At 48.8% G+C, this 72,089-nt stretch overlaps 1 long non-coding RNA gene across 1 annotated transcript; it reads right to left on the bottom strand.

The window, feature by feature from the left end:
* Positions 1 to 21,635: 21,635 nt before the first annotated feature.
* On the bottom strand, positions 21,636 to 58,972 carry LOC149363135 (uncharacterized). Its single transcript, XR_016288570.1, has 3 exons — positions 58,906 to 58,972; positions 46,130 to 46,217; positions 21,636 to 21,737 (listed from the first exon to the last, which is right to left on the bottom strand). It is a non-coding gene; the product is annotated as an uncharacterized LOC149363135 (long non-coding RNA).
* Between the last annotated feature and the right edge of the window lie 13,117 nt (positions 58,973 to 72,089).

The raw sequence follows: 72,089 nt of genomic DNA, 5'->3' as shown, positions 1-72,089 counted from the left end.
CAAGTTTTACTTCTTTGTACCCGTTGTGAAAATGCAATAAAGAAAAAAAAGAAGCGTGGCCTTGTGGTAGAGCATCCGCCTCGCATTCGGGAGGTGCTGGGTTCAATCCCCAGTGCCGCCGGGTACCCACCGGTTTTCTTTAATGGGTACAACATTTCCCCTGGCTTGGTGCTCGGCTCTTCTAGGGTGAAATGCTTGGGAAAAGGGTCTTAGACCAAACAGTTGCCTTGACGGATGAGTGATAAGTTCCCCCGCCAAGCAACCATAAGTCCGCCTCGTGCGGCATAAGCCCAATTTGTGGCCCTTTTTTTTTTTGCCCACATTTGACGGGAATTTTGTGGCGCAGGCTATCCTTCCCACGCGGTGCACCCCTGAAGAGCCGAGCGCTAGGCCGGGGGACCGCCTGTTCCCATTGGATTGACCGGTTGGGTGGACCGGCGGCCGGGGGAATCGAACTCCCGACCTCCCGTAGCCGAGGCGAGCACTCAAGCACGAGGCCACGGCTATTTAGGACTTCCTCAAAACGTACACCCCTAAAGGAAGCCGAGCGCCAGGCCGGGGGACGCTTGTACCCTTTTGACCGGTGGGTGCCCGGCGGTGGGTTTCGAACCACCCACCTCCCGCAACCGAGACGGGCGCTCAAACCACTATGCCATGACTGCGGCCTAGGGGCCGCAATCTTACACTTGTCGGGCTTGTCGATATACTTCCGCAGTCGGCGCAACTCTCAATATATGCAGATGACATCTGTATCTGGGCATCCGGAGTTACGCGCCCACTAGTTATAGCGAGACTTCAAAAGGCGTCAGGTATTCTAGCGGCTTACCTTCACCAGCAAGGCCTACAGATTTCAACCGAAAAATGCTCGCTGGTTCACTTTACACGAAAGAACATGTCTCCTTGTACCGTATGCATAAACGGCACAGCAATACCCTACGTAAACAGCCATCGGTTTCTGGGAGTAATCATCGACCGAAATCTATCATGGACCCCTGATATCTCCTACATGAAAAAGAGACTGACAGCGATTTCTCACGTTCTCGCGTTTCTTGGGGGAGCGATGCAGCGGTTGATGATGCAGCTGTATAACGCCTTATTCATAGGATTTCGTCGCTACACCCTCCCTGCACTTGGAAACATTCCAAAAAAAAACATATGAAGTCAGAAAAGTGCTTAAGCTCTCCGGCTTGCCTAGGATTGCCGAAATGTGCCCCTACGGCCGCATATGCACTCATCGCCCAGGACCATCCAATCCCTACCTACCTAACAGTTGACACACTGAGGGTACATTTCCGGCACATCTCCCGGGTTCCCGCTCAGCATCTTGCCAGTCTTCCTATTACCAGGCCGCGCACATCGTTTACAGACATCATTGACGCACATCGCGCCATTCTGCCGTCCCAGTTTAAACCCGCCTCTAGACCGTCCTCGCCACTTTTGAGCCTGCACAATCCCCGTGTGCTTCTTTCGATACCTGGCATCAGGAAGAAAATAGACTTATCGCCGACAGAACTACAACAAGTCCCTCTTGAGTATTTTAATGAGCACCATGCAAACCGGATGCACGTTTACACCGATGGCTCAGTGAACCATATCACTTCTTCTAGCTCCGTGGTCATTCATACCCGCAAGCACTACAAAAATTAGATTTAGGACAGGTCACCCCACTTCTTCCATGGGTGCAGAACTCACAGCTCTTCGTGTCGCCATTGAGTACATATGTCAGCAGCGCCCTCAGTGGTGGTCTATTTTCACCGATTCTAAAGCTGCCCTCCGAGGCTTACAAGCTGCTCTTCGCCGTGGAGCCCTTGAACAACTGGTCGCAGAAATTCGACAACTACATCACTCTGCCATCAATAAAGGACAAGACATTATCTACCAATGACTACCGGGGCACAGCGGAATAGCAGGCAATCACCGCGCGGATGAGGTTGCGCGAACTGCTCACGACGACGGCGATTTTGTGTCAATCCCCATTTCGATATCAGACGCAGCGAGCAGGCTTCGCGCACTTGCGCGGGACATCACGCTTGCCGCGTGGAATTCCGGCCAATTTTGCAATTCCCGTTTAAAATCCTTGCACCCAGATCTGAACCTCCGGCTACCACGAGGCCTACAACGATGAGAAGAAACTTTGCTGTGTCGCCTCTGGCTTGGTGCAGCTTTCACCAACCATTACTCATTCTTAATCGGTACGGGTGATAGCCCTGCATGTGCCATCTGCGAGTATGACGAGACTATAACCCACATTCTTTGTGACTGCCCTGCCTACACCACCGAAAGGCAGTCTCTCAGCCGTGCGCTGGAGCGCCTAGATCCAAGCCCACTCACGGAAATGAAGATTCTCGGCCACTGGCCGCGGCGGTCGTCGGCGGAGAAGGCATCCAAGGCACTGCTCCGCTTCTTGAGAACTTCTGGCCTGCACGATAGACTGCGACTTCAACGAACACTGTCGTTTTAGAGTGACTTCAATTTTCTGTTACTCTCCTTCCTCTTTCTTTTTTTTATGCCCTCACTCCTGTCCCCCCAAGTAGGGTAGCAAACCGATTATTCTTTCGGTTAACCTCCCTGATGATGATGATGATGATGATGATGATGTCCTCGGGCTGAATGGCACATACCCACGGCGGGGGATTGGCCAGGGTGCATAGCGGATACAAACGCAGTGATGTGCAGGGAATGGAGTATATTTAAATCTAAAATTTGAGACGCAGAGCTAGAATTTGTGCAAAACAAAAATACGGAGAAAGAAAAGTGGTGAATTCACATTCTAGCAGAGGAATCTACTAGATGAAATTATATAATCGTGAATAGAATCGAACACTGGTTTCAGGGCATATTCCTTGGCGCTTGCCCCAAAGGATAAGAGAATCGGAATAGATAGAGAAGGCCCAAGCCGAGCGAGGGGGATCTCCAAGTAAATTCTACGGTGAGCAGCGAGCCGCCGGCAGAAGAGGAAAAAATATTCTATAGCAATTTCGCCACAAGACTCACAAAGGCTGGATATCGAAAGCCCCGATCGGCATAAATAAAGATTTAGCCGCGGTATCCTGCAGCGCAAAAGGGTCATGGACACCTCACATTGCCTCGAACTGCACATCCGCACACTCCAAGGAAATGCCAGGTGTTGAAAATCCGCTGCAGCGAGGAGAGGCTCATGGCTCATGGCTCAAGGTGTGGAAACGCTGGAATCGCTGAAAGCGTGCTAGAGTCAAGTAAACAGTATTTAGGACGAAAAGGACAATAGGACCTTCAAGGGCAGACTTTGCTAAAAAATCAGCCCTCTCATTAGAAACAATGCCACAGTGCCCAGGGACCCAGTGAAAGCGAACTTCTGAAACATGTGGAGGAATAAAAAATTGAAGGGAACAGCTCATAGGAGTATCACTCGAGGTTTCGAGCGCGGCCAAAACAGAAAGGTTGTCTGAGAGTATAATAACCCGAGTGATACTGCAGGGAATCCTTATTAAGGCCAAGTCAATGGCCAGAAACTCAGCTACAAAAATAGGGGTATAGTCAGGGGCCCGAAATGAGTAGCTCCAATCAAGAGCCCTTGAGTAAATACCAATAGCGGCCTTTTAATTTTGCTGGGAGGCATCTGTATAAACGGCAATATGGTTAGGAAAATTGTCTAGGTACTCCTCTATGAGCCCATTTAACATATTGGCGGGCAGGTTCTTAGCATTCCTTGGGAGGGTGTTGTCAAAGAAGACTTCCGTGTCAGCCTGCCTGTGGTTGACTAGTACTATAGATCTCATTGATACAGAAATATTTGACAGCAGGGAGTTAGTGAACACCACCTGAGGGAGCTTATACCGAGGCCAGGGAGTACCAAAGAAGAGAGTTGGGTTCGTTGTAAATATAGGGTTATCCAATCCAGGAACAGGCTCCAAAGACCTTAAAAATGTCCGCACAGTGATAAGCTCAAACCGGGAATTGAGATCAGGTGTTCGCGCCTCCAAGTACAACACAGCATTAGCTACTGATTTAGGCAGACCTAAGCAAATGCGCAGAGCGCGTCGCTCCATAACAAACAGGGGTTCACGCTTGTACTTTGGGCACCCAGAAAAGAGAACGGAGCCGAATTCAAGGATTGGCCGTACATAGGTCTTATAAAGAAGTAGTAGAGTGTCTCGTCGCATACCGAATTTTTTGTTGCTTATCCTCACCAACCGGCCAAGGGCACGCTCTCCCTTAAGCGCAATGCTTCTAATCTGTGGCCGCCAGTCTAAATGCGGGTCATATATTATACCCAAGTATTTTGTTGAATCAACTTGCGGGATGAGGATAGAGTGATACGGCAGAGAGATGTAAAGAGGGGTTGCTTGTGGGGAAACAAGGACGGCACACTTGTTCACATTTAAAGTTAACTTTATGCTGTCTAGCCAAACTTCCATAGCATTTAAATACTCTTGCAGTAATTGCCACAGGATATGAATGTCTTTGGCAGAAGCGAAAAAAGCAATATCATCCGCATACAAATAAACTTTGACGGCTGGGTGAATTGGGATATAACGCATTAGTATGTTAAAAATAACGATGAAAGAACGGAGCCTTGTGGGACACCTCTTGACTGGGCGTATATGTTAGAATTTAACCTACCCTTAGAGCAAACGAATGCTGTATTCCTTAAGAACTGTCTTATCAACGCAATGAGGTACAAAGGAGGCTCTACATTCGCTAGTTTATGATGCAAAATGCTGTGTTCAACGCTGTCGCAAGCCTTTGCAATATCTAAAGTAAGCGGAGCTGATACCTCATTTTGCCTCATAACAACCTTAATACGGCCCTCTTTCGTCTTCTACATCCTCGTCCTCCTCCTCCTTGTATTGTTGCCGTTCATGTCAAGCAATGGCACATGCCCACTGTGGGGGAGTAACATGGAGGAAGGAAAAACTAGGAGGGAGCATGACGTCATAATCTTGAAGCCTAGTCATAAAAAATATAATGGAAAGCATCATGGGAAAAAGGCCCTCACGTGACAAGGCAGCGGTACCTCTTACCCGGATTTCGGTTTCGGTTTCGCTCTCTTGCTCTACGAGCAACTGCGCGAACATCTGCTTGTGTTCACTGATGGCTCCGTGGTGAGCGCAAACTGCTCGCTCGCCGCAGCGGCCACCATCCCCGAGCGACGCGTGCGCTAACTGCGGCGTAGTGGAGACATTGGAGCACATGCTCCTTCGCTGTGCCGCTTCTGCAGTGCCGCGTCGCGAGATGCTCACGGCCTACAGGACGCTGGGAATCATCCCGGACAGTCTCGAAGCGCTCCTGTGGCCGCGCGGCAGTGCGCGCAACCGTGACAGAACAATGGGGAGCCTCTGTGCGTTCATCGAGCAGGCGGGCTTGACTTCCCCGCCAAAGCTGCAACACAGGCGCTACGCTTCTGCGCTACATCGGAGCACGGACGTTCACTGAAAAGCGCCGCTGGTTGGCAGACTGCTAAAAATGAAGGGCCTGCTTCCCAAGAGTCAGTGCGCAAAAGGGCCCTCGGCAGCGGCGTCAGAGGAGGATGACTTGCAGAGGCTGAGCGCACTATCTCCTAGTTTTTTTTCCTCCATGGGTAGTAGGGAGACTTTGGTGCAGATGGAAACAGGAGAAAATTTTATGCAGACTTACCTCAAACGCTCCGTAAATAACAAACGGGGAATCGAGAAAAGCCAATGACTAATTTTGAGAGCTTTCGAGGAGACTGAAAAAAAATCAAGGAAACAAAGAGGTCCACATTAAAATATTTACTTTAAAGAGCAATAATAACAATAATAATAAGCAATAAGAAGAGCCGCTACTCGATCAGCCTGTGTCACCGTTCTGCTGCTAGCCCTTCCAGCTCTCCAATAAACCCCCCTGCAAAATAAATAAACTTTGAGAGAAAAGTGATGAAGAAAAGTCTTAACTCAAAAATCTCCTGGTCTGGATAACATACCTGTGCAGAAGCTAGCACATCAGCTTAGGGAAGGCTCTTTGATGGTTGAACCGAAGGGGAGGAGAACGGGAACATTAAAGGGCAGCCCTAATCGAGCGAGAAAATTTGAAAATACTTAACTCTCTGCCGTACAAACCGCTGGCAGGAAAGGATGCAATGATCTAAGTAAAGTAAACGCTTTTAGCGCAAAACGTCTAAGGACGGGGACAGAATACAGAAACAAAGCAGCGCTACTCTCAACTCCAGTTGAGAGTAGCGCTCCTTTGTGTTTGTGTTCTGTCCCCGTCCTTTCCTAGACGTTTTGCGCTAAAAGCTTTTACTTGACCAAGGTGAACCATCTCGCCCAGCAGAACGTGTTAATGATCTAAGTATTCAACATCCCAGCGTGATGCACTCAGATTCGACGGCGTGAACCTAGTACGGCATAAATAAAGATTGAGACCAGGAATCCTGCACCACAATAGCGTCATTGGAACCTTAAATGGTCTAGAAGCACATGAACGAGAGTTCCATGGAAATTTTAAGTTTTCATAGTCCGCTGTAGCAAGGATGGGCTCAAGGCTCAGGTCCTGGTGTAGTTCTAAACGTTCATAACGGGACGTGTTCAGCAAGATAAGGTTTAGAATGGCGTGGGAAACAGGCCCATTGATTGCTGATTTTTCCATGAAATTTGCCATCGAATTTAAAGTAATGCCACTCTACCCTGAGATCGACTGAAAACGCACTTATTACCCATGAAGGGGAAAAAGAAGAATATGACTCGGTACAATAGACTAGTTCTCGAGCTTTAAAGAGCCGCAAAGACTGGGAGGCAGTCCTAGAGAATGAGTAGATGAAAAATGCAGCGGGGGACGTTATGAAGGGCAAACCAATAGAGAGGAAGTCAGCAGCAAAAATGAGCGTATAATATGGGATCCGGACGGAATAACTCCAATCTAGTGCATGGGAATCAGCACCTACAGATGCTTTTCACCATGTTGAGAGGCATTTGTGAAAATAACTGGGTGGCTCGCATACTAGAACAGATATTCCTCCAGGAGACTACTTAGCAGATTGACACTCAAGATCTTTGCATATTGCGGCAGCGTATAGTGAAAGCAAAGAGCAGGAGCAGTCTGCAAATTGCTAACGCACTGGACGGATCTAAGCGAGACTGTAATTCTAGACAACAGGTACCCTGTAAACACAAATTGAGACAGCTTGCATTGCAGCCAATGTTTACCTATAAACAAAGCTGGTGCGCAAAAAAATGGAAGGAGCCGCTCCAAGCATAGGCTCAAGCCTCCGTAAGAAGGTGCGCGCTGTAAGGAGCTGATAGCGACACTTCAAGTGCCGTAAACGAGCTTCCAGCAAAAGGACCACTGGTTGAATTTTGTATCAAGGACAACCAGAGAACAAAACGAAAATTGGTTTTTTCAGGAAAGGAAATGGCTTAGCATCTGTCTCACATATCTCGGTAGACACCTAAACCGCGTTGTAAGGGAAAAGAGGAAGGTGGAAGTGAAAGAAGAGAGAAAAGGTGCCGAAGTGGAGGTCGCCGGAATAATAACTGAGCTCCAAATTGGTCTCACGTACCTCTTATAAAGAAACAGACGAGTGTCTCTGCGCATACCAAATTTGATATGCTGATCCGCGTCAGGCGACCGAGAGCCTGATCACTTTTTAACTTGTGAGATTTGGGCGCCGCGATGCAGTGGTGAAATATACGGAGGGGACGCTTGTGGGAAAACAGGAACGGAAGATTTGTTCCCGTTGATAATTCAATGTAACTTACACGAGCAAACTTCCAGGCCATTGAGGAGGCTTCCGATAACTGGTACAGGGAATAAATATTTTTAGCAGGCGCAAAAAAGGCTGTGTCATCCGCATTGTCATACACTTTGATAACACCCTCAATAGGTATCTCCCGCATGAGTATGTTAAAAAGTAAAGGCGATAGAACCGATTCCTGAGGCACGCCTCTGGTCTGGGCGGTGGTGGTGAAAAACATTTATCGTCTATTAAATGTTTTGAGAAGTGATTGTAGTAGGGCACTATTTGCACTTTTCCTTCACAATACTAGGTGGAGCGCCTATTCTGGGGCCCCATTGGCAAGCAACGCTGCCCGCGTCCGTTGACCCAAGGCCTTTTGGGTTTTTACGTCTCGACAGCCGAGCAGGGCCGCCTTCCAGTCCTTTCTGGTGGGGTTGGGGGAATAGATGAGTTTGATTGACACACCCAAACCACGCAAAAGGTGTCAGCCACCTCCCCACAGAACTGGCACGCGAAAGAAAAGGATGTGTTGAAATGTTTAAGCACCGACGGGCACAGTACAGTGTTTGTGAGAATTTTGATGAGGATGCGCTCATCAGCGTGATCCAATCCCTTACAAGGCGCCGGGTAGCGCCGGTGCTCCTGCTTGTAGTAATCGGTGATGTGTTTGGATGTAAAGGTCAGAATGTCTGATTGGGACAGTAGGCATTGAAGGACAGGGAGATAGCCCGCGGAGAGAGCGCGCGGGCTGGCTGATCGGCCTGTTCGTTTCCCTGGAGTCCCTGGTGACCGGGGGCCCAAATCAGGTTACGTGGAGTTGGATCTTCGCAATGGCAGCTATATTGCAGTATGTGCCAGGCAAGCGGGGGAGCCCAGCCCAGCTCGTAGTTCCGACAGGCCCCTCGCGAGTCAGTGATGATATGTTTCGAATTGGAATTAGTGACAGGCAGAGCAATGGCAATCTCCTCCGCGTGTGTTGCGTTGTAGGCTTTGAATGTGAGCCCGTTAACTGTGTATGTGTTGTGTACGACTGCGGCCGTGTACCTCCCCCCCCGTGGTGTGAGCCGGCGACGTACACATAATAGATGGGTTGTTGGTTACCATAGTATCACGCCAACGCTTCTGCCTGAGCCTGGCGACGAGCGCGTCTCGAGAGTTCTGGCACTCTCTCCCTTTCCTCAATGTGGTAGTCGTGTTTTATGCGTAGCCGGTCCAAGAGGCGTCGACCGGACGGGGTCTGTGCGAGACGCGTGTATTGTTTGACTAAGTGGGCGTCTCGAATATCCCGGAGTGTTTTCACCACGCGCAAGGCCAGAAGTCTCTGGTTGGACGTGGCGACCGGGAGGTCGAGAGCCCGCTTGATGACTTTCCGGTGGATGACCTCCAGTTGGTCATTAGCGTGTTTGCGAAGGTGCAAGTACTAGTCTTTGAAAAGGTTTCGGAAGTTGAGAAACCGTCTGAAAGGACGAAAAGTCTATCTTTTAGGAACTCCTCTATCCATGCAAAAATATAAAAAGGCGGCCGGGTATTGTCAAGCTTGCTTTAGAGCATTGAATGCTCTAAAATGCCATATGCTTTGGCAATATCCAAAGATAGTAAAGCCACGACCTGTTTTTTTTCCATTGCATCCCTAATTCAGCTTTCCAAGTTTAAATGAGCTGTCCAAATTGAGCACATGTGACGAAATTCTATCTTCTATCAGAGCAGCACTGAAGGCTTGTAATTTCCTAACATGATCTGTAGAACGGCTGTAAAGAGTGCGTTCAATAGGTTATAAAACTCTTCGAAGAATCTTTGAGTAGCATGATTATTTTCGGGATTGTCCATTTGGGTGGAAGCCAAGTTGTTTCAACGTACACGATTACAATATGCAAAATATCAGATGTGGAACACTTGGAAAGACGGCGCAACACAGAGTTTCGAAATCTACTTTCTTTGCACTGGCATATCGTCCGTCTAGCCTGCAACGACCCGCTCACGCAAATGTGTTAGTCTCCGTGCTCATACTGACTTCTGAGTTATTTAATTGATCGCGTTTTCACTAAAACCGACCATATAAATCTGCCAGTCATGCCCGAGACACGCTAAGCCTAACCAAGGAGCTGGACTACGTTGGCATGGAAATGGCGTGGTTGGACAATCAGCGTTTGGAGGACGTGTGAGCGGATGCACTTCAGATGCGCTCCGCAAATGTTATCCTTTACTACCGGAGTTGCTCATCCCAACCGTCTTAAACTAGTATTATCAGCCTTCGCTTCTTGTCAGTAACCTGCCGATTCCACCCTTTCCCGGTTTGGACTACCACATCAAGAGGCAAGTCCATATATTTTCCTCATAATGCTGCGCTAAGAGGCTACGCCTCGAGACGCCGCAGCCACCAATACCGAACGCCGCTAGAGACGCAGCTTCGCGCTCGGACCACCGTCGCGTCGGCGCCTCTACAGTGGCATGGAACTCATTGTATTAGAGGTAGAAGGCATTATCACCTTTGGAACCGACCTCTACCAACGGTTGGCAATCAGCGCACGATAAGCTAAGCTCAACTCGCAACTGCCCTCCTGCCATTACTCCGAATCTCTCGCAAGCCTTGCCCGGGCACCTGCCTCGGCCGCCCAAACTGTGTTCCCTACGCCACCCCAAGCTATCCATCGACGATCATAAGATCACCCTCCATCGTGGCGGCCTGAATCTTTCGACCGTGAATGGCGCTGTGCTTCACGATGCCATCCTGCAAGCAGCCTGCCTCGGACCTCAAGAGGCCGAGCCCGACGTAGTCATCATCAGCGCCCTCCGTCATCCCATCCTCAGCACTCCCGACCCGCAGCGACGACTCCGCTACCTTGCCATGAACTCCATACTCACCAAAGGCATACTCACCATATGACATGTACTCCTACCAAATGGCCCTGGAGGACTGCGCGCACGGCGTGGTCCACGGGTCCCCCTTGACCACTGTCGAGGACCATCTCAGTGACGAGCGCGACCCTCCCATCGTCGACTTTAGACGCATGGGCTCGACAGAGTCCATCATCATCCTCTTCGAACAAGACTGGGTGCCTAAGCACATCTACTACTCCTCTGTACTATTTAGGTGCTACCTCTCCAAAAAGAAGATGGAGCACTGCCGTAACTGTGACGAACTCGGCCACCGCGCGGATCTCTGCCCGGCTTCTAAGCAACGCCGCTGCCCTGCCTGTGACCAAGTCGAACGCCCTGAGGACCACTCCTGCACGCCACAATGCAAGATCTGCAGCAAAGCATACCTGACAGCGGACAGAGCCTGCAAGGTACGCTTCCGCACACCCCATACCTTGTTACTGGGATGCCAAGCGAGCCGCTGAGGCAAACGCCAGCCAGGCTCTACCCCAACACCATAGCCACTCCATGACCTACAAGCCTTAGGCCCTGTGGCTCACCCCGGAGTCTTCGCGGTGCCGCAGCCTGCCGCACCGTAACAGCCGCCTAACACTCACAAGCTCAAGGCCCGGTCCCGCTCTTGGGCCAGAACCGGGCCACCACCACCTCCAGTCCCCCGGAGACCACCTGCCCAAGCACCCGGCCGCTGCAGCAATCAGGTGTGCTGGGAAGGAGTAGTCTCCCAGAACTCCGCCAATCCGTTCTATGAAGAGCTGTTGTGTGACTGCGCGCACATCACCTTTCTCCAAACCACCAACCTCCACCGCCAGGCCCAGCAGCATGCTCCCCATAATGCCCAAACTTTCTACCCCGGCGCCAGCGGCCTCGGCCGCTTGTACCTTCATTCTCACATCGCCACCTCTCCCTACTCTTCCCCCGCCACCTCTGCCTACTGGCGAACCACCAGACAAGAAGCGGGCTGCAACTCCGACTGCCTGCCTGACCACAGCAACCCCAGCTGAGATAACCTCAGTCCTACCTCCCCAATTCGATCAACTCATGGTGGCCAGATGTCAGGACGCGATGCAGACGGCCATCCAGGCGTTCACCAGTGAATTGTCCAGGCTTACTACTCGTGTAGACGAATTCGCATGCCAAATTGACGAAAGATTTAAGGCGCAAGAGGCTAGCCACGCGACAGCTTGTGCTGCCGAGTGGCCTACTAAGAAGGCCCAGCTCCACACCGTCTCTAATTCCTGCACGGCAAATGACACCTTCAATGATGGCGATACCACGCAATAGCCTCACCATCTGTCAGTGCAACTGTCGACGTTTTGGTTCCATGCGGGGGCTGGTTCACCAGTTCCTAACTCTAGCAGACGGCCCTGACGTGCTCCTTCTGCAAGAGCCCTCCAGTTCCCTTACTCTAAACGCGGCAGCGTATCGCGTCGGCTAGACGTGTGGCGCTTCGGCTCCGACATTTTTTTACAGGAGCCACAACTCAAGTGTTCGGTTTGGTTGGTTTATGGGGTTCAACGTCCCAAAGCGACTAAGGCTATGAGGGACGCCGTAGTGGAGGGCTCCGGAACTTTCGACCACCCGGTGTTCTTTAACGTGCACTGACATCGCACAGTACGCGGGCCTCTAGAATATCTCTTCCAAAGAAATTCCAGTCGCCGCGGCCGGGATCGAACCCGCGTCTTTTGGGTCAGCAGCCCAGCACCATAATCACTGAGCCACCGCGGCGGCCAAACCAACCATCAAGTGTTCGCACGCCATTAATTTTGTTCCCTTTGGATTTAGCAAGTTCATCGGCATCCGTGGACACCAATTTCATTTAGGTGGGCCCACTTTTCCAGATTTTAAAGTGGGTTTTCCTTCCCGCCTCCGGCACCGATGCTAAGCTTAATGGCTGTGCCGGCGTTCGGCTGCGAGAGAGCCGCTTTTTTCGGCAAGATGGCAGAAACGCTTTTGCAACGCGGCTATGACGCGTACGCCATGTCTTGTTCGACCGTTCCCGTCACTGTCGAACCCAAATCGGCACCAGCGGACGCGATCTGCAATGCAAATCTCCTGCGTCTGCTTGAGCGTAACTCCAGACGAGAGGCCAAGATAGCGGCGAATGCCACGCCAACCCCCGACAAGGCTGCTGCTAGCAGCCAAGCTCCCGCCTCGCAAGCGGCAAAGGACTCCGGCCCAAAGGGCCGCAACCCTGTTACCAAGTGGAGGCCCAAGCCTTCCCAAAAATTCCACCTAGACGACTTTGTCATCGTCATAAAGCTCCGGAAGTCATTCGCCATCCGAGAGGTCTTTCAATATGGCGAGCTCAGTGTCGCATTCGGCGCTTCCCTCGGGGCGCCAAAGGCAGCCGAGTTGAGCCTCCTTTTATGCAAGGACCAAAATTTGATCCTCGCCAGCACCCGGACCGCCCACGTCGCACACCGTCTGCTGGGAGATTTTTCCATCAAATCGGCCAAAGGAGATGTGCCTCTCGACGTCTGCTATGGGGTCATTACGGTGACCAACTATGAGACGTCTGAGTCTCTTCAACCCTACGTGCAGTGGAGGAGCGGCACTCTACTAGATATTCGCAAGTTCCCCAACTCCAACAAGGCTCGGCTCAACTTTGCCGGCACGGTGAAGCCTAGATACGTCCACTACAACTGTGAAAGCGTCTCAGTGCAACCATATTCGCGCACTATTCAGGCCTGCAGCTTGTGTGGAACTGTCAGCCATCGGGCAGACTGTTGCCCCAACCCAACGCAGGTTAAGTGTGGCATGTGTGGACAGCAGGCACCCATACAAGAGGGGGTGCGGATCCCTCACGAGCGTATGCCCAAGTGTGCGGTTTGTGGTGGTGGTCATGCCATGAACTCGCAGGACTGCATTGAACAATACCGTTCCAACAAACCAGCCGCCCCTAAGGGCGGGAAATCCAGCGTGACGGGCAGGCAGCCACGTCACACCGGTAGCGTCGGCAGCGACGCTTCAAAACACACCTACTAGCCGGATAGACGTCATAGATGTCAAGTGCCACCACTGCCCCCACACGGCGGCAAAAAGAAGCAAGCCCGCTCCCAAGACAAGAATGGCGCGGCCGGTTCCTGGGCCAACGCCGTCAAAAATGGCAAACAGGTGAGCGGTTCAGGCAGGGTTGCCTCCTCCTCTCACCCCCTCTTCCCTCCCCCTCGCTCGGCATCTGACGCTCAGCTCCACAACCTTGTAGCTTCTCTACCGGCACAAAACGAGATGCTAGTTCCCAAAATTGAAGCCTTAGAGGCTAAAACAACTCCTGTCTACCTACAACCCCCGATACAGAGGCTATGGAGAGCGAGACGGCGGGGACGCCAGCTCTGGAACCTTCCTTTCCCGAACTCGAAGACCATCTTAATGCCAAATTTGACACCCTGTCGGAGACAGCGATGGAACGCCTCATCGCTCGAGTAATGGAGGCTTTCCCTTCTATGTTCGCTCAACACGTCGCGATTAAGCCCCACATTTCTCGCAGAGCCGGTCCCCTTAAGGACGTATCTGGTCGGTCCTCCAGATTGTCCCGCCGAGTCATTGACCTCGACGATGAAAAAGACAGCTGCCCCCTTCTAGGTGCTGATCTTCAGCCCCTGGTATCTGGCTCGGGGGCAGGCTCACTTCCACCTCTCACCTCTAAATCTGAGCATGGCGGGACACCCTCGGTGTAGGCGCTCGGCCCTTTCTAAATCGGCTTCTCCCATTACGAGTACTCAATGAACTTTCGGGGGCTCCGCCCGCGTTCCAAGCGGGCCGACCTCCGGCTTTTCCTACCAACCTTTGAGCATTTGCCAGCGGTGGTTGTCTTCCAAGAGCCAGGGAAAAGCGTCACACTAACAAATTATGCGACGTTGCAGCAGGACCCCTCGTCTTGTCTATGCGTCCATAGAAATTACGCAGGCAACCAGGTCGACATAGACATACAACTTGAATACTCCTATGTAATGGTGACCCTCCTCCCACTGTGCAGGCAGGACCCGCCGTTACACATACTCAATGTCTACTGGAATCCGAAACTGCCGAATGTATCATTCGCGGACCTCCTTATCCGTGCGCTGAGAGTTGCGGGTCGGCACACCCTCCTGACTGTGGGCGATTTCAACGCTCCCGCTCGGAAGTGGGGTTACTGCCGTTAAGAGAAGCGGGTACGCAAGATGGCGGGAACTTGCGTCAACGCTGGGCCTCACTCTTCACACTGACCCCGTCCATTCAACTCGTATAGGCAACTCCGTGACTGGGGATACTTGTCCGGACTTGACCTTCACCCGCCACATTCAGTTGCAGACTGGGTCAACACCGAGGAAACTCTCGGCAGCGACCACTGCCTCCTGAACATTACAATTAGGACCCATCTTTTCGCGCGACCAACAAAACAAGCCCGACTCTCAGATTGCACCAAGTTCAGGCAAAATTAAAACACTGCCAAACCCATACATGAGCAAGGGTGCCAGTGTTGGTCAGAACAATTGGTCGCGAGCGTTCGCTCCTCCGAAGCTCAAATTCAGCTCTCAGAGGTGGTCTGGGATGTGGATAACCACCTGCTCCACCTCTGGGAGGCCCGGCATTGCCTCGTCCGTCGGTGGCGCTGGCAAAGGCACAACTGGAAACTTAAAGCTCGCATCGCTGAGCTCACTCAAAGAGCGTCTGAGTATGCGGCCCAACTCGCCGACTTCAAGTGTGTGGCCCGATGCAATACGACCGCACGGCAAGTGTCAAGCCGGAACACGTTGCGACTTTTTCGCGCCCTAGTTGAGCCAACGCAAACACGCACGGAAACTCAAAAAAACCTCCAAAGAGCAATACACAGCTTTCAGGGCAACACAACTCAATTGGAACACAAGCTCCGGGATCAGTACTTGTGCACCACCCAGGACCCCCGTGGGCACGCGTACTCTTATGCAGGCTCTGAGAGCGTTGAGCTGCATCAACATTTCCGGCGCCATGACTTGAGGGCGGCCCTGGCAAAAATGTAATGTGGCGCCGCTCGGGGTCGGGACAAAATTACAGTCCAATTGTTAGCCAACCTCCCCGACCCGGCATACCTGTCTTTATTGAATTACATTAACTTAATCTGGCTTGGAAAGTACCACTACCCATCGACTCGAAGACTGCCCTGGTCACCATTCCTAAAGCTGGCAAGGCCATCAACACGGACAACCTCCGCCCCCTCTCTCGGACGTCCTGTGTGGGCAAACTCATGGAGACGATGGCACGCGACATGTTGTCCGAGTTTATGGAATCCAAATATCTTTTCGCAGATCCCATGTTCGGGTTTCGCCTAAACAGATATGCACAGGATGTCCTGCTACAACTCAATCAGGCTGTCCTCGACCCCGTCGAATGCCCTTACAATGACAAGCTCATAATCACCTTGGAATTGAAGGGAGCATTGGACAAAGTTACCCACGAGATCATTTTCACCCACCTCTCTTAAACTAACCGCGGCAGAAACGCCTTCCAGTACATTCGGCAATTTTTGACCGGCAGACAATCTTACATTCGAATCCAGGATAAGGAACATGACTGTTTTCATTTAGGAACCAGGGGTACACCACCGGGCGTGGTGCTCTCTTACCTTTCATTCAATCTGGCTATGATGCACCTACCGGCCCAGCTGGGTGCTGTCGCCAGTGTGCAGCATGCGCTGTACGCCGATGACATCACCCTGTGGGCCACGCAGGGTTCCCTAGGAGACATTAAGGCCAACCTGCAGGAGGCGGCGACCATAGTGGACCGTTATGCTCGTTGCTGTGGCCTCTAATGCTCCACGAAAAAGTCTCAATTTATGAAGATAGGCCATTCACCAAAATACACTTCCAAAATTTCATCTCTCTCTTGAGAAAGGTTCAATCCTAGAATCCTGTGTCTCCTGTGTCAGGAGACACAGGAGTCTCCTTTTGCCTTACCTCGTGGACATATTTGACATCGTGTATTTCTGTCCGAAATAAATTGAAATTGAAAATTGAATGGCAAATATCGAAGTCGGTACTGCGGTTCTTTATACACCATGACAGACGGTCAGAAACGACATTGGCCAAACTAGGTCAAGAGAGGTTGCGATGTAAGAATGCCTTGCGGCTGGCGCATGCATTTGTTACAAGTCGAATTCTATAGGTATTCTACAGAAGACTAACACAGAGAGAGAGAGAATAAACTTTATTTATAGTCTTTCAAGAGGGGAGGCTTCCTTCTGGCGCAGGTGGGCTACTGTCGCTTGATTGCCTTGATCTCTTGGATCTCGGCGAGCTATTCTGCTCTCTCTGTGAGTAACGTTTGTTGCCACAGGTCCGAGAGGCGCAGCGCAGACTCCCACTGCTCCTCTGTGGTTATTCCACTGGAAGGTTCTTACTGCAGGCCTACATGATGTGATTCAGGTCATCATACTCGGAGCAGCTTTTGCATTCTGCAGAGCATATATCTGGATGAATTTTGACTAGTATTGCAGAGTGCGGGAAGGTGTGCGTTTGGAGCTGCCTGAAAGTGGTTGCTTGCTCTTGCGTGGCTGTGGGGTTGGGAGAGATATTCCATTGTGCTCCTTTGATAGAAAGTTGTGATTTCACTTAAGGTGAGTAGCTGGTTTCTCGCTGAGCTGGCCCGGTGGTGTGGGAACACGCCTGGTCATGACCGGATAGTAAGTTCTAGGGCTGTGTTGTTGACCTTCTCGTTTCCTGGGAGGCCTGAGTGTGCGGGGGTACATATTATTTTGATTCGAGCTTCTGGGTGGTATTAGCTAATTAATTTTTCCAGCCGGGAGATGCACTGTAACTTTTATAAAGTTATTTATCGCAGTTATTGAGCCACTTATAAGGGTCTTGTCTTTTCCTGCGAAACATTTATGCACATGGCGTATGGTATTGCTTTTTCTTCTGCCTCTTCCGGACTTTTCGCTGGTATGGTCGCAACTGTTATGCATTCTCCTTTGTGGTGACCTATAGCCACAACATGTGCCTCTTTGTGCCTGTACTCGGCAGCGTCGACATACAGCACTGACTTGTCGTCTTTAAGTTTATTGTGCATGTATGCCGCACAGGCTTTCCTTCTGCTGATGTGAAAAGGGTGCATGTTTTTTGGGAGAGGTGGTATCATAATATGTCCCCTTGTTTCCCAAATGAGATCAATGGTTTGAGGTCAGTTCTGCCTGCATTTTACGTTGGCACTTTGTAGAATTTTTCTGCCACCTTAGTTGTGGAGAGTCGTGTTATCTGCCTTGTCAACTGTTTCTCAATGAGTTCTTCTGCCGTATTTATTACGCCTAGACTCATAGCCGAGGTATTCGGGTGTTGGGTGGTAGCCTCAAAGCCGTATTGCATGCCCTGCGTATTAGAGCGTCTGTCATATTTCTTTCCTTTTCCCTGAGTCTGAGATATGGTAGGGCGTATCATATGCGGCTGAGCACAAAGGATAGCACTAACCTTATCGCTCATTTTCTTTTTAGGTAATCAACCAGAGAAAAAGAGCATAAAACTACGTCAGACTTCCTCGCAAACAGGAAAGCAATCATCAGTGTGGGAGACTTAGCTACATACATGATAAAACTAGGCAGCAGGGGCACTCCGCAAGGGCCAGTACTATGACCGCGCCTATTCAATTTAGCCTTGATAGAGATCCCACAAAAACTAATACAAATGCCAAACCTACATGGTCTGTTCTGAAAGTAGTAGGGCTCATATTTTTAAACAAAATTTATTCAAGAGAATAGTACAAACGATTACAATTTTTCAAGGTAGCAAGCAACCTTCCGCACCCACACGCTGCTGCCAATTAGTTTTACAGTTTTCGTACGCCTCCAGGAACGGCTGGACCGGAATGCTGTTTAGCTCCCTCGTCACGGCCTGTTGAACCACCTCTACCGATCCCTGATGTTCCCCATTGAGCGTCGATTTTATTCTCGGGAATAGAAAAAAATCTGGCGGGGCCAAGTCGAGGCTGTAGGGGGACTGAGGCAGCGTTGCCCCCTTGTGCTGGGCAAAAAACGGGGCCCTCATTCACATGATGAAGAAGATCCTACCGGTTGGCCTTTTCCTCCTCTGACAACACTCCCGGCACCAACTTCACGCACGCTTTCCGCATGGATAAGTTTTCTGTCACGATCTCAAAAACTTGGGTTTGAGGAATGGTCAAGTCATCAGCAATCAATCTGATACTCATTCTACGATCACTGTTAAGTAAATGTTTCACTCGTTACACATTTTCGTTGGTCTTGCTGGTCGAAGGGCGTCTGGAGCGGTCGTCTTTCTCCACTCTTTCCTTACCTTCTCGGAACAGCATGTGCCACTCAAAAAACATCTGACCTACCCATGGAAGCGTCACCGTAGGCCTCGTTAATCATGTTGTGAGTCTCTTTGCCCGTTTTACCAGGATATACTCAAAATTTGATCGCGTATCGCTGATCCAGTAAACGCTCGATGATTCTGCGAAACGAGACGTTTCGACAGGGGTTCACATTGCAAGCAACCTCCTCTCTTCAACGGCCGAGGGCCGACTGCCGATTTTCCCCAGCATTCCCAATATCCCCCTTCAACGATCCTGCACGTGCAGACCACCTCTCGTCCGCCCGTTCGCCCAGGAAAAAACCAGTCCTACTACTTTCAGAACAGGCCCTGTATACCACAGCATGTACGCAGACGACAATACGCTATGGATAAAGAAAGGCAGCGACGCTGAGGTAGAAGAAACGTTACAATCAGGGCCAACATAGTAACCGAAGTTGATAGAAAGCCGAACTGGCCTGCTCTCCTTTCAAATCCGAGCTGCTCATCATCCCCCTCCCCCCTCCCCTCCCGGGAGAGGGAAAGTCATCAAAATAATGCCACGTATCATTCTAGTGTTTGTTCGTTCACGCTCAAGGCTGCAGGAAAGGGCTGTTATCATTTTTGTTCGTGACGCGAGAAGCGACCAGTCTAATCTCGATTGATCGCAGCCATGAAAGGCTGCATCTAGGCTTTTCCAGATTACTGTAGATGATTTTGTCCTGCTATCTGGAAGTTTCCTGGCCGGCTTTAAATTGAGCAATGCCGCGAGCGGCGTACATTCGTAGTTCGACGACCGACGAGCACGTTTGTTGCTTACGCCGCCGCCGAGTGATTCCGTTATTTTGCGGGCGCAAGTCAGTCCAAATAAAGAGCTTCGTTTCCAAAACTGGCTGGTGTCTTCCTGACCACTGGACTGCCGTCACTACAACGTGACAATATCAAACTCAGGGCATACAACCTAGACATACCAACGGTCAAAGAAGTCAAGAACTCTTGGGATTGCGACTGCAAAGCAATAGGGAAAACTATACCTTAAGCAGAAATATGACTAACTACGTTGACCAAAAAGCCAGGCTCAACAAGAGGGTCACCAGCAAAAAAAAAACAGACTTACAGAAGTAGTTAAAAGTTAACTATTCATTATCACTTAACCAGCCTATTTGCTATTACATCTTAGGTGTATTATGATGCGCTACACCGCTCAGATTGTGCCAAAAAAGCGCTTTTCTAATTCAAAATATTCACTTTTTAATGGTATAGAACAACTTAAGTGAAACTCTCGGTACTATAGTGGCCATATTGGGTTATATTTATCAAAAAAAAAAGGAACGAGAGGAGAGACGACGAGCAGGACAAGTGCTTCCTACAGCACTGCAGCCAGAACTGCTGTTTTCGACCACAGAGCAATAAAATGATTCCAAAAGAAAATTTATCGCCACTTTATCACCCGTCTGCGTTTTTTTTTGGCTTTCAGCATGCTTATACCTCACTGCTATAAGCCAAGTGACGCAGAAAGAGACAATTTTTCACCCCGTGATGAGAAAATGAATGTTTTTTTTTTTATGAATGCATAGCCGGACTGATTTTCTCACCTCTCTGTGAATATCGCGTTGCAAAGACACGTTTGGAGTATTGAGTGTGGTTAAAATCCTGTTGCCCCCTTTGTTCCTACGAGGCCGACCATCCTGATTGTCGTACACCAGGACAGCACCGACTGGGCGAGGAGGAAATTCTCTTATGAGGGAAGCGGAAGTGGCGATGGGAGCGCCACGCGTAGAAAGTTACACGTAACTGCGCGCAGCCGGTCAGACTCTTTTCGTGATGCGGAAAGCGTCGTGAGTTGTTCCAGGCAGTGATGCGAGCGCAGCAAACGCGCGCTCTCGTCACCTTATCCAACAAATGCTCGGGGAGGGCTTTGCCCCAAGAATGCGGCGTGCACGGGAACAGTCGGCCGCCGCTGTCGGCATACAAGCGTTCGCCGCCGATACCTCCAAAGCTGAGCTCTTGCCCCAGCCGGCAAGTCGGAAGCACTTATTTTGTAGCCTTATATTTCCGAGGAATGCGTCGTAGTTGTTTTGTAGCTAGGTGGCCGCTCTGTGTAATATTTGCAAGTGTAATGAATAGCATATGAGGGTTCATGCTTTGTCGTCCCTCCATTCGTTCCCTCGAGCATGAACTCCTCCGCGGTTAGCGAGCTGGAACGCGGAATCCGTGGAGTGAGAGTGCGGTGCTGACGGCTGTCCCTCATGATTCCACAAGTAAAAGAAGAAAAAAAGAATAAAACGCATAGTGAGGTCGACGGAACAATTTGGTATGTGAGGTTATTTAACGTGCACTTACATGCCACACCGCATAACACCTATTGAGTGTCACTTCTGTCGAATCCTCACAATATCGCATGCTCTTTCTGGGGTGCTCTGACTACAGCAATTTAATGAGATTTCTGGGACGCTATTTATTCTTAGTGTCTAGTACTTTTCGCTGCTGAAAGCTGACCTTTCATAATCCTTGCCCTCCCTCTAAACAGTTTTTTCCCCTCCGCACATGCTCACATGAAATCAGGATTTCTTGACACAACAAAAAAAGGTCCACTGGTTCATTTGTTAAATCACTGCGTGCACAGTATTGCAACCTGTCGTTCAAATACGTACAATGCACGTGTGCCCAGGGCACTCTGTGAATGTCCATGCAATGAAGTCACGTGCCCTACACAACATATGCGCGATTACGCCTGAACTTTACATAAAATGTTTCGTGTGCCTTTCTTCTTTCTATCAAAACAAAATCAGTTTCTGGTTTCAAAATGAAGCACTTTATTTCGGTTCGTGCTCTTGTCATTTATCCTTAGGGGGATTGATGCAGAGCTTGTCTCCATTCGCCGTGCTCACACACTTGCACAAGAGCCCGCAGTTTTCATCACTTGTGCACTGTACGAAAAAGAGAACAGGTAATTGTAAGCTAGCGCACAGTAAAAAAATCTGTGAGGGACAGTGACTGCACTGATGCAGATATAATATCAGTCTCTTATAGTAAACTGCAATACATGGCCAAATTCAGGAGAGCCGGCTCCTAAACGTTGCGATTTATAAATTAAAAAAGTATTTACTGGGAATGTCTCAGAATTTGAAATGTGTACATTTCAACATCAATCTCACTTAATCAATTTCATCTGTTGTGAAGCTATTATTGCTGCTGCCGAATTACTTGAGGCTCTCTGTCTGAAGGCAGTCTTTTAAGAGACTAAGAGCACCGCTCCTCTTGATCGGCCCCCACCACTGCCTAACCGTAGTCAGTGCCGACCAACAGGGGTGAGGTTCTGAGACTATGTTCACATTTAGAACCTCACATAATTCGGTTCCAGGGCAGCTTGATTCCTATTCAAGCCAAATGAGAGCCAATTTTCTTTTAAGTTCATTGATTCTTTATTTCCCATTCACGGGTGGAGGAAGCCGAGGTAAAAGCTGAATGCAACCAACTTGACGAGCCTTTGAACCTCGTGCAAGCAACAGCAGTAGAAGGCATATACTGACTATCTGGAGCACTTTCGCAGGCTGGCAGATCACAATGGGTACAATAAAATGAAAGCGAAGATTGTATATAACGCAAAGATCGAAAAGACGTGGTTTTTTCTAGAAAAAGAAAACTAATAATAAAGCAGCGTAAATTCTGACAGAGTTAGGTTGAGAATTTTCAAGCATCTAGTATGAAAACTAAATATTAGTTTGGGTAGGCGACACTGAAGCTTTCATGATTATATTGACACGTAGCGGTGATGGCCGTCCGGAGTGCACCAAGGCAAAGGCAGCGAAAAGGGCTTCCAAATGAAGCTTTTGATTAGGCTGATCCCCAAAGAACAGAATGACTCGGAGATGGCGTGGCAACAAGCGTGCTAGGCGGTCGCCGAACAGAAAACCTGCAGTTCTTTTAAGCGCTCTATTTATAGCTTGCATGGAACCTTCGAGATGAGAAACTAGAAGCAGCTACAGCAACCTGAAAAAAAAGTGGGAGCAGTTGTTCGTGGCCACGATTAATCTAGATAAGTCTTGTCTTATCTCGAGTCACAAACAAAATGCAAAGCCGCCTGCCGTGGGGCTTTTAACGTGAGTGAACAAACAACCGTCGACGCCATTCAAGCGGTTCACCAGAGCCACTGTCGGAGATCCATATATTACCCATAACGAATTTGTAGGAATTCCCTCCACTTTTCACAAAATTCTCTCTGCTGCCATATTGCTACATAATCCTACCTTTGATATCTTTCCAACTTTAATTTCTCCTGAAGTTGTTTCCATCTTATGCTCGACATCGACTGATGAATTCCTTTTTATAGCAGTATACGAGGTCTGCTAGAAAAGTATCCGACTTTATTTTTTTTTTGCTAACACCTGACGGATATGAAACAAGCGCACGTGCATCAGGCGACCTTGAACCTTCATGCGCATGCACGAATTTTTTCCCGCCTGCCGATAGCGTCAGTCGCTGGGAAGCAGCATTTGAGTTAGGCAGTGCGCAGTGCTCTCGTCGGTTTTTTATTGCAAGGAAAATGGCGGAGTGAAAGGAGCAGCGCTTCTGCATCAAATTTTGCCATAAACTGGGCGACAGCCAAGTGGAAACCATTCGAAATATTCAGACGGCTTTCCGTGACGATTCTATGAGCAGCACACAGATTAAGCAGTGGTACAATATATTTAAAGATGGCCGCACATCGGTGTAGAACGAGCCACGCTCCAATCGGCCATCAACATGCAAAAATGACGAGGTCATTGCCGAACTGCGAATCAGAAATTTCTCCGCACATTCCATTATCACCGAAGATTTGGCCATGGAGAGAGTTGCGGCGAAATTCGGGTCGAAGCTGCTCACGGTGGAGCAAAAGCAGCTTCGTGTTGAAGTCTCACAGGACATGCTGGATTCAGCAAACAGTGACCCCGACTTCATCAACGTCAAAATCACTGGTGGCGAGTCTTAGGTGTACAGGTACGACCCGGAAATCAGATCCCAGTCGTCACAGTGGAAGCATTCCACGTCACGAAGACTTAAGAAGGCCCGCCAAGTGCGCAGCAATGTGAAAGTGATGCTGACTGCTTTGTTTGACGCCCTCTGTGTGGCAGACCACGAGTACGCACCCCACAGGGTCAAAGAATGACCAAAGAGTACTACAGGGATGTCCTCAGTTGCCTAAGTGATGCTGTGCGGCGCAAGAACCCGAAGCTGAGGTCAACAGAAAATTGGCGAACCCATCGCGACAATGCTCCTGCACATTCCTCGCACTTGATTCAGATTTTTTGGTCAAAAACCAGACTCCTGTAGTTCCACAGACTCCTTACTCTCCTGATATGGCTCCTGCGATTTCTGACTGGTTCCCAAAATCAAAAAGCCATTGAAAGGAGCGCGATTTCAGACAAGGAAGAACATTATGGCTGCAACGACAGCTGAGCTAAACTCCATTCCGAAAGGCGCCTTCTCGGAATACTTCCCACAATGGCAGCACCGCTGGGAGAAGTGTGTGGAGTCCCAAGTAGACTACTTTGAAGGTGACTAGGTTTGCAACGCTCCAGTTATGCAAGTTTTTTTTTCTACGGCCAAAGGTCGGATACTTTTCTAACAGACCTCGTATATACCGCCTCGTGCGGATATTACAGTATCTCTGGCTTTGCTTACCACTTGTACACAGACTTCACCCACTGACAAAATTATCATTTGGGGTGCTTTTAATGCAAACAACATTTTATGGGGTGGCAATATCACTGATGCTAGAGGAACTCATGCTGAAGCTTTTGCGGCTTCTAATGCTCTGGTTCTTCTGAATAACCCGGACTCTTTACCAACTTACGAAACTCTGTACGCTTCAAGTTGGATTGACATCAGCTTCGGTTCTCCTAATTTGCTTGCAAAGGGCTACTCTTGGGAAGTCATTCCTGATTAATCACTTTCCGAGCACAGAATTATTACATACTCTTTTCTTTCCCAACCGTCGTCTCCGTTCAAGCTGCTCACCAGAGCTAGCTCCAGTCGTTTAATTTCCCAGTGAACTTCTCTGCCTTGGATAAAATCTTTTTACAATCATCAGTTTCATTCAGCGGGTGCTCTTAATCATGTCCTCTCTATATTTAACGCCACCTTCATGACACTTTACAAGAAAACCATGCGTCTGGTCAAACCAAAGTTTCTCGAGGGTTCCATTTGGCGGACGGCTGAATTGAGCATAGAGATCATGTGCGCGCTCTTTGCCGCCTTTTCCCAAGAATTTCAGACCCACAGCTGAGAATTCTTCAGCTTTCAATTTTTTATAAAGCTCTTGCAAAGTATCGCTCTAACATCAGAACCACGCATGATAGTTATATAAAATTGATCCGCTTCACAGCTACGCGTAAATATCTCTTTGGTAAGCCATATAAACATGCTTTTGGCAAGCTCAGGTGCCCTTACATTATCAATTCCTCTACAGGACGCTTATGCCACATATACTGAAACGCTTCCTGACGCCATACAGTTGCTCCTTCGTACTTACGTCGCTAAAGATGATTCTTCCCACGATCTCCCTTTTCATACTCACTTTCGGGACATTACTTCGCAGCCTTACAGTAACTCAGTAAAAGATTTACCGTTCACTGTTGCGGAGATCGAAGCTTTCATCAATTCATAAGATTTGTCGCCTTCTCCTGAGCCTGATCTTATCTCTCGTCATTTTATTGTCGCTTTGTTGAACGCGCTCACCCCTTGCTTTTCGTCTCCCTCTTTAATTCTGCATTGCACTTGGGTTACTTTCCTCAGACCTCGAGAATTGGCAGAATTACTTTTTTTCTCAAACCGAATAGACCAAAGCACCTTCCGAATTCTTACCGACCGATCTGTATTAATTGGTCTTTCGGTAAAGTGCTCGCGCGTTTAGTATATGGTCGGCTGTATTACTTGCTGGGCCAAAATAAACTACTTCATAGAAATCAGTATGGTTTCACGCACGGCCGCCGTTTTGTTCAGGCTCTCTATCATTTGCGGGGTTTCTTACATAGATATAAACAACAAAAAATTCCCGTGGTTCTAATTTCTCTTGACTTCAGAGGAGCATTTGTTAGCTTTTGGCATCCTCTGGTTCTACATTTTTTACGAAAACATCGTTGTCCTCGAAATCTATATTCCCTTCTGACGTCTTTCCTTCATAACCGCCATTTGACCTATCAAGATCCTTCGTGTACTCTTTCTGTGCCTTCTTTCCTCGGCAGTACACATGGTTCACCACTTTCGCCATTGCTTTGGAACATTTTGCTACATGATCTCCTAAACCTTCCTGTCCCCTCACCTATCCGCATTCAAGCATATTGTCACGTTGTAGTGGCGGCAGTCCAGCGGTGAGGAAGACACCAACCAGTCTTGGAAACGAAGCTCTTTATTAGGCTGACTTGCGCCCGCAAAAGAACTGAATCACTCGGCGGTGGCGTAAGCAACAAGGGTGCTCGTCGGTCGTCGAACTACGAATGCCCGCTGCTCACGGCATCAATCAATTTAAAGCCGGCAAGGAAACTTTGAGATAACAGGTCGAGATCATCTAGATTAATCTGGAAACACGTAGATGCAGCTCTTCATGGCTGTGATCAATCGAGATAAGTCCGGTCGCTTCTCGCGTCACGAACAAAAATGATAACACTCTTTCCTGCTGCCTCGCGCGAACGAACGGGCACTACAATGATACGCGGCATTACCCCCTCTCAAAGAAGCATCGCCTCGGTGCTTTAAAATGAAAATAAACAAGGAGAATGTAATCTTCGAGTCCTTTAGCGTTCATAATATGGCTTCAGGCGTACGACATGTACGACTTCCGGGCGTGTGCGGCGTCGCTGAGATGCTGTCGTGCCGTCGGGGATGACTTCATAGTCGAGGTCTCCAATTCGACGGAGAACCCTGTACGGGCCAAAGTAGCGTCGAAGTAACTTTTCACTCAATCCACGGCGGCAAAATGGCGTCCATATCCAAACACGATCACCTGGCTTGTAATGCGTGTCTCGTCGGCGCAGATTGTAGCGACGGGCGTCGGTGTGCTGCTGGTCTTGAATGCGAAGCCGCGCAAGTCTGCGGGCTTCCTCGGCGCGATGAAGGTAGGCGGCGACGTCGAGGTTGTCTTCGTCGGAAACGTGCGGGAGCATTGCGTCGAGGGTTGTTGTGGGCTTCCTGCCGTATACCAGCTGGAATGGGGTAAACCTGGTTGTCTCCGGGACGGCAGTATTATAGGCGAAGATCACGTAGGGCAGAATGGAGTCCCACGTCTTGTGTTCGGTGTCGATGTACATGGAGAGCATGTCTGCGATGGTCTTCTTCAGACGCTCTGTGAGTCCGTTGGCTTGCGGATGATAGGCAGTCGTCCTCCGATGGCTTGTCTCGCTGTAGTTTAAAATGACTTGCGTCAGCTCCGCTGTAAACGCCGTTCCTCTGTCTGTGATGAGCACTTCCGGGGCGCCGTGTCGCAGGAGAATTTGTTCGACAAAAAATTTGGCGACTTCTGTTGCGGTACCACTAGGCAACGCTTTTGCTTCGGCGTAGCGGGTCATGTAGTCGGTGGCCACGATGATCCACTTGTTTCCTGATGAAGAGGTCGGAAAGGGGCGAGGAGGTCCATCCCTATTTGCTGAAAGGGCTTAGTTGGCGGTGGTATGGGGTTCAGGAGTCCGGATGGTCTAGTCGGAGGCGTTTTGCGTCGTTGACATTCACGGCACGTTTTCACGTACTGGGAATCGTCGGTAGCTAGCCGCGGCCAATAGTACTTCTCCTTGATGCGGTGCAACGTGCGAGCAATCCCGAGATGCCCTGCAGTCGGCTCATCATGACATGCCTGCATAATTTCTTGCCTGAGATTTTTGGGCATGACAAAAAGATGCACTGTCCTGTTCGGCGCGAAGTTCTTCTTCAGGAGGACATTATTGAGAAGGACGAAGGACGTTAGTTGCCGCTTGAACCCTCGGGGAAACGATGCGGTCTTGCCTTTCAGATAATCAACTAGGCTTTGCAAGTCAGGATCCGAGTGCTGCTGCTGCGCGAAACTGCTGGCGCTTACCGGTCCTAAGAAAGCGTCGTCGTCTGCCTCTTCGGGTGCTGCGTCGACAGGGGCTCGTGGCAAGCAGTCTGCATCGGAATGCTTGCGGCCAGATTTGTAGACTGCAGTTATGTCGAATTCTTGAAGGCGCAGGCTCCAACGAGCAAGGCGGCCGGAGGGATCTTTCAAATTGGCTAGCCAGCACAGAGCATGGTGATCGCTCACAACCTTGAATGGTCGTCCGTACAGGTAGGGCGAAATTTCGACGTGGCCCAAATAATGGCGAGACATTCTTTCTCGGTGATCGAATAGTTTACCTCGGCTTTCGACAGTGAACGGCTAGCGTGCGCGATAACTTTCTCCTGTCTTCCATTTTTCTGAACGAGGACCGCTCCTAAGCCCACACTGCTTGCATCGGTATGGATTTCAGTTTCGGCGTTTTCATCAAAGTGCCCGAGCACAGGAGGGGACCTCAAGCGGCGCTTCAGCTCTTTGAAAGCTTCCTCTTGCGGCCTTTCCCATTTAAAGGGAACGTCAGCCTTGGTAAGTTGGGTCAAAGGTTCAGCGATGTGCGAAAAGTTCTTGACGAATCGCCAGTAATAAGCGCACAATCCAAGGAATCTGCGTATAGCTTTCTTTTCATTAGGCTGTGGAAACTCTGCGATCGCAGCCGTCTTCTGGGGGCCTGGGCGAACTCCATCCTTGCTTACGACGTGACCAAGGAGCAGCAGCTCCTCGTAGGCGAAGTGGCACTTCTCTGGTTTCAGGTTCAGGCCTGAAGACTTGATCGTTTCCAGCACTATCCGAAGCCTTCTGAGGTGGTCTTCAAAGCTTGAGGAGAAGACAACAACGTCATCTAAGTAGACTACGCAAATCTGCCACTTCAAGCCTGCGAGCACCGTATCCATTACTCGCTGGAACGTCGCTGGGGCAGAGCAGAGGCCGAATGGCATCACCTTGAACTCGAAGAGTCCGTCTGGTGTGATGAACGCAGTCTTCTCGCGATCGCTTTTGTCGACTTCAATTTGCCAGTAGCCGCTCTTCAGGTCCATCGATGAGAAGTACTTAGCGTTGCATAGCCGGTCCAATGTGTCGTCGATGCGGGGGAGGGGGTAGACATCCTTCTTCGTAATGCTGTTCAGGCGGCGGTAATCGACGCAGAAGCGAAGGGTGCCGTCTTTCTTTTTCACTAGGACGACTGGTGCTGCCCATGGGCTCCTCGATGGTTGGATGACGTCGTCACGAAGCATTTCCTCAACTTGCTTGCGGATAGCTTGGCGTTCTAGCGGCGATACGCGGTATGGGCTCTGCCGCAGTGGTCGGGCGTGTTCGTGTGTGACAATGCGGTGCTTGGCAAGGCTGGTTCGTCGCACATTCGATGCTGATGAGAAGCAGTCGCTGTACTTTTGAAGAAGGCTGCGTATTTGGTCTTGTCTGCTCCGGGTTAATGCTGGGTTGATATCAAACGTTTGTTGATGGACTTGGTCAGTTGGCTCTACGAGTTGGTCAGGTAGGGCAAATATGTCTCCGATGTATCCCAGCTCGTAGAGGAAAGCGATCGTCGTACCTTTGTTTAGATGCCGGTATTCTTCGGTGAAGTTGGTTAGCAGCACCTGGGCTTGGCCATTTCGGATTTGGGCGACTCCCCTTGCGACGCCCAGTCATCGATCAAGGAGTAACTGGGTGTTCCTCTCGACAACGCCTTCGGAAGTTTCGATGTCTCCAGTACCTATGCAGGCGACGACACTTGATCGGGGCGGCACGCTCAATGCTTCGTCGAGGACGTTTAAGGCAATGTGATGAGTCGCTGTCGTCGCGGCAGATATGGCTTTGTCCGTGGAAAGCTTGATCGACTTGGATCTAAGGTCAATGATCGCCCGATGTTCATTCAGGAAGTCCATTCCCAAAATCACGTTTCGCGAGCATTTCTGTAGGACCAGGAAGGTTGTAGCATAGGTTCGCCCATTTACTGTAACTCTCGCGGTGCAGCGTCCCGACGACGTAATAAGGTTACCACCTGCGGTGCGGATCAGCGGGCCATCCCGAGTTATTGTTACTTTCCTGAGTCGGACAGCGAGTGGCCCGCTCATGACTGAGTAGTCAGCTCCCGTGTCGACCAAGGCAGTAACCGCGTGACCGTCGACCGTAACTTCAAGATCACTTGTTCAAGTTCTCGTATTGTACGTTGCCTTCGGTGTCCGATCTCGGCTTCGTCGAGTAGTGAGGCTGCGGTGGGCGTACTCCGACGTTACTTCACTGGGCAGCGGTAAAAGTTGTTGTAGCCTACGACAGAATGGCACATACCCACTCTGGGAGATCGGCCAAGAATCGGGTGGAAAAGGTTGGTATTCACCTGTACGTAGTAAAGGCAAAAGGAAAGCACACGGGAGAGGAACACCGGGGGAGTCTACCACAAGAAGGGCACGGAGAGGATGAAAAAAAAATCAACAAAACTGAAAACAAATAATAAGAATAATAATAATCATAATATATATATAAAGGAGATTGGATTGGAGAGAGAGAGAAAGAGAGAAAAGATAATAATTCGAAGAAAAAAAAATGAAGCATAAAAAGAAAATACTGAAAGCTTTAGCAAGGTAGTCGATGAGATTCCAGCAAGAAATTTTGAACAGCATCACAAACAGACCTGTGCCTGAACCCAAGTGTGGTGGCACCAAATGATAGCAAGTGTGGGCTGCTCAAACTGAGGCCAAGTTGCTGTAAGGGCAACTCCAGCAGTCTTCTTCTCAAAGAGGTGAAACGACGACAATGGAGCCAAAAATCATCGATTGATTCAGGCTCACGGCAAAATGCACAGAGGGGAGATAGCGCCAAGCCAGATCTGTGCAGATAGAAATTTAGAGGGGGGATGCGGCAGCGCAACCTCGTCAGAGATACTTCTAGCTGCCGAGATGGACAAATTTTCCTGCTCCATGAATATTTAAGATGCTGATATTCCACCGATGTTAAAAGTGTTGTGTCTTGCACGCTTAATAACGCTCGACGCCGGAACCTAGATGCTGTGATATACGCTGTAGCCGGGATGATGGGCAACACAGGGCCGCCTAGGGAAGCCTTTGCAAGGCTTTCATGCAAATTTCAACCAATTCCTCAAGTTCAATCCCTAAAATACCTGGGCGTCATTTATGACGACAAACTCACAGCAGCATACAGGCGTTGACGACGAGCTAGAAGAATACGACTCTCAAGATCTACATGTGCATGCCATATCGAACATCGCGGCCGGAAGCCGAGTTGAGACGGGCTGAGAATAGTTCTGCGGTCCACAAAGGCAGAAACCCGCATAAGTAACACCCTTTCTATTAATTTTACCACGTTTGATGTTAGAGAAATAGGCCTAATATTTTCCAATTCATAGCCTCCGCCGCGTCGTCGTCGTCGTCCTAGTCGGTGTCGTCGTCGTCGGTGTCGTCGTCGTCGGTGTCGTTGTCGTCGGTGTCGTAGTCGTCGGTGTCGTTGTGATCGGTGTCGTTGTCGTCGGTGTTGTCGTCGTAGTTGAGGCATGGTCTTGAGTACTCGTCGATGGAGGATCTTTGTCATTGCGCTTAGAAGCAACCTCACCTCCAGAGGCTGCTTTATTTAGTTTAGCCTTCGGGGGCTGGGGGAGCGTCCACGCACGGCGTAACCTCAGCTAGGAGATACAAAGCGCGGGGACAGTGGCGACGGGGAACGTGATAGGCGGCTCGGCGATGAGTATTCTTCCCGACGCAAAATATCCTCGATTTCGGCTGGTCGCTGGCCGGGTCGGGGTCGTGGAGCGTCGTAAGAGAACCCTCGGATACCCAGTGGTCTGTATGGGCAGTGCTGGAGGACGTGACCAGCTTCGCAGCAGTGGAAGCATAGTGGGCGGCGCTGGTCGGGAGTTCTCCACTCGTCGCATTTCCTCGGCTGTATGCGACGCTCGTAGGACGGGAGGGTTGGGGCGAGTGGGCGGCGGGCCAACGCAGCTGGCTGAGGGCGATAGGGGCTTGAGTCCCGTCGTCGAGGTGCAGGAAGGCGCACGCGGCGTAAGTCATGGCTGGGGGCTCCATAGGCTGCGTGGTGGTCGGCGTCACACCCAAGGCCTGTTGAACTTAATCCCGGATGGCGTCTGTGAGCGATGAAAGCTGCGGCTGCGTTCCCGTTGGCACCAATCGGCGGAGCTCCTCTCGCAAAACTTGACGGATAACCTCCAGCAGGTTGTCGTTGTTAGCTGTGTCCAGGCAGTTTGCTGAGAAAATGCGCTGCTGGCGGTCATACTGGCGGGCTCGGACATCAAGAGTTTTTTCCATAGTGGATGCCTCTTCTACGAATTCCGCGACGGTTTTCGGTGGGTTCCGTACGAGGCCCGAAAAGAGTTGCTCTTTAACTCTCGCATAAGCAGCTTGACCTTTTCTTCTTCCTTCATGCTCGAGTCGGCACGCCGGAAGAGACGCTTCATCTCCTCAGTGTATACTGCAACGGTCTCGTTTGGGTGTTGTATGCGAGGCTGTAGCAGCTGCTGGGCTCTCTCCTTTCTCACGACTTTTGTGAAGGTCTTGAGAAGCTGCTCCTCGAAGGATTCCCACTCCGTAAGGCTAGCTTCCTCATTCTCAAACCAGATTCTTGCTGGTCCCTCCAAGGCGATGAAGACGTACCTAATTTTCATGGCATCGTCCCAGTTGAAGACGGCCGCACGGTCGAACTGTTCCAGCCATTCTTCGGGATCGGCGCCAGGCGAAGCGTCGAAGGTTGGTGGCACCCGGGGCTGCTGAAGAATGACTGGAGTGGTCGTCTGGGGCAATCTGATGGTGGATGTTGCTGCTGGCTTCCGCTTCCGGGTAGGATCCGGCAGAATCCCGAACTCTGGTGCGTCCCCTTGCAGGCGTCGGCTTGCGCGGTGGACTGGACTCAGGTCCTGCGGTAGATGACTCAGAGGGCTGGCGTCACGACTTGTAGGGGGTGTCCGGAACATGAAAGGCTACCCGGCACCTCCACCAGATGTCACGTTGTAGTGACGGCAGTCCAGCGGTGAGGAAGACACCAACCAGTCTTGGAAACGCTCTTTATTAGGCTGACTTGCGCCCGCAAAAGAACTGAATCACTCGGCGGTGGCGTAAGCAACAAGCGTGCTCGTCGGTCGTCGAACTACGAATGCCCGCTGCTCGCGGCATCGTTCAATTTAAAGCCGGCAAGGAAACTTCGAGATAACAGGTCGAGATCATCTAGATTAATCTGAAAACACGTAGATGCAGCTCTTCATGGCTGTGATCAATCGAGATAAATCCGGTCGCTTCTCGCGTCACGAACAAAAATGATAACACCCCTTTCCTGCTGCCTTGAGCGAACGAACGGGCACCACAATAATACGCGGCAGTATGGAGATTACACCTTTATATGCATCCCTGGCAAAACTAGCCGCGAGTTGTCAACGCTGGGCTCAAATGTTTTAACTTTAATCCAAAGGTGGTGTACCACATTTCGCGTTAAGTTAAAGCCAGAAAAGTGTTCTTATGTTCTGTTTTTTAATGGAGTCCCGGCATTACACAAGCGTAAGCCGGCTATTCGACTAGGCACTTACAGTCTCAAGTGTGAACCGAGTATTAAATTATTAGGTGTTGTCTATGACTCTCACTTAAGCTTTATTCCCCAAGTTAATTATTTGTAAGCGAAAATTCTTGCATCTACCACCCAGGTCCCTAAATGGATCCATTTCCATTTTCGTGTTTCTCCTTCTCATATACGCCAAATTTGTCATCAGGTTATTCTTCCTACAAATATCTATATGCTGCCTCAGCTTGGTGGTTTCATTGCCCCCTTTCCAGACTAAGAGATCGCGTTTTATCACTTCAACGAATTCTCCTTCTGGCTCTTACTGGTGCCTATAATACTACGCTAACCGCTGCTCTTTATGTTCTTGCAAATGTTCTTTCTTTGCCTATTTATTTAGACCAGTTATGCGCAGAGTTTATGCTTTTCACGTTACGCCAATCCATAGTGTACGCCAATACCTTTTATGGCCCCTCTCCAATTCAACCTCTATTTAATCCCTAGTCCGATCAACCTTCATTGAAATTCAAATTTTCTTTTGTTCAACTTAGTTCTCAGGAAACTGTATTCTTTTCTTGTCAACCTGCCCTGCATATTTACACTGATGGGTCTTTCACTCCTCGCTCAGCTGGTGCTGCATTTGTTGTTCTTAGCTCAACACTAAATATTGTATACGTTCATCTTCCTTCTTTAGAACCACCCCTAGTGCTTATGCCGATGAGCTTGTAGCCTTTCATTCTACTGTTGTCTATGCTATTCACAACCCTCCCTCTATGCCTGTTCATTTTTACACTGATTCTCTGTCTCTGCTTTCTGCCCTGTCTTCAGTTACTTCTTAGAACCCGACTATCATTGCCATTAAGAATGATATCCATCGTTTGTCTTCTTTTACCCCATTTTTTTATTTCATATCCGTGATCATTCCGGAAAGAGTTAGCCGACCAAGCTGCTGGTAGTGCCGGGCAGTTTGGAAGTTTACATATTTCTACCCTTTCACGTCGTTGCGTGCTTTCCCGTTTACATCGTTCTTCACTTCTCTTGTAAAGCATTTATTGGCGCGAGAATAATGGTGGCACTGAATTATTCAATTGGATCCCTGCTACACTTAATATTCCCCCTGTTCGTCTACTCACGAATCCTCTTATTACTTTACTTATTGGGTATGGTAGATTTCCGTTCTATTTTAGAAAATTTGGCCTGTCTCTGTCTTCAACTTGTTCCTGTGGAATGTTATGCGAAAACCTCTGTCATTACTTCCGGGATTGTTCCGTTACTGCTTCTTCGGTTTCTAGCTTAGAATCTCTGCTCATCGGACATCACACCATCTGTTTACCTCTCTCTTCTCCGAGACCCAGCTGCTTGTGCCCTTCTCCTTCAATTCACCTGATAAGTAATACAATTCCAAATTACTGACGCTGATTTCTCTCTTTCCTTCAATTTCTCTTCCCCTACCTCTGCATAGAGGAGAGCCCCGTGCTCCTTTATTGGGCGTACGCGGTTTCGGAGTGGCGTGTTTACTGTGCTTGACTGTGACTGTGACTGCCTCCTTGACTGCGTGGCTGTGACTGTGTAGTTGACTGCGTGCCTGTGACTTTGGTTTTGTCTCGTTTTGTTTTGACTAAGTTTTTATTTTTTTATTTTTTTTTGTGGCCGGCACTTGGTGCTTCGTTTAGACTGTTACTGTGACCAGGACTTTGCAGTGACTTTGGTTTTCTGTTTTTTATTATTATTATTTATTCCGCGGACTACACGTTGCGCTTCAGCTGTCTCCCTGCGACTAATTTTTACTGTGATAAGCCTTTTGTTTTCTCCTCTTTTGAGTTTTTTACTGCTCTGTTTTTCTCTCCATTTTTTTTTCTTTTTGGCAACAGTTAGTTCTTTTTCATTTATCTTGAATTGTCGTTAAGCCTGGCAAAGCTTTGCTGGTCCAGGCAGCCTCTCTCTTTCTTTTATTTTTTTTTTATCTTTTTCCGAGAAGACCAATAAAAGCGTAAAAGGGTATGGTCGATGGGGGATATTCATCGTTTCGTTGGTGAGCAACCTCACCACCAAAGGTTGCTTTCTTTAGTTTCCTTGGGGGGGAAACTTCCGCAAACACCTTCCGCAAAGAGCCGCTGGATAGCATCGGTGAGGCGACACGAAGCGCGAGGCTGACGGGACAGATGAGCGGGGACAGATGGCTCGAGGAGACGTAATACTCTCGGCGCTGATACTCGTCGATCTTCAATGGTCGTTGGCCGATGTAGGGTTGTGGGGCATCAGTTGAGAAGCCACGCAGGCCCATTCTTCTGTAGGGGCAGTGCTGAAGAATGTGGCCGGGTTCGCCGCAAGAGAAGCTGAGGGGGTGGCGCTGATCCGGGGTTCTCCTTTGGCCTGCTTTTCTTGGCTGTGCTTACAGCTTACGTAGGCGGGCGGGCGGCTGGTGCCTTTGGGTCTAGACACAGGTCTCCTTGTGTAGAGTGGTACGACGTTTTTGGCTGCTCACCACGGCGGCGCTGGTCATGGCCTCTGGTTGCGTGGCCGTTGGTGTCGAGGTTGGGCAGGTCATGGCCTGGGGTTGTGCGGGCGTTGGTGTCGAGGTTGAGGTGCTCGGTACCGCGGACCTGCAACGCTCCTGAAGATGGAGAGTAGCGCTGCGTCATCAACGCTAATTCTCAGCAGCCACGTGATCATCCTGTATTCAGTGGTCTACCCCAGGAAGACACTGAAGAATGACTGAACCAGTTTCAGCGTGTGGGGACATTCAACGGGTGGAATGGCCAAGTAAAACTTCGGTACGTATTTTTCGTGCTGAATGGCCTAGATAAATCCTGGCATGGGAATAACGAAGCTTCGCGCGAACTTGGAAGGAATTTAGGAAAGAACTTGTGCAAACATTCACAAGCATCGACCGCAAAGAAAAAGTCGAATTACTGCTCCAGACGCGCATCTAACTTAAAAATGAGACAGTCCTTCCGTACGTCGAGATGTGCCGTCTATTCCGACGCGCAGACCGAGGAGGAGGTGCGTTTCTTTATGCGGCGTATAAGAGCAGAAAGTTTTGCCAGATTGGTCCAAAACTCACCGAATGTCGTTGCCGAGTTCAGAACCGAAGCGTCTACAATCGGGAAGGCCGTCGACATCTGGGCTCGGCACCAGCCTTCTCTTTGAGCTATGCAGGCACCTTAACTACCACCAGTGACATCCTGCGGGACACCATCTGTGAGACAGTCCGCGAGGAGCTACTACGACTGCTGCCATCATCCCCGCAGCCGCAAGCACAGATAGACTTTGTACGGGAAGAAGTGCAAAAGGCACTTGGCACCTCGCACCTCCACCAGATGTTACGTAATGGTGACGGCAGTCCGGCGTGCACGAAGACATCGAAAAGGGGTACCAAACGAAACACTTGCTGATTTGCACCTTCAAAGAACTGAATGAGTGGGCGGTTGCGTAGCAACAAGTGTGCTTGGCGGTCGTTGAACAGAAAGCCTGCAGTTCTCGGGAGCGCTCAATTTAAAGCTGGGAAGGAACCATCAAGACAAGTAACGAAAAAGTGACTATAACCATCTGGAAAAATGTGGAAGCAGTTGTTTGTGTACACTATCAATTGGGATAAGTCAGGTGACATCTCGCGTCACAAACGAAATGATAAAGCCGCCTGCCGGTGGCTTTCAGCTTGAAAGAACTACAGAGATGCGTGGCAGTATTAGCGAAGAGGGAGAGAGAGAAAAACTTTATTATGGCAAGTGTGTTGACCCCCCTTGGGTCCCTGGACCACCGCACGGTCCCAACACGACAGAACAACACACGACAAAACATCATGCTACAAACCGGCGCACCAAAACAGCACCGCGACAAAACAGCACAAGGAAAAAACGGCGCAGCGACAAAACCGCATAGGGAAAAGAATAGCATGGCGACCAAACCAAAAAGAGAAAAGCTGGACGCGTCAAAACTTCACGCTGGAAAAAACACCACAGAGACAAAACAGCACAGAAAAACAGAAGAGCGCATGGGGAAAATTGCACAACGACAAAACAGCGCAGCGCAGTATGGTGCAGTGACGCAGAGGCTGCTGGAATAGCCGAATGATCCGAGGCATCGGGAAGCGTAGCTGTTTTGTGCGTCTCTTTTTCGATTAGATGTTTTTTTTTGTACTTCCTACCATTATGACGCAAACGTTCAGCAGTTTCCAGTGCTGTAATGTTTTCGTTTCTGCAAAGGAACGATGAATGTGACGTCAAATGTGAGTATAGCTCACGTGAGGCGTGATCTAAACTCACCTGCGACTTCACAGACAAAGTTCTGTTGTTGCCGACCGAATTGAAAAAGTAGCGAGCAAATCAGCGCAGTGACATAAGCATTTGGGTCATTCGCTTCCTCTCCTTTGACATCCACTCTGACAGCATCCCATAAGCTTTCAATACCACGCGCCTACTGGCTTCAGCCCCTTGGTCTTACTGTGCGCTCGCCCCTCCCTCCCCCCCGCCCCACTTGCGTGCTACGCCCTGGACAACATGCTACCATTGTCTGCCGAACCTCGTAACGATCCCTCCATAGCCAGGGCACTCTGTCTAGCCGAAGCAGCCCGGCGCCTAGCGCGCCTTCGTGTTCTTGCCTCCCAACATCGATTTAAAGCGCGCTACGCCGCTCACCGCCTTCGCATTCCTTACAGCCCTGGTGGTGGCGTATGAGAAAGCGGGTATCGTCTGCTGTGCCACTACAATGGATCCTATGTCATTATTGAGCAGCAAACCTAGGTAACCACCCTCCGAGTTTTTTCCGTGGAGACCACTCTAATTGCGCACTCTTCTGGAATCGACATTTCCCTCTTCTCCTTTCACAACAACCACAATCCGAATGGCTCTCGCCATGCCGTCCTATTTCCGAAGTAAGCCCTGATACGCCTCCATCAAGTGTAACCACTTTCCGGATGCTATCAGCAGTAACCACCCTCCGGTTGTGCATTCCAGTCAAGCCAGATCCTAGTTCTTCCACGGTAACCCTCTTCCTTATTTCGCGGTGCCGTCCTCCAGGTGGTTGTCTTGGCAACAACCCTCCTCCACTTCCTACATTTGCGCATAAGGTCCTTCCTCCACGGTTGCTACCCTCAGAAGCCTAGATGCAATAAATTCCGTTCCTCAAAACTTGATTCCCTTCTTTTTTGTATGTGCAATGGCTGCTTATGGCTAATAGGCTACATATAACTAGCTCCGGCTTCTGGAGAACAACTAGAGAACATCAGGAATCACTGAGGCTATCCGCATTGGGAGAATGCGAAAGGATTGATTCCTCCACGGCACTCGTTGTCTCTTTTGCCTCTCTTTAATACTCTTACCCCTTCTTTGTTCTCAGTTAGCATCGCATTGGCCTTCTTCAGCAGATTAATTAGCTATTTAATTTTCATTCATTCGTATCGCATAATAATCTCCATTGATTGCGGTTATCGGTTGCAATCACTGTTTTACATTTTGTTCTGAATTAATCACCTTAATTAATCACAATCCCTCCGATTACACCCCTTTTCACCTCAAATACGCATTTTGGTTTTTCTAATTAGGCGCCATTGCTGCTTTCCCGCTCACCTACTATATCCCCGTCCAGCCTATTCGACCCTCCAATGACTTTTGCTTCATATTAAGGAACTAATTATTCTATGTCAATCAAACTTTTTGGTCGATATAATTATCACTGATAAAAAACAATTCAATTCAATGCAAACTTGATTTTCACCCATTTGCCTATTTTTTTTGCTATTTTGCCGTGCATGGTTGTTTCCCGGCCTCTCACTATATCGACGTGCGCGCTATTTCGGCGGTTTTTCAACATTTCTGGGTCTAACTAATTACCCAAGCATGCTATCGACACCACATTTTTTGCACATCATCATGACACCATCCTCTATCGATTACAATCATTCGTTTCATCCTATCTCTTCTGAGAACGCTCCAACCGCTGCCGACATGTATCAATGATTCGATCCCGCCGACATAGCCAAGTAATGCTTTCGCATTAATAACCTGTCTTTGACTCATTAAAATCTCTCTCTCTCTCTTTCGCATTAATAAGTGTGCGTTGTCGTTGGCCTGTCCTCACGTATCGATCGGCTACATCAGTCTTGCATGAAAGCTTGAGATTTGTGGCCAAAAACAAATTGCCGAACCCTTGCAGCACAAAATGGGCTAAGAAGTGAGGCCTCTTTAGGTCCAGTGGGGTAGCCCATGTGAGCGCCGGTAGTACCTACGTGGGGTTTGCAACGCGGGCCCCAGTCGCCCCCAGTCGGCGGCCCTCATACACTCCAATGGGTCCCACTAACGACCGATGCAGGTAGCCCCTGTGGGGCTGCCCACAATCGGCCTGCATTTCTTGATGTCAACGTCTGCCAAAATTGTTACCAGGGAGAAATCCCCACCCAGGCGCAAATCCTCTGGGGTTGCGCTGGAAATCCGCCCCCTTGAACCGTACTGCCTGCTCCCTCCGAGGAAGGATGGAACCAACTCCTCAAAAGGCCAGACAAGAGCATCCAACTGGCACTCATTTCCTGGGCCCAGGAAGTCGCCCCCACCTGGGGGCCACACCAAGCTAATCTGCCCTAAATTCCGCCAATCTATGGCAATAAAGTTGTTTCTCTCTCTCTCTCAACAGCCCACCGGGCTCCCCCATGGGTTCTGTTCTGGTGAAAAGTCGGTAGCCGCTTGAAAGCGAACGTTAGGTTTTCTTCTCAGGTAGCCTCTCCGAAATCGTTATAGGACAAATGCGGGTTCTAAAGAGGCAAGCCCAATTGGGGCCAGCTCACAAGGTTACCATAGGGGGTGGATGAAGATTTTTTAAGTGCAGGCCCACCTCAAATGCTCCTATTGTACGTTCACGGCATAATATCACACACTCAGTTTTTTTAATGTCAACGAGACCTAAGTAACCAAAAGTAATTTTCTTTGTGAACACGGGGCCAATTGCGCTATGTGGGCTGCCCACAATAATATCGTGTGGCATTTTGTGTATAGGAAGCGCACCTTAGTGTTGTGCGGACAGCCCTTGTTTGTATTGCTAACTATACTGATGTTGTTGCGACTGAGAGAACGATGAAAAGGACAGTGCACGGGCCTGTCGACTGGCTCTAGCCGGGCCACCACCACTGCCACGTGCAGATAGAAGAGAGTTGAAAGATAAGAGGAAAGAGTGAAAGAAGGGACACGCGTCGCAACAACCGTGTCCGCTGAAGCAAAGACGCTGGCTGAAAGAACAGATACCCCGATGCCCTTCGATGATTTTCGCGAGTATCGGGAAGTGCAGTGCATCAGTGCACAGCATGTAACTTGAAGTAATTATGTAAAGATGCCGGGAATCATTTTATAAATAATCTACAAGCGTAAGTTATGAAAGCGCATAATACATACAGATTTCTGGATTGAAAAAAATGCATGTATAACACGATGGAGTCACGTCGGTGTATTAAGGCCCACTGTAGTTGAAGTAGGACCACCCGTAGCAATGAATCGGCTGCCCCATTTGGACTTGCCGCGTTTTTTTTCACATAGCGCCAGCATTTGTGTTGCATCTGCCCAAAAAACCCCAACAAGGGGCCGATGTAGGCAGCTTCTGGGGACGCCCGCATTCCAGCCCCGCACGGCGACGTGAGATCTTAGCGGTTTTATGTGTGCAGGCACAGTTAGGCTAAACGACGTTTTTCTCGCACGGAGCCCATATTTATGTTCCAACTGACCGACAAGGGACCAAGTTAGGTACCATGGGGGCGCGCCCTTTTTCCAGCCCCACCACAGGCTAGGCGGGACTTACTGCGGGTTTAAGTGGGCAGCCCCATTTGCGCTAGCAGAGCTTTTTTCAGCCTAGAGCCCACGTCGACAATACCTTTGTCCTCAAGTACCCTACAAGGAACCGATGTGGGAAAAATTTGGGCGCGCCCGTTTTCGAGCCCCACCACGGCCTACGTGGGACCTACAGGTGTTTCGTGAGGCCAGCTTCATTTGGGCTAGCAGAAGTTTATCGAGCATAGAGCCGACATTGATGTTTCATCTGACTTCAAGTGCCTGAAAAGGAACCGATATGCGCTAGATATAGGAATTTGGCATGAGGTAGCCCTACCAGCACCGATATGGGACCCATTTAGAATCGACGGGGGCAAGCTCAATTGGGGCTGGTCCACTTATTCTCCACAGGGGGCCGACGTAGGTGCTCTAGCGATCTGGCGCTAATCCCAGCCGCACTTGCCCATGTTAATCACTAGGCACCCCCCATTGTGTGCTACTTTGGAATATACAGCAGGAGGTGTGGTATAAAACTAGGTGCAAGCACAAACCGCATAAACTTTCCTACTGGCCTTACGATTGAGAAGTCACATCTAAATGATACTGCCAGTGTATTAGGGATGAATACTTAACCATGGTGGAAAAAAGTGGCACAAGGGGCATGGCCTGGCTCGGAGTTCAAGCCATTATTGATAGACTGGTTGGACATGGGCCTAGTCCTGACGGGAACATCAGACCATTATTGATAGGCGGCCTGTAGAGGAGCATAGTCTCGGTTCGAATGTAGGGCCATTGTTAGTGATGGGCCAATGTTGGAAAAAGTCCCAGATTCCTTAAAAGCGGATGTAAGGCTGATATATCTGCAGATTTTCGCCGCCATTGTGCTAATGTCTGGCGATTGATATTGTGCTGCTTGGGTAGCAACACCCCCTAGCCACCTCCCTTACTAGCTAACCCGTGGCTAAACAGCTGCCCTCCCTACGGCACCCGCGGTACCACTCCGCCCGCTATCAGCCTTCAGAAAAGTGCTGCCTAGTGTGAAGCCTTTGATTGGAGTAGAAGCATTCACCAGTGTCAGAGCCGGAAAGCAATAATCGTGCAGAAATCCGACTGGTCGGTCGCATGAGATGTCTGATCGGGCCACTAATTTTTTTCACTTGAAGCAAACTTTCAAGTTCAACTCAGGTAGCCTATCTTGTCAGCTTTTCAGAGACAGAGCATATCTCTCCGTCTTGACAGCCGCAGACATCTTGCATCCTTATCTCCTCACAGAAGATTTACGCATGCTGCGCCTCGAGTATTTGGCGAGTACTGAACACAGGCAAGAATTCATGGACCTACTCTCCGCATTACTCACTAGAGAAGAAACTTGCAGCGTCTGCGGTCTTTGTCATAAAATTCGCTGATTGGGCGATGGGGTGTGTGACATGAGACGACGTGAAATGACCGAGTTGGTAGGTGCGCCGGTCACATGATGTGGCTGAGCCCGGTAGCGGTATCAGCGTCATTTGGCAGGTGCGCTTGGCTGTGTGCAGATGCATCTAGACAGCTCCGCGTATAAGGCTTTGCATGGAGCCAAAATAAACGCCGCAAGTGCCTACCTGAGTGGAAAATCCCAGTAAGCGGAAAAGGTGGCCACGGAAGTATGTTGCTGAGGGTGGAGTACCGGCGGCTGCAGAGACTCAGCGCATGCGGCGATTAGCAATGACGGATGAGGAGAAGCAGGCTGAGCGGACATCACGAGGTGATGCTATCGCATTCTTAACACCTTATATAGGTCGGTAACCCCCACAGTTTTGCAGACGTGAATATAAGTGGAATGGCTTGAATGATTTTGGGTGGCAACACCAACAAAGGTGACACTCGTCAAAACTTGGCCACACACCCGGAAGCCTCAAGAATCGAAACCCGGTCAGCTGAAAGTAAAGTTGATGCCAACGTCACACATGCGAAAAACGGTTACAATTTAATTATCTGCTCTGTTTGAAACGGGAGGAGCCAAGAATAACCTTGGTAGTCAACCACTTATCAAAAAGAAAAGTGAGATAACTTAAGCTTCGCATTAAGGGTATGACGCGATAGCGCAATGGGTTAATTCCCATATAGGCAGGAGGTCATTTCCTACATTGCACTCATAGATCCTTGGAAGTCCTCAAACCCCTCCTGGTGCAGTGGTGCAGCGGTTAACGGTGCACTGAAGAGGAGTGGGTGCTCACCTTTTGGCCGCGAGAACTTGATGTACACGTTCCGAGGATTCTTAGAAACATCGCATTATTGTCCTGTGTGGCCGATTTACCTAATTTAAATCTGATTAACGTCCGGCTCCCACCTTTTTTTTAATTCCCCGCAGACGTTTGGAGGAGTTGACTGACGCTTGAAGTGCCTTTCTGGCAATCGCGTGGCGTTTTTGCTTTCGCTTTTATTTTGTTTCTTTTTTAGGTTTCTGTCAATAAATGGGTTTAGTCAGAGACTACATAGCTGCACATTAGGCCCACGGAAATAAAATTAAGCGTGGACTTTTTGCTTTTGCCGATCACTACGTATCACTACGCCGATGGCAGATCGGCAAGCCGCCACGGGACTGGTTGAAAGGTTGGCTGACTCCTCTCACCGCCTGTGGGGAATTCAAAAAAAATTTAGGAGCCGGGACGTTTAATCGCGTTTAAATCAGGGAAATCGGCCGCACAGGGCAATAATTCGAAGTTTGTAATAACGCTCGGAACGCGTAGAAAGAGTTCCAGCGGTAAAAATACGAGCTCAGATTACTCTTCAGTGCACCTTTAAGCGATGCGCCACTGCCCTGCGATTGCCGGTGCTCCCAGCGATGCGCCTTATGCGGACCAGGCTGCTCTTCCCGAGAGACCAATCAATAATTTCTCTGCCACCTGTCACAGTGGGCAGTTTTCTCACTATCCGATGGGCACATTGTGATGATGCCGAAAGGTCACGTGACCCAGGCGGCCCACCTGCTTCCTGGTTTGCTCTCTGGGCACCACCTGCCAGAGCCATGCTCGTGATTTTTCGCTCACAACGCTGACAGCGCCGATAATGTTGACTCCGGATTTCTTGGTAACGGGGCCTTTAAAGGTGCCGCGTTTACACATTCAACGAAAGCCGTTAAAGGAGATCCGAAGAGGCCAAATACATGTGCAGGTCAGTAAGTACTTATCTCATGAAGTAAAACTGAAAGTAAGATATAAAACCTCAGAGCCGGTATTAGGGAGAGGTGGGTGAGCACTAAAACTTTCCGATTGCTTCCAGTATCCTACAGAGGAACAGCGACGACAACTGAAGCGCTGCAATCTCTCCTCTACGGAACGGTGCTTAACAGAACATACTGTCCAGCACTATTCCAAATTTGTTATCCTGCAGCAGGCATAAGACGGTGATGATAAGAGACGTGCGGCGCCAAATACAGAGTCCATATTGGGAGCATATTTTCCGAATACCAAACCTAGTATCTGTGGCCGTCTGGTCCGTTCTGTGTGGCCGTTGCGTCTGCGTAGTTAAAACTGCCTGCTGCCGTGGCAGCGTCTTCACCGGCATTCAGCTGCCAAGCCTGCACAGGGGGTTTGAAATCGCACAAATGCCGGCTATGCTTCGATGGAGTCGAAAAGGAGATGATGCTCGTGTATTTCACCAGTATCAGCTCACACAAAAAATTCACAGGTGGTAGAAATCAATCGCAACAGCTCAGGAATTATGCCTTCCTTCTTTCAATCTTTCTCTCTTTCAGACCGCCGTGCTGGCTCAATGGTTATGGTGCTTGGCGGCTGATCCGAAAGACGCGTGTTTCATCCCGACCATGGCGGTTATATTTCGATGGAGACGAAATGCTAGAGGACCCGTGTACTGTGCGATATCAGTGCACATTAAAAACCACAGGTGGTCGAATTTATCCGGAACACTCAACTATGGCGTCCCTAATAACCTCAGTTGGTATGGAAGGTTAAACGCAATGAACAAAGCGAAACCTTCATGCCTCTCTTTCCGTGAAAGTTGGCGGGGTTCGTCCAGTGACTGAGATAGTTATTTGGCCTTTTCTTTTCACACACCTAATTTCATTATCTTCGATCTTCACGCCTCTTCTCTTTCAAAGTCCCTTATAAAGTCACTGAAACATACATCCAAGCGCTGGATTCCTCACGAATAATTGATTCCATTGGTAAAAAGTCATCTATTTAGATGTGTTTCTCTCGGTCAATTCTCACAACCCTAATATCTGTGCCTGGTGCTTCTTTCTGTGAGGAATTCATGACAACCCATTGCTTCGGGCTTCCTACTGAAGCACAGCTCAGCACTGAAAAACGAGGGCCCAATTTTAGCTGCGAACTGTGAAAAACTGGTCGATTTCCTTCTGCTGCGCCACCTCCGCTGAAACAAAGCGCTCAGGATTATTTTCGCGGACATCTATTTGCTGCCGCGCCAAGCCCTTACCAACAGTTTTGAGATCCGTGTGCATCCAATGATGAGACAAGGTTTTAGAAGAGTTAAAGAACACCTGTGAAGTACGACGTTAGCTCATATTCCCCTTAACTTTGCGAATAGATATGATGCACTTTACGGTCTCGATTTATGGCTGACGTGTTCTTTCTTGGCGTTTCGTCTTGCTTTTATGGTATATGATATCATGCTAATTATTGAAATTATTTTATGCATTATTTTTCTGCTCATTTAATAGCCGAATGGGAGGCTGCGGTAGGTGAAAATTAACAAATTATAAATAATGTCTGCAGCCTTAATCGATTTGCCTGTCGCTCCCGTTCTGAAGTATGTATTGCTTAGTCGTGAGGATAGACGCCTTAAGAGAAGCTTAGCGACTAGCCTTCACAATCATTCGTTTCTCCCGGCTATTCCGCCTAGCTTTGTACACCACTTTGGTATAAACAGAGTTTGCAATATCAACAATTTTGAAATACACACTGTAACTTGAAATGTGCCTGTCCTTGCCTAGATAATCGTGTAGCTTTGAAAAATGGTCTTAGTAAGTTATGCACATTAGATGTGGTTTGCATACCGTTTGTACATCTGAAGGGCAAAAACCTTGCTCATCGTCGAAGAACCGCTCTGAGAGCAAGAGGTCTTTTCCGTTCCCTGGACGGCACCTAAAAGGAAAAAAAATAATGAGAGAACTTAAGCTTCGCAATAAAGGTTTGACAGAATAGCGTAAGGGTTAATTTCAATTTATGCAGAAGCTCATTTTGTACTTTATATTCATAGATCCGTGGCAGTCCTCATACCTCTCCTGGTTCAGTAGTGCAGCGGTTAAACAATGCTCTACTGCCCTGCAATGGCAGGTGCTCCCAGCGGTGGGCCTTGCGAGGCCATTGTTGCTCTTCCCAAGCTACTAATCATTAATTTAACTGCCACCTGCCACGGTGGGAACGTTATGATGACGCCGTAAGGTCACGTGACCTAGGTGGCCAACCTGCCTCCTAGGTTGCTCTCTGGGCACCACCTGCCACAGTCAAGCTCGTGGTTTTCCGCTCACAACGCTAACGCCACAATTTCTGGGTTGCGGAGAATTGAACGCTGTCACATTGAAAACTGTGAGATAATTGTAGTTGTACCCAAATTCCTCCCTTGGTTTGAAAAAAAAATAAATGTAGCGTTGTCTAGCGCACAGGAAAGGCGAGGACAGAAGGTTAGTTTGTTTATATATAGGAAAGCGACTCAGGCCATTAGGGACGCCGTAGTGAAGAGCTCCGGAAATTTCGCCCACTTCGGGATCTTTAGCGTGCACTGACATCAAACAGTACACGGGCCTCTAGAATTTCACCTCTAACGGAATTCGACCACCGTGGCTGGGATCGAACCCGCGTCTTTTGAGTAAGCAGCCGAGCGCCACAACCCCTGAGCCACCGCGGAGGACAGAAGAGGCGCTACAGTGTGTTATCCAAACTGGTGCTGACTGTATACTTTGTTAACACTTAACTCTTTATAATGTTGTTTGCTTGCTCGAAGTTAGCAGCCCTGTATTTCAAGCTTGCCATATTTCATGCTGTGAGACGTTGCAGCTTTATCGTTTAGAAAGAACACAAATGATCTTGAGAGCTTGAGCGCGGCTTTGACTTGTAGTGCTCTCCTTTGGCTGCGCCTAAGCACGGCCAACGCGCGCTTACACGAGGAAGAAAATAAAAAAATGACAGCCCCTGATTGTGGGACGTGAAGCCACGGCTGGCAGTTCTTTTCTGGCCTAGATCCGATTCAGCTCTCTAGTCACTTCCCTCCTGAGGGATAAACCTAAAAGTGGCGACCTAAGGCTAACACAAAAACTCATCCGGGCGACCCGTATATGGAACAGGACACTACACCCGCAGGACGCCTCGTCGCTGCTGGTAAGCCTTCTACACTTCTGGCCCCAGAACCTGCAGGTCTGTTTTTTCCAGATCGAGGCACAGTTCAGTTTCTACGCATCACCTTGGAAACGACGCTCTACTACCAGGAGCGCTCTTGGACTTTCTGCCTGAACCCAGGGGAGATACACCATATCAGCACACAAGACCAAGGTGCGGACAGAATCTCGCCGTCGAAGAGCATCCGCTTCCAGCAGCTCCTTACCGAGGAGCACCTTGGCGACCGGCGCCCTTCCGAACTGCTGCGCCTGATGTGGCAGCTTCTCGGGGAACGCGACGTACCCCCCTACGCCGCGTTGCTTCGATTGCCCGTGCTGCTACGCCTTCTCCAGCCCGCCTTGTCCTCGCGGCTGCCGACGACATTACCCTCGACCGTGTTGCGGAGCTCGCCGACCAGGTTCATGAGGTGGTTTCCCCGTCCGTCACTGCTTTTTTGCCGCCTGGCGATTTCGTGCCTTGAGGCCAGCATCGATGAGCTCCCCGTCTCAGTCGTGCCGCACTTCGGAGCACGCCCCAGGAGAATCGTTGGCCTCGTTCCAGCCAGCGCCCGCCTTCGCAGCTAGGAGCCCCATCTGCCGTCTCTATGCTGGTGCCACAGGCATTTTTCCCACCGCGCCTCGATGTGCACTTCTCCTTGTTCCTGGTCGGGAAACGCCCACCGAGATAACTTCGGCGGCGTGTGGTCTCGCTTGTCGTCCCGGCCGCCTTTTTATCGTAGCCGAAAGCTCTCTTCCACCTGGTTCCTCATAGACAAGGGCGCGGAGATCAGCGTGGTTCTCTCGACCGATGCTGGCCGTTCCAACCTAAAAGGAGAAAGTCAACGTTGACATTCCAAGTCAATGAGGCAGTCGCTCAGTGCTGCCAATGCGTCGTCTGTAGCGACGTACGGACTTCTCTCCCTCACCCTTTACTTAGGACTTCCCCACACTGTTCAATCAGTCTTCGTCAACGTTTACGGTGTCGACTCGGACACCGGCTCAAATTTCCTCTCCTACTTCAAACTGAACGTCAGCTTGCGGCATGATCTCCTGACAGATAGTTTGGATCGTCTCTCCATTTCTGTAGTCCAGTCCGACCTTGCGCACATTAGCATCCGCCCGCTGATACCTTCTTCTTTCGAGAAAATCAACGGGGACTTGCCGGAGTCAACCAACCTATGCAACCTCACTCAGCCGCCCAAGCATACGATGACCCACCGCGTCATCACCCATGTCCACTAGCAGCTGCTCGAACACGGCTCCTGTTTCGGACCGTCTGGTTATCACCAAGCGGGAGTCGACCATATGCTGCAGCTCTGCGTTAGTCGCCCTTCGTCCAGCGCGTGAGCTTCTCTGTTGCATCTACTGCCCAACAGAGATCCTGGTGACAGGCGTCCATGCGCGGACTATCAAGCATTGAACGCCAAGACTTTACATAGCAGCTATCCGTTACCTAACATTCAAGACTTAACATCGTGCCTAGATGGCGGCACCATATTTCGTGAAGTGAACCCCGTTAACGCATACCACCAGATGACTGTCGAGCCCGCCGGCATACCTAAGACCACCATCCCGACACCCTTTGGTCTGTTTGAGTACGTGCGGACACCTTTCGACCTCCTCAACTCGGCTCAAACCTAGCAGAGGTTTATCGCTGAGGTTACGCGGAGCCACCCTACCGTGTTCGTGCAAATAAATGATCTCTTCATCGCCAAGCCTACGCGTGATCACAAGCGTCAACTACGTGACTTTCCAACGCACGCAGCAGTACGACCTGTTCATGAACGCCGCCAAGGATGTCTTCAGCGCATCTGAGCTCGAGGTTTTGGGGAGTCATTTGTTATTGCATGATATATGTCCTCTCCCGTCCCACTTCAAGACCATCCCGGATGATCCTGAGCCTACTACACTGCGCCATATACGCTAATTTCCGAGGCAGGCGAATTTTTCCCCGCGCTTCGTACCGCACTGCGGAGAGCTGCTTTGCCCGCTTACCGACCTCCTCCTGTCAATAGCTGGCTCGTCCTCTGCCATTACCTGGCCATGAGGAGCCCAGGCCGCGTTTACTGCTGCCAAGCAAGCTGTTACAAAAACTATGCTTCTAATTCATCAGGGCAGCACCGCCCATTCTAGGTTGCCGGTGGATGCCTCCAGCGTGGCCGTCGGAGACGTCTTACAGCAGTGCATTAACTCCGAGGGGTGGCCTTTTAACTTTTACTATCGGAAGCTCTGTTTAGACCCTCTGCAGCGTATTCAGCCTCGAGCTACTAGTCATCTACGCTGCGATACAACACTTTCTATATTTTCTGGAAGGATGCCAGTTTCACGTGCTGACCGATCAGAAGCCACTTGCGCACGTTTTCCAGAACAACTGAGCGATGTGCATGTTCCGAGAACTCTGCCATCTCGCTTAAATTTCGGAATTTAATACGGACGTCCTCCGCATTAAAGATGCCGACAACAGCTTGGCTGATGCCTTTTCTATTATAGCTGCTGTTGACTCTCCCTCTTCAACCGTCGAGTGGGCAACATTCTCGCCCGCGCAGTACGATGAAAGCGTGCTTAAGGCATTTCGGGAAAACTCCGTTCTCTCCCACGATGGCTTGTGCCCATCCGTGCTCGCCTGAGCCCTTGTGGTGCGATCTCTCAGCAGGGATTTCCTGCTCTTTTGCTCCGACTTCACTACGTCGCGGCATTTTTCACTCGGTACACATCTGTCGTTGAGGAATTCGGGATTATCAGCGACTTCTCATGCAGCGCTACGTCTGGCCCGGTATTAACAGTGCTGTGCGTACGTAGCAACAAACGTGTCTGCCTTGCCAGGTGACAAAGGTGTCCCGTCATGCAAAGACGCCTCCCTAGGCCTTCCTTCCACCCCGCCGTCATTTCGACCATGTTCATCTTGACATCGGGAGTCCTCTACACGTGTTGGAGGTTATCTTACAAACTCTTCATGGTCGACTGCTGCTGCCGTTAGTGACATCATCGCTGAGACAGTTTCCCGCGCCTTCATTTCTGGGTAGATGTCTCGCTTAGGTTGTCCCGGCACCGTCGGCGCCAATTTGAGCCCGCCCAGCTTACTACCTTTATCACACTCTCGTCGCCAGGCATTGCGGCACAACTGAGAACCACCCAAGCACCACTGGCATCGTGGAACGCTTTCACCGCAACCTCAACGGCGCCCTAGCTACCCGTCTCAGTTGCGCCAACTGCGTTCGCGCCTTGCTCTTTGTGCTGCTTTGTTTAAGGGCCGTCCTCCTAGCAAACCTATAGTGCTTTGCAGCAGAGTTGGTGTACGGTAGTTTCCCGCGTCTCCCCGTAGACTTGACATCAGCGCAGCTACCAGACCAGCCACAAGAGTACCTGCAGTGTCTCGTGGACTGCTGAAAGACTTCCAGCCTATTCCGCCTCACCCTCCCAGTCGCAACATCATCTTTCGTGCGGATGTCGCCATTTTCACACATGTTTTAATTCTCCTCGACGCTTTCCGGGCACAGCTAACCCCGCCCTACGACGGATAATTCCGCGTCCTTTGCCGCACAGGTAGCACAGGAACTGACCTGGTAGAACATGGCAATCAATTTGTAGATTTCTTGCGTGAATGGTCGCTTACGAATTACTTATGATTAAACACCACCTTGACGAAAACAATATTATTCCGAACTAAACATAGAATGGTTCCGGCAAATCTTGACCTCTGGTTAAGAGATAAAAAAATCGAGGTCGTGCTTAATGTGAAGTGTCTCGGCGTTTTTTTTTTTGAACGAGTCGCTCACTTAGAAATGCATATTTAGAACATCTGTGCAAGAATGAAGAAAATTAATGGCATCTTATGTCTTCAGAGGAACACACTTCCAAAAAAGTGAAAAAAATTTAACAGTTCTTTAGCTGTGGTTAAACCGAGTGAGAAGCGGTGGCTTCACGATGGTTTAGCCTGGAAAAGCCTTGCTATGCGCCGACCGAATCCGCAGCGCGGCTTTCGCGCCTAGGAGCGCTGGCACGACGCTGCTTGGCGAGACGTTCTTCCCGCTCCTGCGACGTCTTGGCTGCTGCCTTCGCCCTCTCCCGTTCAAGAATTTTCCGCAGATTCTCCTGGCGAATCGCAGTGCTGTCCGGATAGTAAGACGAGGCCAAGCGCCGGTTGCGTCTAGTGCGGGGACACTTGTTCAGCACCGGACTCCACGGCTCACACTGGTAGGCGACTCCGCAGCTGCTATTTCTGTTCTCCTGAACGCATGACGTAATGGTCTAGCACGTGAACACCACATGTGGAATTCTTGCGAAGCCGCGCCGCTGCTGCAGAACCTGATGTCACGGCCTTGCACGTGACCACCACATGTTCACTTCGTGGCAGGGGTGCCGGTCCTACTTCCGCTATGTACTCGATTTAGGAGGCCGTGACGTCACGGCCTAGCACGTGAACACCGCATGTCGACTTATTCCTATGCGCGCTGGCGCTCCTTCGGTCATGTACTCAAGATGGCGTTACCTCATGCCCTATCATGCAAACGCCGCGTTTAGCCCGTCGGGACCAGAGTCGATCATGTGTCCAAAATTTGGTTGACCTTGTGATCGTGACGTCCCCGGCTTGACATTGACATGACCTTGCAATGGCCTTCCCTTGACCTTTGTCCTGTCCAATTCCTTCACCATTGATCTTATGGTGTGACCATTGACCATCCACCTGTTCTCTAAACTTAAAAACTGAAGGTTTCACCTTGCCTGAGCCTTTGAGGTCATCGGCAACGCAAGGAGACTTCAGCCCGAGACCTCTAGTAGTGAAGCTACCGCTTCAATTCTAATTTGCACTGTATACTGGCATTGTAAGGATAAAGAAGATGCGTCCCGTGATCGGAAAAGACGAAGACGAGGTGGCAGTGCTCTCGCGAGCTTTTGCGAGCGCTATGCTTGTGTGTGGTTCGCCGACCTGATCCCGGACTGCTGCCGTCGCCGTTCCCACCGCCGCAGTACTTCGTAATAAACCCCCCATTACAGCATACATAAATTATTGCCGCATGGCCTGAGGGACAAGAACCAAGCAGAATCAAATGAAAGTCGCACTGGCTCAAACACGAGCAATTAGATTAATAGCAAATGTACTATGGTGTACTCCTAAGGAACCCTACTTCGTAAGGTTCAGTATAATGAAAATTGCGCAGTTATTCTCGAGCAAATTAATTTCTTCTAGAAAAATGCTGTTTCAGCGAAGAATGAATCTGTTTTATCAGGTTTCTGCTCGTTCTATTTCGGCCTACCAAATACGGCGCCAAATCACACGGCCTATACCTTCTGCCGCACTATTTATCGTAAGCAGTCACTGACATATATTTTATCTTGCTATCTTAACAGTCTTCAAAAGAATGACATTGTATTTGAAGAAACTTCATGGCATGAGTTAATTACAGTTATTCACATTTTTGAATCTACATGAAAAGGACACCGCGATTATAATACATATTTACGGACCGCACACTATTGTTTTACTTGCAGTGTATGTGTGATGATTCCCGATGGATTGCCGAATATAAAATTGTGAAATGTGCACGTCATAATTATATGCAATGATTGCAAAGTAAGAATTTCATAGAGTTGTTTGGTGCAGGTATTTTGTGGCTGCATTTCTTTTCTGTTCGTGAGTGCGCTCTCCCGATGCTCTTCTGATCAGCTGCTGGGGCTATACACCCCGGCAGAATGCGCACACAGCTTTCAGGCTGCATCAACACAGCTTTTTGTCCTGCGTCCTTTTTCCTTCGTTACTTGTGTAACTTTGTGAGAGTTAATAAAGGACTTCATATATTATCGTATATATTATAAATCGCTCCAGCAAGGCACCTATATATATCACTCAGCTGCTAACACTCGTTTGCGACCACTTCGCAAACAGCTTCCAACTCTTTTCCTGTTATCTGCGCTTGCAAAGTACCAAATGTACTGCCGCGGACGCCAGAAATTGTCACCGTGCGCACTGATGACGTGCACTCCCAGGCACCTTTAGCGCATATGGGGTTAACTTTTCTGGTCTCAGGAAGTGCCCTCGCCTCAGCGTGACAAGTTCAGACAGAAACGAGCTACGAATTGACAAAGGAAGAGTTTGGTTGTTGTCCAGCTTCCGCCAGCGGCAAGTTATAAAATTGGTCGGAGTCAGTGGTTCACGAAGAAAAGCTTTATATAGCGAAGAAACGATACAGAGGAAGTTTTAATTACTCGGTAGAGCCCATACAAAGTGATCCAAAAATAATGCAGCACGTTGAAATCAGTACTGCAGTAACGCTCAAGTTGATAGAAAATTCTTCAGGAGTGCACTAATACACGAGAGGGCCAACGGAAAAAACACACAATTTGTTCACAGGGCACTGCGGCAGCTCGACGACCAGAGAACAAGAGGTCGTCCCGAAGACAGGCGCGCGCTACCCCGTAGGTACGTGGTTGGGCGAGTGATGTTGGCACTAGAGTCGTGCGGGAGCCCTTCGACGCGAAAACCACGGCACGGGCTGACTGACGGCGCTAAACGTTGTTCATTTATAGGACCCCTAACATTGGTTGGTAGCTTTGCGCCAATTCAGGCACGCGCATGCAGTTAACATCAGCAGTAAAAACGCTCTCTGGGTATATTGCTGCGCTCACATGAATAGACCAGGTGCACCTCACACTCCAATGGCTCTTTCGTCTTCTTCGACGCCAAGAGCGGTCGTCGCGAGGGCACTCATATAAACCTCAGCATAGGAACACGCAACCATGAGCGTCACCATTAAATCAGCCGCTATAAGGAGCGCAGATTCCGCGTGTTAAGTATATTCGCGAAGCAAAATCCGTCAGACGTGAATCGGAGCTCGAAGCCGATAGGAAGAAATAAAAACTGGTATGGCGCAAGAAACGGGGACACAGAAGGCACACAAAACACAGGACTGACGCCATCAGGCGTCAGTCCTGTGTTTTGTGTGCCTTCTGTGTCCCCGTTTCTTGCGCCATACCAGTTTTTATTTCATCATGGACCAACTCGCCCAAACTAGAGTTTTACTTAAGCCGATAGGGTTCACTGGCAAACAAGTCATTGTTGCCAGATCAACGCAGGATGTGTTAGAAAGTATCTGGACTTGCTGTCCCCTTAGGTGCGCTCGGTCCGTTGGCGGAGCCGCGGCCTGTTATATGTGAGCGAGCAGAATAACAATGCGCTCGAGAGGTCTTAGAGCAGACAAACGCCGCCACTCGGACGGCCCAGGTGGGAAAGTTTGGCTAAATTGGTCATGTTACGGAGTGTATTAACCTTTGCAGGTCTTTTGTTGACAGAATTTTTAAGAAAAACGAGAGATACTGGTTGCGGGAAAACTATTGAAAGGCATTTAAAACGACGATAAGGAAAAAAACATTGGCGGCGGCTAAAGGCATTTGATGGGTCACATGTTGCCCTTGGACCAATACCAGGTAGATTTTTGGTTTTGTAGGCAATAACAGTGCCCATTTACAAAATTGTAATTTGGGGATTTTAATTCCTGCACGTTTCTAGACATGCGCTTGAGAAAAGAATACGTATGAATTATTAAGAGCGAAAAAAAATGCCTGAACTTGAGCGTCTGTAATCAACCCTTGTTCAGGCAGGAACTTCCTCACTTGGGCAGCAAAAATGAAATCAGCTATTTGTGTACTCTTTAAAAGTCCAGGAATACAAACATATACCGCATGGGAAGCCACTGTTCTGGATATAATGAACTACCGGAGGGTGTTACCCCTTGTAGAGAGTAATAAAATAAATCTACAAGAACAATGGCGGCCGCCCTAGGATTTACATCCTCGCCAAACTGGTAACTTTGGTTGTAGGGATTTTATGCGAAGCATATTACAATAGGTAACCCAAGCCCTTCGTGACGGTTACACGCCGTGCACACCACGTGACACAATGACGACACGAAAGATGAGAGACGGGGCTCCAACTCGTGCCGGCGCTGCGGTTGCACGCCGTGCAGACCACGTGGTATGGTGACGTCACACCACGTGACACAATAACGTCACGACAGATGAGAGACGGGGCTCCAACTTGTGCCGTCGCTGCGGTTGCACGCCGTGTGAATCACGTGGTATGGTGACGTCACACTCCCGCGCATTTCGAACGCGCGTTCACATCGGTGTAGGTGAAACGCTGGCTCCACCGGGCAGGCGGACGCGGCTTCCGTGGCAATCCAGGCGCTCACCCAACGCGCGTCTCGGGGTTAGTCAGCGTTCCGCTGTAGCCATGCCGTTGTCTTCCCCCACGACGAAGGCTTCTAGTGGTTGTATTAAAATGACCAAGTATTCAACCAAGGAAAGCCATGTATTACCAAGCCTAGCCATCAATATGCTTCGCATCTGACTAGGCTGAACCTTAGCTAAGCCTCAGCCATTTTTTTTGTAACCCCTCGTGAAAGCCAGCCGTTACTCTTCGAACAAAACCATCATGATCATCATCATTAGCCTGACTACTTCCACTGCAGGGCAAAGGCCTCTCCTCCTTAGTCAGTTGCGGCCACCGTATCCCCGCAAACTTCTTAATCTCATCCGCCCACCAAGCTTTCTACCGCTCCCTGCTACGTTTGCCATCTCTTGGAATCCACTCCGCCACGGTGGCTCAGTGGTTATGGCGCTCGGCTGCTGAACCGAAAGACGGGAGTTCGATCCCGGCTGGGACGGCCAAATTTCAATGAAGGCGAACTTCCACAGCACCGTGTGCTGTGCTATGTCAGTGCACGTTGAAGAACCCCAGGTGGTCGAAATTTTCGGAGCCCTTCACTACGGCGTATCATAGCCTGAGTTGCTCTGGAACGTTAAACCCCAATAAACCGTAAACCATAACCACTCCGTTACACTTAATGACCAGCGGTTAACTTGCCTTCGCATTACATGCCCTGCCCAAGCGCGTTTCTTCTTGATTTCGATTAGAATGTCATTAAGCCGCGTTTGTACCCTCACCAACTCCGCCCGCTTCCGATCTCTTAACGTTGCGCCTATCATTTTTTTTCCATAGCTCGCTGCGTTGTCCTTAAGCTGAATCCACTTTGTTAGCCTCCACGTTTCTGCCCCATAGGTGAGTACTGGCAAGATACAGCTGTTGTAGATTTTCTCTTGAGGGATATTGGCATACTGCCATTCATTGTACTCCACACAAACTTCTTAACTTTATCCGCCCCTAACTTTCAGCCGCCACCTGAAACGCTTGCTTTCCTTTGGAATCCACTCCGCTACTTTGAAGTTCCATCGGTTATGTAGCCTTTGCATTTGATGCCCTGCCAAGCCTGTAATGCGCATTTTTATTAAAAAGAGGTAGTTCTTATGTGCAGAACACAGAATTTAATGACAAGGTCTCCCTTATCGATCAAAAGAAGCAATAGTGACTTATGGCACTTACATTAGATGGTGCCACCTATTAACAACACTATTTTGTCCACAACGTTTTTGAGTGCCATCGCTGCAGCTGCTCAAGGATAGCTAGCAAGCTGTGTCGCTCCCTGCAACACTAGGTTTTGCTAAATAAAGCTCGTGGAACTCTGATCTCGTAAGAAACATACAGAGTAACGTTTTTGGTAATGACCTCACCGGTCACTATTTCTGGTTTTGGGAGACTCATTTTGTTTTTCGAAAAAAGTAATCAAGCCAAACATTCTAAGACGAGGCGAAAAAAGGAACTCTAGAGGACGAGGGCTGTTTTTTGTGTGCCCTCGTTTGAAAATGTAGCGCTGGATTACTTTTAAAAAATCAATGCGTATCAAACTAGCCCCGGAATGTATTTTTTAAGATGACCGATTTTGTTGTATGGAACATCGTCCTTGTATTCTTGTTGCTATGCGATGTAGCACGTTCGTTGTCCCTGCTCGCTGAGATTCATGGGAATTCTATGGGTGCTACAGGGGCTCTGAACTTTACTGGAGTCATATCATCAGCTGCACCAACTAAAACTTCGAAAACTCGCCCACAACCTGCTAATAAAGTGTTTTTCTAATAGCGGTGGCTCTTAGAGAGAAGGTAAGGGGAAAGTGCAGGTCGTTAAAAGCAACATTTAAGCGCCAAGAAAGAGAAACCACCTCTCTTCTGAAGAGGTTGAAGGGGAGGTATGAGGAAAGGAAAATGAAACGTCCCTGCTGGCTTTATCTTACCATAGCAGACGCGTTTTCTGCTCAAAGTGATGCAGCATGCCGAGGCGGGTGGTCCGGCTAGAACAGTTATTTCAAGCCCAGCTAGGCTGCTAAGATAAGTTCTTTCATTGAGTTCTAGACGAAGCGTGACCCGCTGGAGCCGAGTCAGCCTAGAAGTTGTCTGGCAGACGTAGGCTACAAGGCTAGTGAGCCGTTCCATGACTGGCGATGACATGTGTGACATTCCGAGCAGAAAATGTGTAGTACTGCGACGAAACGAGAACGATGTTAAAATAACCACACAAATGCGTCCAGCGATGACATATGTTGTGAAGTAGCATTAGAAAATAGCTGGCGCTGCCATTCAATTCGGGCTTTTAAGGGTTTTGTAGAACCTTTTTTTCTTTGTGAAATCGATGCAGAATGTTCAAAAGTACTAGAGATTATGCTGGCTGAACCGTCATTGTTCCTGTATTGCACTGCTTAGAACTCCGAAAGAAGACGCGCACTTATAAACAGCTTTAGTTGAGCATGTGAAATGCCTCTTTCTCTTTGCATTCAGTGTTATTTTCTTGTGGCAAAGTTCTTAGCGCAAATAATGACCTGGTCGAAAATATGATTTTCCTTTACATTTCAGGAGCTGCTATTCAAAAAAAGTGATTGCCTTTTTAGGACTTAAACCCCTGGACGCACTGTAGTGTTCGCAAATATTACCTGACTTCTATAAATACCCAAGACCTTAGCGGAAAAGGGGTCTATAAACACTAGATGCCAAGTAGCGAGCAGGTGTACCTTGAACAGTACTGTAAAGCTTCCCGTTCTCTTATGGAATTCTCGGTTCTTACCAAGATTTCCACTTAGTCGAATGCCCTTAACCGGTGATCGGCGCAGAAAGCACTCCATCTGGGATAAGTGGCATCTCCTTAGTACGCCATGACGGAAAATGCACCTTCTTAAGCTCGAAAGAGGAGGGGTGGGACAAGGACGTGATCAAGGTACCGCTATCCTTAACCTCGCGGTGCATTTCGGTTTCCATAATGGGCCAATCGCTATTTTATCTCTTTGTTTCGAACATGCTGCGAACGAAATGTACAGTTTGTTGGCTCATAGACGCCAGCACATTTTCTGATCACTATTTATTCCGTGCAGGTCTTTACGCGTATTTATTCCTACAGATATTGCCATTGCCAGCCGCTTGTGGGTATGATAATGAAAAGTTTTAGTTTTAAAGTGATTTTATAGAGCAGAGTTTTAAAGTGAGTTTTACTCTGATGAAGTGGTGTTTGAGATCACCTTGATCCTCAACGCGTTATAAGAACCAATAAGAAAATATAATGAGCAGAAAAACCATGTACTCACTCAACGCTGAAAACCACCCAAAGAAGTATCAGCAAAAAGAAGCCACCAGCCTTCATCGTTGTGTGCTTGTCGCAAGTGATCAGGAATACTAAGCTCGAGATTACCCTGGCTTTTATACATAGGAGGAGATGGTGGATTTTTTATTTGCGCGTTTATGCCTTGTCATATACGCTTGCCTTCTTTAAAAATGTCATGAGTTTCCGTTGCGAAAAAAAGCAAATGAAAGCGATTACATATATAATGGACGAGCCATGAGCATGATGACTAGGACGTTAATGGAGGATCGCGGCGCACTAGCAGCTGGCGGTTAGTATAATGCAAACAATGATGTTGTTCATCCGCTAAGCAGCAAGTCTGAAAAGCAGCTGTTTTAAAAGAAATTTTAGTTCTATAAAATGAAGCGCCCACAGTGCCAAGAAGTGGAATAATTTTCATTGTTCTTTACTGCTAACATTTAAATTCTGCACCAAAACGCTGCTTACTTCGGCCATCCTTTAAGAGTGTCCTTTTCATATGACGAATTTTCCCGCAAGTCGCAGATATCTCTAGCCTTTTACCCACAGCTAGATGAGCAAATATTTGATATAAAATAGTTGATATAAAGCTTCCGCACCTCGCGTTTTTTTTCCATTGCCTGAGGATACTGTTCTGACAAAGCTACATGGCTGAATGCTTTCAGTTATAAGAAAGAGAAGAAGCTTGTGATTCTGCAAACGATATTTTATAAAGATTTGGTTTGGAAGTTTATTTCAGTCATATACATCCATGTTTTTTCCTCAATCATTTTTTCTGTTCTTAAGTCTATGAATGTTCAATTTTGCGATGTGCCACTACAACCAGGACCGGCAGTCCTGCAGCTCCTTCAGCAACTAAGTACTGAATGACTTAAGTCTCCCAATTTAATACGAAATGTAAGAAAAAAAAACGAAGGAATTTACGCCAGCCTCTTGCTCTTTTAATTTCAAGTGTGCGTGTGCTGTCGCTTCTGTGTTCCAAAAAATGGCCTTCATTGAAAATATTTAGCACCGCAGTTACGCCTGCCGGTCAAAGAATTGCTCGTAATGTTCTCTCCTTGCGTGGCTCTCGTTCTCACGTAGAACGCGACAGAGGAAGAGTAAGGTGTGTCAGATGGCCCATAGTGAATTGACCGTCGCAGCAGGGTTGTGAAACTTATGCCCAGAGGGGCTTAAAAAAGAATACAGGGACGCGTCACTGCTAAAGTTACAGGGGGTTGTTGGATGTGATGGGAATTTATCACGACCGCTAACTTTTCCCGGATTTTTAGCCACAGCTTTCCGGCAGTATTGGACAGTAGGGTTACGAGACATAAGGGGTAGGTTGGGTGGATGCACAAGTATGCGCGATTAGCTTGAGGTATAAAACAGAATTTTTCTATAGGCAACATTTTGTGCGCGGAATTTTTTTCAGGAATCTTTTTGCATCACTGAAATGCCGGATGGCTATGTTCTGATGCATTGGATCTTGAGAATGCAAAGGCACACAGGCCACCGTAGATTGCGCCTAGTATAATGTTAACAGAATTCTTCAATGAAATTTTGAATGTGCGGAGAGCAGGCTATGGCAATGTACTAAGTTGGTCATGATTGTTTCGGATAACAATCAAAGAGGAAAGCCAGGATGCTGCTTTGAATAACTGCACAAGACTATAACGACGCCGCAGCAAACGGCCTGAGCATTGAGAATAAGGTCAAATCTCCGCTATGAATTCACTTGAATTTACACCGTGAAAAGGCAGCAGCTAACAATTTACATGCTCTGATCTTGCGCCCACCGCGACTAACGTCCGAGAAGCCTTCTTCCTGCACCGGATAATTTTCACGCATCTGCGCTGAAATCCAGCTCATCCGCGGTACGCTTCAAATGATCGTTGCTGTCCATGGAGACCTCCAGGGTAGCTGAGGCTTTCGACCTTGAAATTTGGAGTGCCACGTCACTTACAGCTTGATAGTCGGCGACAGTTCTTTGCAGACGTCAGTAGTGGACTACAGACGCGGGCATTGAGCTCTTCGAACGAACCACCGGGGAGCAGGCTGAACGCATATCCCCTAACTCCTAGGCAGCCTCTGGTGGTAGATCTTGCGCTTCCTTCTCGGTAGCACGCTGCTGTCCAGCCTGCTCAAGGTAAAGTGCGCCATGCTTAAGCTGGTAAGAGTCTTGAGTCTTGGGCTTAGGAGGTTCAGAAGGTGGCTACTTGATCTTTTGTGGGTGGACAGTCGGTATATATTCGCCTAGCGCTAGCTCTAGCGAGCACTCTGGAAGAATCCACAGCATCCGAAATGTCCATGATGTGTTGTGTCGCGAGATATTCTTCTTTGAACCAGTGGCCTTAAACCAACATATATTCAGAGGTCATGGTACAGCTATCCATTGTTTGATCAATGCGACGACACTGGCTGCATCGAGGTGCGCGACACCGCATCAAGGCGTGTCCAGCCCTGCTAAACCAAAGACATAGGGGGGGGGGTGCCAGGTATAACCACCAATAGCAGAATCCGAAATACATTTAAACTATGTAGAAAATACTTGAAGAGGAAACTCCACCCGTCAGCGTGATCGATACATCACGGTTTGTTGTTTCTATGTGCTCTATCACCGAACTAAGCCACCTTTCGCACCGCAATAGTTGGACCGTACTTTTTGGTCCTGGTTTCCGGAACAAATATGCATTTCAGGGTTTGTACCCGCAGCTCAACAAAGCCAATGAGCTTCTGTTTAGATACACTGCTTTGAAAAGTAACTATCGAGACCTAGCGCATTGCAAGCGATATGGCGATGGTCCGTAACATGCGCAATGGGATCACTGATGTCAGGAGATTGGTATGGATTGCCAATGGGTCGGAATGCAAAAATACGATATTGAGCACAACATTACTGGAGGGAAGACGAGGAAGAGCAATCTTGTATGTGTTCGTGATGATTTCAGAAGGTAGAGAACTTTGTCCAACGGCCGATGTTCTGTTTTAAGCTAAGAGAACTATGAAAAGGTGACAATTCCAAACGACCTTTATCTTCTTCGACTGCCGCAGTGTTGCAGTTGATATTTCACTGTGGCATTTCTGTCTGCATAGTAAGGAAGTGTGACATGGATGTTTTACTAGCGGTCTCATGTTATGTTTAAAGAGGGCAAATTTGATACAGGAAAGAGAGAAAGGGAAAAAACAATAAGAAAGAAGGTCATTAGGTAAAAAATTATTACACGAGAGAAGACGAAGCAGTAAGTATAAATGAGCGTGTGCTGGCTTGGGGTGCCTGAGATGGAACACCACGAGAAAAGAAAGGCTCGTGCCCGTCCACTACAGGGTGTTCTAAACCGGGGCTTAAAAAATACGGCTCGAAAGATACTCAGCAAGCTGTGCACAGGTTCTGTTGCCTTCTACCGCATCTGCAAGAGCAGACCGCAAGGCAAGTATTGAGAGCCAGTATTAACGTGGAACGTGTTTAGCGAGGCTTTTGTTCCTGGCTAGTATATTCGAAATGAGAGAAAGGAACAGCGCAGACACAGAACTATGAAGGTGAACGACACAGGCACTGAGCCAGCTGCGTTTTTCCCTAGTAGCGTTTACGCTATCAACTTCTGCTCCAGCATCAACGACAGGCAAACGCGTTCTAAGTTAGTTACAGCCTCAAAAACACAAAAAATACATATTCCACTATAGTAACCAAAAAGAAATTAATGGAATGATAGAAAACACGCAAATAAAAAACGCAATTATTAGGTTAGTAAGCACAGGGATCTTTTAACTACTGCAGCATTTTGCTATGAAATGACCAGCGGCTAGAAGCGAAAGCAACTAGTTCAGGAATATTATTCCAAAGTTCGAAGGCTGGTGGTAGCGAAGACAAAATGGTTTTAACTTTACCGAAGATGTGCTTGATGCAAAGGCTCATGAAATAAGGCAGAAATGCCGTTCCAGCGGCAGAAGATGAGGCCATGTGTTACAGACATATTAATGAAACAAAGTGAAAACGTTCATCGTGCGGCGCGTTCTATAAATCCATTCAAATTTCCAGCTTAAAACATCTTATTCTAGTAACTCTGGAGTAGATTCGAGTGATAAACCGTCCATCCCTATTATCGATGGCTTCTAAGATGAAGGTTACGGCATCTTGTTATAGGCATGAGAAAAGTTAAGCGTACTATTGCTGAGGGCGAACAAATGCGGCACACAAACTATTTTAGGGACATATCTTATGGAAGCTAACATTCTGGCTGCTTAGCAACTTATTGTTAAAAGCTTTATATATGATTAAACATATGGTTAAAAAAGAGAAATATTCGACATGAGAGAAAGCAACAACCTACACACGACGATGAATGTGAACCACACAGACGCTTAGCCAGCAGTGTTTTCAGCGTGTAGAACTTAGGCTGCCGACTTCTGCTCCTGCATCGACGACGGACAAACGCGCTGTATAGTTCGTTATAGCATTAAAAATACAAAAAAATGTGTGGCACCAGATTAACCAAGGAAGAAACTAACGTCAAAACGATAAGAAGCAAATACACAAAACACGATGAATAGGAAAGTAAACTTGGTGTTCTTTGAAATATTCAGCATTCTGCTGTGAAATGATCTGCGGCTAGAAGCGAACGAGATTTATTCAGGAACTTTATTCCAAAGTTCCATGGCACGTGGTAACGATGGAAAATTGATGGTGTTCATTTTCGCGAAGATGCACCTGAAAGAGACTATTATGAAGTCATCTAGACACAGATGTCGTTCGAGCAGAAGAAGATGGGGTCTTGTGTTACAGACGTAATAGTGGAAGAAAGTGAACAGGGCCACCGTGCTGTGCGTTTTACGAAGCCATGGAAATTTCCAGTCTGACCTATTTTATCCTAGTATTTGTGATGGAGATTCGAGTAGTAAACCGTGCAGCCCTATTATCGGTGGCTTCTAACACGCGGCTAAGTGACATTGTTATGTTGTTATGGCGACCACATAGATGAAGTGTATTATTGTTGAGGACGAACAAATGTTGTCCGTATAAACCATCTTAGGGATATAACTTGCGGAAGTTAGCTGTCTTGCTGCTTAGCAACATATGGCTAAAAGCTGCACCAATCATGAGAGGGTATGTGTGAATGAACAACTTGACATTAATGGTGAAATTAAAACTTAGGATAGTTTTTGATCAGCATTAGTATGCTTTCAGGAGGGCTCTATTCTTGGCGAAAATTTCAGGCCCACTTTCAGGCAGAGACTTTCATCTGCATGCCATATTGCAACCTCCGCTGTTTTTGACTAGACAGGAATGAGGAGGGAGGGAGAGGATTTAATGAATACAGGGCAGTTTTGTACGGATTATGTTATGTAGTCTATGGCCACACGTTCCAATTATACAAAAAGTTTCGGTTGTCATGAGATGAGCACACCCATTGAGATGCGATGAAAAAGATTTATATTTATTCCAATTAGACCCGGACGAATTCAGTTCGGACTGCGTTAAGTGCGGGCATCGAAAGCCACTCTTAATCACATTCTTTCTGAATGCCCCGCGGAAAAACCTTCGGAGTATTTGAGACTCTCGAACCTAGACCAGCGGGAGCCCACGTTGTCTAGCTCGGAGCTGGAGGAACAAATTTGTGCGGCAAGTAGTGCCAAGATGCTCGCTGCAAGTCTGTGCCTGTGTAGCCACATGACATCCAGTATTGAAGAGAGCCGACCATGTACATCAATCCGAATATCCCGTGATTCCCTACTTCCCACTTCCAGATTAATAAAGTTGTTCTACTACTACTATCTTGTTGGCTTAGCGAAGGGCTTTAATGCTCTTTATGACATCGTGGGTGGAGTCTTGTGTCGTTCGCAATATCGTGTCATAATGATAAAGTGTACGAGACCGGCGGGTAATCGTCGCTAATGAATTAGAACCTGAAATAGTGAAATGTGCGACAAAATTCGAGATTCCCGAGTACCGACTCTTTGTCAGACGCATGTATATTTCTTTGCGGTGATTATAGGTATGGGTGCACACTGAGAGAAATCTTTTATTAAAACGTTCAATGTCCGGGTTCGCGTTAATTAGAGTGAAGTGGTTAATGGTCTCCCACAAGTGGGTGAGCAGATAATGAAGGAGAATGCATTAAGTATAGTTTATATTGTCTGGTGATACAACAGTGGCAAGAACGTCCTCCTTTCTAGGCCTCAGAATGGAAGCTGCTAAAGCGGGTAACACAGGTTTTGTATGGAGTATGTTGCGAAGAAATGAATAAAGGTGTAATGTGTTGACTGTTGGCCAGCTCTAGTGTGTGGGGAGATGTGAAAGGAAAGGCAGGGAGGTTAACCAGGCAATGCCCGGCTATTTATCTTACAAGCGGGGAGTGTCCTAGACAGAGCGAAAGAGCTCAGAGATGGAAAGATCAGCTTTCTTTATTGGGCGCATTTGTTTTTCAGTCCCGGACTGTCCGGGACTACTTGCGGACTCGAGTCCGGTATTTGTTTTTCTCGGGCAGCCCGAAAGCTCCGCCTACCTGTCTGCATCGCCATAGCAACGCGTTCGTTTTTAGCCTATGGCAGTCCGCGGGCTGCTTGGGGCTGCTTAGAAGGCAGCAGACGATAGCTGCGCGCCGCGCTGGCCGCCATATTGAGTTAGACTCCGTGTGCATTTTGAGTATTTTTCGTGTTCCTGGAGGTCGATATCATGCGTTAAGCCTTCACATGAGCTCCGTAGCTGCTCTCTGAGCCATCGCAATACTTTTTGTTCTTGCATCTTCGTTTATTTTCTTGAAATCCACCGCACACGGACGCGCGTTCGAAGCTGCGAGCGCGTATTGTTTGCTCGTGTCGTCAAGAGGTTCTCGTTCGCTTGTTTTGCGACATGCTGTCTGTACGCTTACCTGAAAGCATCGCAGGTGAACCACTCGTATGCTGGAGCAGCTATAGAGCTTGTTGTCAACATTTTTGCGAAGGCTTTCGTCTATCTGCCGATCCGCAACGAGCTGGGCTACTTTGTGCGAACTTCGCCGCAAGCAGTAGCGGCGAGCATACCTCCGAAGCTGAGTTCTGTAATGCACCTACGCTAAGCTGACAGTACAGTCTTTAAATCGACTCAGTATCATGATCGAGCGCACGGCGTTGCTTCGGCGTCGTGGTGGCCGTGGCTTGCGTCGTCTGCTAGCAGATGACAGCGTCCTTGTACGGTAACCGAGGGGGAGCCAGGCTCTGGCGCCGAGTTCGAAAGCAGCCTATGGCAAGTAGGTCATGTGATCATGACGTTGTTTCCTGTCAGAGCGGAAGCCGAGACCTGTCAGCAAGTAGTCCGGGACTGGAAAAACAAATACGGCCATTGTATCTAGAATGCCCATTTGCTATGACCTCTGGCTATGAAGCCACACAGTTCGTCGTGGGGTAAATTAAGGTCTTTTTAGGCGTATAGAAAGTGCTGAAGATTCCCGCCTTGATGCGGTATGCGCTTAACTGAGAAAATGCTGTCGCAGTGCTACCACCAATATTTTGCGAACGGTGAAGACCTCCAATAAAGTTTAAGACCTTCAGAGTTTGTACAGCCTAGGCCTACAGAATGATCTCAACAGGCACACGGTGACATAGGAGGCGTTGGTCACTTGATCGCACTTGACCAGATGTTGAAAAACTACTCTGTGAATTCCAAATAGAGCCGCGTAGGACTCTGTCCAACAACTATTGTTGTAAAAAATTGGCTGTGGTTGAACCCGGCCCAACCTAGCAGACGAGCGAAAGCAAAGCCGACGGTATTTACAGCGAAGGTGGTGTGACGGCATTGCTACGTCTTCGCGTGATATCACATCAGATGATGCGAATCTCAGCCCTAAAGATCATGGAAAAAAAAATTAGGCGCGGCTTAGTTTGGTTAAGCCTGGATATCAGAAGCGAAAAGGAAATCCCAATTGAAAAGTTGTTTCGCCGCCTTCGCTCATCTGGCTACTCTCAGTTGACGCGGCCAAGAGACGCTGTTCAGCTTCCTTTTGACGTCGTATCGCGAGGCGTTCCAACCGGTTTTCTGGCGTTTCGGCCATTCGTTTAGCTTTGCGCTTTTCATTTCTTCGCTGCTTTTCGGCCAACTCCGAAGCTAACACTTCTAGTTCGGTAGATTTTCTACAGCCACGTCTTGGTGCTTCTCCTTCCATGGCGAGTGCGAGCGCCTATTCTCTGACAGGCGCATTTATTGCCCAGTAGCACGCGGCTGCATCGAGAGGTCAAACAGTGGCGAGGAGGAGTAAGGCGCGCAGCGCTAGCGGCGGCGCACATGCGCAGTAGCGCGCGGCTGCGGCGAAAGGTCAAGCGACGGAGTCGGCGGCCACCTGCGCTACGTGTGACGTCACTCGGTATCGTGCATGCGCAGAATATGGCTTTTGCGGCATGCCCGACACACGCGAAGCTCGGCTCCGACCCTCGTAGTGAAGCTTTTCACTTCAAAAGTTGATAGGTCAAGTGACTACTGGCCATCGGTCAAGTGGTTGCTGGCCATTAGCTGGGACCATACCATACATGCATATCATGGTATGCAGAGCAAGACACATAGTCATACATTGTTAGGCTTAAGGGTACGTGCTTGGTTTGACCTTCGTCGGGCTTCAAAATCGCACTCGTAAAGTCAGGCGAAACACTGAGTTGTACCTCGAGTAGTGGAGCTTTCGAACTAAAAAACATGCTTGTTTTGCGAAAGCAGACTTTTCTGGGAGATACCCCATACACTTGCTCCGGGCCTGGAGCAAGTGCCATCTTTTTAAACAAGCAGGACGCTTCGCTGACAGTTAAGGCTCGTCCAGGGGCATATTGGCAAAACGCTAATCGACAACCTCAGCGTGAATTTTGTTTAGTTGTCGGTAAGAGGAGTGCCGCCTTCCTGTAACCAGGCTGGACATGGCATTGGAGATGAAGGCTCAGAGGGTTGAGGCCCTGACAGGACTCACTGACTCGTACTTTAATGATTTAGGGGCAGTGTCAAAGACTATTTGCGAAGAGTAATTGGAAGCGCAGTTCGCAGGATGCATGCTTGGGCGGCACATACTCGTTGCAGCTGTAAGGATTGGATGCTTCGGATGGGGCTCGGGCAGATTGGTTGCTTGGTAATGTCCAGGAGGTAGTCCTCTATGGGACTTACAGCTTCGCTGTTTAATCCATGGTAGTGACCGTAAACAATTGCGTCCTGGCTCTGCCGCATCCCTCTCTACTACTGTGAATGTTGGCCACCACGGAAAATGGTGCGTCAGCGGACTTCTCAGTAGAGGAAGGAGAAGCGAATACAGAACCCCTGCTACAGCGAGCCTTAGAAGCCTACGACCAGTACCGTCGTTAGACCAGGGGGAAGGGTACGTACAGTATTTCCCGGCCCATAGGAAGCAGTTTCCCTTAACCAGTACCGTTGCCCAACCAAGCCGGGCACCTGTTCGGAATGCGGAGTGAAACTATAACCCCATGTGGAGAACGCCCTCGGCTCCCATTTTGTGTTGACTGCAGAGAGAGCCCTAGTAGACTTTCCACCACATTTAGCTGGAAAACGTAGGGTTGAACAACTACACGATGAGAAAAGACAAGGGACGGGAAGGACAGAAACAAGTTTGGTCGTCATTTCGCATGCATCGAGGACACCGGCCCCACAATAACCAGACGTAAACTAGCAGAAGTGGACTCCTCCGGCTTGCTAATTGTGATCTATGTAAAGGAGGTCTGATGAAGGTAAAGGGAGAGGCATTTATTTGCTGAAACTGGATGATGTGGATGACTCTGAAATAATGAGGCGTAGAACGATTACATTGGCGAAATGTTACCAGGAGGGCCAGACCCATAACAGCGCGTCCAAACATTGATAACAGTAATAAGAAAACGGGTGTGAGAGTTATTCCTTAAGCAACGCAGAGCAAACAGTGTGAAGCACGGCACAAGAAAGACCCCAGCGATAAGGACATACGCTATAACGATAAACACGGCCCCGAAAATAAGCAAGAACGAAAACCTCGAACAATATCACATCACTCAAATAGGATGACGGGGTTCTTCATTTTTCTTTTCATTGCATTTTTTCTGTGTTTGCTTCTGTAGTGATCTGTATTTGCTCCAATACCGCAAGAAAGGAAGCATGCGCTGACGCTCTCGTTTCCATCTTCCTCAGTCCCGCCTTTCCAGCTGTCTTCTATGTCTCAGCGATAAAATAACAATATGATAAAATTGTTCGCAAACAAGCTGCATGCCAATATAAAGTGTTTTACGTCAGCAGAGAGCGCACTAAATATACTGCTGGTAGTGTGGTTGGACCTCAGGGTACACGCTGCAGCATTTCCTAGTATTTTAAGGGTTCACCTTTCTGCTTTGAGCTAAGGCGCTTCTGCAACTCCCCAAACAGGCATTCCGACAGCTGCGGACACTTTTGATTGCGCGCCTCTGCATGTGCTGTGCGAGAGTACTTCGTGCGCTCGTTTTTTATATATTACTCCACTACTGTCCTGAGAACCTTAGAGAACTCCTTAGTTATTTCTACGAGAGTTTCTAGTTAATGGGCAGGGAAGACTATTAAAAGGCTTTGCTGTGCACGGCTTGCGTGTAGCAACCGCTGCAGCATTCCATCCATGTTCTACGCATGCTCCTCACTTCGCCCTTCTCGGAATAGCATTTGTCGGGGTGCAACAAACAGTTTCATTTTGTGAGGAATCTCGCTAAACATAGAATAACGGCTGGTGACATCCTAGGGGAGAGAACAGCAAAATCTGCTTAATCGTTTTTATCTTTTTAAGCTTTATATGCGGCGGAGACGTATTCATCCAAATTATTAAGCCATTAATTAGTAGTGAAGAATGAAATGCTGGCACACGCATTCTCAGAGCCCTTCAATGCTTTGTATAAAGTGGGCAGAGGTATTGGGAGGAGGAAGAGAGCCCTGTTCCCATGAAAAATAGCAGAGCAATAAAGAAACAGCAAGGATAAGGCCACCTGGACTGCATCAGCGGGAACACAGGAACCTGTTACAGAAAAAATAAAATTCGGCAGAGACATTTAAGACGGACCCGCCGCGGTGGCTGAGTGGCCGCTTTTCGATGAAGGCAGAACGCAAGGCGCCCGTAAGCTGTGCGATGTGAGTGCACGTTGAACATCCCCATGTGGTCGAAATTATTTCGGACATCTCCACTGCGGCACCTCTTCTCTCGTTTTTCTTTAATACTCACGGACTCCCAAACAGCCTGCCGAAATTACATGAATGGCAGGATAGGCCGTCACGCGCTCCGTATACTCCTCGCAGCGAGCGACAAAATTATAAACCAGGAAGAACAAAACGACAAGATCCCACACAAAATTGTGTGGGCACCGGGGCACACGGGGGTGGCAGGGAACCAAGAGGCCGACATTATAGCTCGAGGATACATTACTTTCCGAGCATCCGACGAGACCGCGGGACTCGAGCCAGCACCCAGGGAACACTCGGCCATACTACAAAACTATAGAGGCAGAAGAATGCGATATCCCCCACCGCACAAATCTCTCAGCAGAGAGGAAGCTGTCACTTGGAGACAATTACAAACAGGCTCTTTCCCAAACCTACATATACTAAACAAAATGCACCCTACGATATACACGGACAAATGTCCCTGGTGCGACGAAAAACCTACTCTATACCACATCACATGGGCCTGCCAAAACATGCACGTTATCCCCAAAATACAAAACCCGAGTGCGGAGCAGTGGGAGACTCTGCTGTCCAGCGACCGCTGTGAAGACCAACAAGGTCTGGTACAGCGAGCTCAACGGGCGGCAGAGGCCATCGGAGCACTGGACTGAGGGCAACCCACCACTGATTAGAGGCGGATGACTTCGACAGAGAAGGCTCCTGGGGGTAGAACCAAGACGTCTGTGACGATGCCCCCAAACCGCAGGAAAAACCATTAGTGTAAATAAAGTTTTCCCTTCCTTTAACTCCCATCGTCCTCCCTTCCCGTACGACGCGGTTCAGGTGTCCACCGAGGTGTGTGGGACAGATACTGCGCCATTTTTTTAATTAAAGGTGCATACAGCGCCTTGAGAGGCATTATTGTAGGGGGGGGGGTGAGTACATTAACAGTAAAATTCAATACAGTCCAAGAGAACAAAACAGAAAGAAAAGTTACAGAAAAATGTTAAGAACTTCCAAAAAGATAAAAGCATTCAGATTGCACTCGAGACGCAGAACCAACACTGATAACAGCACAATCAGATTATTGCATGGTCATTTGCCATATCCTTTCCTCAAAAACAAATTATTTTTATTATTATTATCATTAATTACTGTTAATATTATTATTATACACTTAAGATGGCTTAGATGTTGGAATGCAAAATCATTACTGTCCTTTGGTGTACTTATACCAACCCACACGCTTACTACCCACGCGCACACCCGCGCGTATGACACCACCCGGAACTCTGTGCAAGAAATAGTTTCGTCACAATTTTCGTAACAAAACTGGTTTTGGAGGAAAGGAAATGGCGCAGTAACTATCACACATCTCGGTGGACACCTCATCCGCACCTTAAGAGAAGAGGTAATCAGTATGGGAGGACATACAATTGAAGATGCATATGTGGGCGGTTCGAATCCCTGTTGCAAGCCAGTATCCAACTTGACTAGCGCATGTAAGCTGTATGCAACGAGAAATGCTCTGACACCACCAAAAATGGTGCGCTACAAACGGTTGCGTAACAATTTTGGTACGAATCGTGTCGAGAAAACTGGCTCAGTATGGAGGATGGCGAGTGGGAAGTATACAGGGTGTCCACGCTAACTTTAGCCAACGGTTAAGAAATAAAACATTGAGCTAGGCCAGGGAAACCACTTACATACATCTACCAACCGGCCAGCGCATCATAGGCAATAGCTCCAAAAAAAATGCTGAGGCTTAACTTGGTTAAGCCTGGAGAATGCGAAGCATCATCGTGTCGCGTAATTTGGAGGCGCACAACCACAGCGACGGCGCGAGGTGGGCCCCCGTTTCTCCACTGTCGCGACGTCAAAGTGTCACGTGGTGTGACGTCATGTCTCACGTGATTTGGAGGCGCACAACCACAGCGACGGCGCGAGGTGGGCCCCCGTTTCTCCACTGTCGTGACGTCATCGTGTCACTAGGTGTGACGTCATCGTGTCACGGGATTTGGAGGCGCACAACCACAGCGACGGCGCGAGGTGTGCCCCCGTTTCTCTACTGTCGTGACGTC

The sequence above is a fragment of the Amblyomma mixtum genome, chromosome 2 (assembly GCF_055824585.1).
Source record: "Amblyomma mixtum isolate Tamu chromosome 2, ASM5582458v1, whole genome shotgun sequence".
NCBI classification, from domain to species: Eukaryota; Metazoa; Arthropoda; class Arachnida; order Ixodida; family Ixodidae; genus Amblyomma; species Amblyomma mixtum.
Note: the sequence above shows the minus strand (reverse complement) of the source record. Positions and strands in the feature narration are given on the sequence as shown.